The sequence below is a fragment of the Triticum aestivum genome, chromosome 4B, assembly GCF_018294505.1.
Source record: "Triticum aestivum cultivar Chinese Spring chromosome 4B, IWGSC CS RefSeq v2.1, whole genome shotgun sequence".
Taxonomy (NCBI): Eukaryota; Viridiplantae; Streptophyta; class Magnoliopsida; order Poales; family Poaceae; genus Triticum; species Triticum aestivum.
In genome coordinates, this window is record NC_057804.1 from 111,400,393 (window position 1) to 111,472,481 (window position 72,089).

General features: G+C 45.7%; 2 protein-coding genes across 2 annotated transcripts; one reads left to right on the plus strand and one right to left on the minus strand.

Annotated features, from left to right (window-relative positions):
- The first annotated feature begins 32,629 nt into the window (after window positions 1-32,629).
- On the plus strand, window positions 32,630-40,510 carry LOC123091341 (uridine kinase-like protein 3). The gene is made up of 16 exons (XM_044512829.1): window positions 32,630-32,935; window positions 33,656-33,840; window positions 33,965-34,056; window positions 34,293-34,362; window positions 34,462-34,577; window positions 34,947-35,043; window positions 35,609-35,688; window positions 35,890-36,084; window positions 36,187-36,270; window positions 36,343-36,403; window positions 37,521-37,581; window positions 37,952-38,045; window positions 38,118-38,190; window positions 39,346-39,428; window positions 39,979-40,169; window positions 40,307-40,510. Exons 2-16 carry the CDS (start codon window positions 33,678-33,680, stop codon window positions 40,314-40,316), a joined length of 1,470 nt encoding a protein of 489 aa, XP_044368764.1. The 5' UTR covers window positions 32,630-32,935; window positions 33,656-33,677; the 3' UTR covers window positions 40,317-40,510.
- A 1,004-nt stretch (window positions 40,511-41,514) lies between these two features.
- Window positions 41,515-44,427, minus strand: LOC123091342 (atherin). The gene is made up of 2 exons (XM_044512831.1): window positions 43,429-44,427; window positions 41,515-41,978 (listed from the first exon to the last, which is right to left on the minus strand). The coding sequence occupies exons 1-2, from the start codon at window positions 44,352-44,354 to the stop codon at window positions 41,912-41,914; spliced, it is 993 nt and encodes a 330-aa protein (XP_044368766.1). The 5' UTR covers window positions 44,355-44,427; the 3' UTR covers window positions 41,515-41,911.
- Between the last annotated feature and the right edge of the window lie 27,662 nt (window positions 44,428-72,089).

Genomic DNA, 72,089 nt, shown 5'->3' on the forward strand with positions numbered 1-72,089 from the left:
TTTGAAACAATGCGGAATAGTTTTGCAACTCACGCCACCCGGAACACCACAACGTAATGGTGTGTCCGAACATCGTAATCGTACTTTACTAGATATGGTGTGATCTATGATGTCTCTTACTGATTTACCGCTATCGTTTTGGGGTTATGCTTTAGAGACGGCCGCATTCACGTTAAATAGGGCACCATAAAAATCCATTGAGACGACGCCTTATGAACTATGGTTTGGCAAGAAACCAAAGTTGTCGTTTCTTAAAATTTGGGGCTGCGATGCTTATGTGAAAAAGCTTCAACCTGATAAGCTCGAACCCAAATCGGAGAAATGTGTCTTCATAGGATACCCAAAGGAGGCTGTTGGGTACACCTTCTATCACAGATCCGAAGGCAAGACATTCGTTTCCAAGAATGGATCCTTTCTAGAGAAGGAGTTTCTCTCGAAAGAAGTGAGTGGGAGGAAAGTAGAACTTGATGAGGTAACTGTACCTGCTCCCTTATTGGAAAATAGTTCATCACAGAAACTAGTTCCTGTGACGACTACACCTATTAGTGAGGAAGCTAATGATATTGATCATGAAACTTCAGATCAAGTTACTACCGAACCTCGTAGGTCAACCAGAGTAAGACCCACACCAGAGTGGTACGCCAATCCTATTCTGGAGGTCATGTTACTTGACCATGGCGAGCCTACGAACTATGAGGAAGCAATGATGAGACGAGATTCCGCAAAATGGCTTGAGGCCATGAAATCTGAGATGGGATCCATGTATGAGAACACAGTGTGGACTTTGGTTGACTTGCCCGATGATTGGCAAGCCATTGAGAATAAATGGATCTTCAAGAAGAAGACTGACGTTGATGGTAATGTTACTGTCTACAAAGCTCGACTTGTTGCGAAAGGTTTTCGACAAGTTCAAGGGGTTGACTACGATGGGACTTTCTCACCCGTAGCGATGCTTAAGTCTGTCCAAATCATGTTAGCAATTGCCGCATTTTATGATTATGAAATTTCGCAAATGGATGTCAAAACTGCATTCCTGAATGGATTTGTGGAAGAAGAGTTGTATATGATGCAACCAGAAGGTTTTGTCGATCCAAAGGATGCTAACAAAGTGTGCAAGCTCCAGAGATCCATTTATGGACTGGTGCAAGCCTCTCGGAGTTGGAATAAACGCTTTGATAGTGTACTCAAAGCATATGGTTTTATACAGACTTTTGGAGAATTCTGTATTTACAAGAAAGTGAGTGGGAGCTCTGTAGCATTTCTAATATTATATGTGGACGACATATTATTAATTGGAAATGATATAGAATTTCTGGATAGCATAAAAGGATACTTGAATAAAAGTTTTTCAATGAAAGACCTCGATGAAGCTGCTTACATATTGGGCATCAATATCTATAGAGATAGATCAAGACGCTTAATTGGACTTTCACAAAGTACATACCTAGATAAAGTTTTGAAAAAGTTCAAAATGGATCAATCAAAGAAAGGGTTCTTGCCTGTAATACAAGGTGTGAAGTTGAGTCAAACTCAATGCCCGACCACAGCAGAAGATAGAGAGAAAATGAAAAATGTTCCATATGCTTCATCCATAGGCTCTATCATGTATGAAATGTTGTGTACCAGGCCTGATGTATGCTTAGCAATAAGTTTAGCAGGGAGGTACCAAAGTAATCCAGGAGTGGATCACTGGACAGCGGTCAAGAATATCCTGAAATACCTGAAAAGGACTAAGGATATGTTTCTCGTTTATGGAGGTGACAAAGAGCTAGTCATAAATGGTTACGTCTATGCGAGCTTTGACACTGATCCGGATGATTCTAAATCGCAAACCGGATACGTGTTTATATTGAACGGTGGAGCTGTCAGTTGGTGCAGTTCTAAACAAAGCGTTGTGGCGGGATCTACATGTGAAGCATAGTACATAGCTGCTTCAGAACAAGCAAATGAAGGAGTCTGGATGAAGGAGTTCATATCCGATCTAGGTGTCATACCTAGTGCATCGAGTCCAATGAAAATCTTCTGTGACAATACTGGTGCAATTGCCTTGGCAAAGGAATCCAGATATCACAAGAAGACCAAGCACATCAAGAGACGCTTCAATTCCATCTGGGACCAAGTCCAGGTGGGAGACATAGAGATTTGCAAGATACATACGGATCTGAATGTTGCAGACCCATTGACTAAGCCTCTTCCACAAGCAAAACATGATCAGCACCAAGGCTCCATGGGTGTTAGAATCATTACTGTGTAATCTAGATTATTGACTCTAGTGCAAGTGGGAGACTGAAGGAAATATGCCCTAGAGGCAATAATAAAGTTATTATTTATTTCCTTATATCATGATAAATGTTTATTATTCATGCTAGAATTGTATTAATCGGAAACATGATACATGTGTGAATACATAGACAAACTGAGTGTCACTAGTATGCCTCTACTTGACTAGCCCGTTTGTCAAAGATGGTTATGTTTCCTAGCCATGGACAAAAGAGTTGTCATTTGATTAACAGGATCACATCATTGAGAGAATGATGTGGTTGACTTGACCCATTCCATTAGCTTAGCACTTGATCGTTTAGTATGTTGCTACTGCTTTCTTCATGAATTATACATGTTCCTGTGACTATGAGATTATGCAACTCCCGTTTACCGGAGGAACACTTTGTGTGCTACCAAACATCACAACGTAACTGGGTGATTATAAAGGTGCTCTACAGGTGTCTCCGAAGGTACTTGTTGGGTTGGCATATTTCGAGATTAGGATTTGTCACTCCGATTGTCGGAGAGGTATCTCTGGGCCCTCTCGGTAATGCACATCACTATAAGCCTTGCAAGCAATGTGACTAATGAGTTAGTTACGGGATGATGCATTGCATAACGAGTAAATAGACTTGCCGGTAACGAGATTGAACTAGGTAGTGAGATACCGACAATCGAATCTCAGGTAAGTAACATACCGATGACAAAGGGAACAACGTATGTTGTTATGTCGTTTGACCAATAAAGATCTTCGTAGAATATGTGGCAGCCAATATGAGCATCCAGGTTCCGCTATTACTTATTGACCGCAAACGTGTTTCGGTCATGTCTACATTGTTCTCGAACCCGTAGGGTCCGCACGCTTAAAGTTAGATGACGGTTATATTATGAGTTTATGTATTTTGATGTACCGAAGATAGTTCGGAGTCCCGGATGAGATCACGGACATGACGAGGAGTCTCGAAATGGTCGATACATGAAGATTGATATATTGGACGACTATATTCGGACACCGGAATGGTTTCGGGGGTTATCGGATATATACCGGAGTACCGGGGGTTACCGGACCCCCCCCCCGGAGGTTAATGGGCCTCATGGGCCCAAGTGGTGGAAGAGTAGAAGCGGCCAAGGGGCAGCCGCACGCCCCTACCCCCCCAAGTCCGAATTGGACAAGGAGGGGGGCCCTTTCATTTTCCCCTGTCTCTCCTTCCCTCTCCTCTCCTACTCCAACAAGGAAGGGGGGAGTCCTACTCCTGGTGGGAGGAGGACTCCTCCTGGCGCGCCCCCTCCCCCTTGCTCCCTTATATACAGGGGCAGGGGGGCACCTCTAGACACAACAATTGATCCCATGGATCCCTTAGTCGTGTGCGGTGCCCCCCTCCGCCATAGTCCACCTCGATAATATCGTAGCGGTGCTTAGGCGAAGCCCTGCGTCGGTAGAACATCATCATCGTCACCACGCAGTCGTGCTGACGGAACTCTCCCTCGACACTCGGCTGGATCGGAGTTCAAGGGACATCATCGAGTTGAACGTGTGCAAGAACTCGGAGGTGACGTGCTTTTGGTGCTTGATCGGTCGGGCCATGAAGACGTACGACTACATCAACCGCGTTGTGCTAACGCTTCCGCTTTTGGTCTGCGAGGGTACGTGGACACACTCTCCCCTCTCGTTGCTGTGCATCACCATGATCTTGCGTGTGCATAGGATTTTTTTTGAAATTACTATGATTCCCAACAGATATATGTTTGTTTGATGCTTTTATTATGTACTAGTGATTGGCAATAGAAGACTTGGTAGTTTAATCTTGTCCACCTTACTAATGAACTGGTTCACCGAAATGAGTTTCATATACTAGTACATGCTAAACCTGTTATGTGTCTGCTTGTTTCTTCTTTTAGAATGCTGACAGAATATTGGGGAAGAGTGCCTTATTAAGCAATGGTAAAGGAAGTAATGCAGATAAGGTTCAGGATAGTGAGACATCCTTGTTGGTCCCCAACAAAGCTGATAAAACAGCTAAGGAAGACTATCTTGAAGACAGTGAGACAACCCCAAAGTCCTATCTTGGTTTAGTGTTCGAGTTACTGGCCACTACCGCTTGCACAAGTTATTCAAACTCACTATCTGAATTAGTTCGGTTTCTTAAGTCTCAGCTATAAGCTAAAAGACATCGATCAGCTGTGTTGCAACAAGAAGCGGAAGGACTGCGGAAGTCCCTGGAGCATTCAAATGCATACATTCTGGTGCAACAACAAGCGTTGGAGGATTTTAGCGCCAAACAGGACAAAGCTAATAAGCTTGCTACGCTTATTGCCAGCATGGTGGATACCCAGGATAACGTTTCTTGAGCTCTTCTAAAGTTGTTTCAGTTATGCTCTTGTTTTGCTGCCATGTTTATTTGCACTGGTGGCCAATTTTGACAGCCAGTGTATGTAATATGCTACTTTGTTCCCTATATTTGCACTGGTGGCGAACTTTGATGCCCAGTGGATGTAATATGTGTAATAGCGGTAATAGGCTAGTGTTAATTGCTTGCTTATTTATTTCCTTATTGTCTTGTTTAGTTGTTTGCTTGTAGTCACTGCAGTTCTTTTTCTGTGTTTTTCTAGTGGCCACAATAACCTATTTTTGGAAACTAGGCCAAAATAATCATGGCAACACACGGACTGTTGTAACCATGGGCCTCCTGCGGGCCGTATGATCCATGGGCCTTCTACGGCCCGTAGGATCCATTGGCCTTCTATACGGGCCATAGGATCCATGGGCCTTCTACAGGCTGTATGATCCATGGGCCGTCTATGGGTCGTACGATCTATGGGCCTTCTACGGGCCGTATGATCCATGGGCGTTCTACAGGCCGTAGGATCCATGGGCCTTCTACAGGCCGTAGGATCCATGGGCCTTCTATGGGTCGTACGATCCATGGACCTTCTATGGGTCGTATGATCCATGGGCCTTTTACAGGGCGTACGATCCATGGGCCTTCTACGAGGCGTAACATCATTTCGCCAATCATGGGCCATACTATTCGTGGACCATAACGGGCCGTTAGTAGGCCGTATTTGATAACTCTATGAAAATAGCTGATGCGGAGCATCCTATGGTCATCACCATGTCAAGAGTCCATTTGGCAAGTGACACGTGCGACCTCTACTTCTCATACATAAAGGTGAATCTTCTCCTTTACACGTGTTCACTTGACCCCTTCGAGGATGGTATACTACTTGACACTTCTCCCGTGTGCATGCATAGGTATTGTCAGAGCTTCATGGATGTCGAGGAGGAGTGCAAGCGCCAAGGAACAACTACACCGTCCGCGAGGGAAGCCTGGAAGCGACAACGGAAGAAAATGGAGCTGCTGAAGCTACAGTGGCCGGACATCCGGGCCAGAGGCCGGACATCCGGCGTCTGTGCAGTCGCCCACGAACTGCACCAACAGAAGGCCAAAGCATCAGCGGCCGGACATCCGGCCCGTGTGCCCGGACATCCGGCATCTCGGCAACCACCGGACATCCGGCGCTTTCCCCCGGAAATCCGGCGCCCTTATCCAGAGAGCACCGAGGCCGACCTCACCAGCCCGGACATCTAGCCTCCCGCGAATGCCCGGACATCCGGCGCCTGCCTGCGCGCAGAGTCGGGCCAAAGGCCCATGTATCCCTTCCCCACTTACCCCTTCGTTGCTAAGACTATATATACTCCTCCCCCTCCTCCTAGTTAGGGTTAGCAAATATGATAGCTCATTCTTAGGTGAGCTTTGATCCTACCTCTACTCTTGAGAGAGAGAGAGAGAGAGAGACTACCACTCCCATGGAGTTCAAGACCTCCATGTGAGAAGATCCCGCGGGATTCAATACCCCCTTCGTGGGAAGATCCTTCTAGGATTCAAGCCCTCATCTCCTTCATAGGATTTGGGATGAACTCTACCTTGTATCTTTCTCTTTGTTCATGTACCTTGTGATCTTGTGTGTTTGATTGTCTAGTGGATGTGTGATTTGGACTTGTTCTTGAGTGTTTCCCCTTGTGATTTCTCCCCGTTCTTCCTCGTGTTCATCATGTTCTTCGAGGGATCCCACTCCAAACGTGAAAGATCGGCCTACACCGGGTTAGCCCCGTATCATATGGTATCATGAGCCACGTTTATCACGTATTTGGAGTCCCTCCCACCATTTTCTAGCCTTCTTTTGCTTGATTTCGTCCTAAATCCGAAAATCCCCACCAAAAATAGCCCCAATTTTTTTTTGTGATTTGTTGGTTTGATGATGTTTTGTTGATTTTGATCCATGGATTTGCTTGGTTTCGAGTGGATCTAGATTTTCCCCAAGTTTCCCCACCTTCCATCCACGAAATCCATCAAATTTTGCCCCCGAAATCATCAATTTCCGCCCCCAATTCGAAAATTTCCGCCCCAAACGAGATCTGGAATCGTCGGGCCGGACATCCGGGCCTCAGGCCGGACATCTGGGCCATCCGGCTGGACATCCGGGCCCCAAGCCGGACATCCGGGCCCTGGAGCACCAAATCTGCACGGTTCTGGACATACACCCCCGGAAATCCGGCCCCTACCCCCGGATATCCGGTCCCTGGCATTTCAGCCTTCCGTGTTTCACCGTTTCGGCCATAACTAATTCATCCGAACTTTGATTTTCGCGTTCTTTAGCTTGTTTTGAAGCTCTTGACATCCCCCTTCCCACAAAAATACCACCAACACCATTTGACTCCATCAAATTTTCCAAAATTTGGCAAGTTTGCCTAGGCCCTCCACCATATCATCCGCATTACCACCACCGACTTCCGCAACCTAACCCATTTAGCTTGCCATAGCATTAGTGGTTGCTTGAGTAGTGATTCAAGTCTCCTAAGGTGTTTCGGCTACTTAGGGACGATTACTTCTTCATCAACCACCACCACCATTTCCGCATAACCTTGCCCACCATACATTTCCACCCCAAATTAACCCAATTTTGTTTGAGTTGTGGCTTGTGTCTCCTAAGGTGTTTCAACTACTTAGGGATGGCAACTTCAACTCCGACACGTGTATAGCTCATCATTCCACTTCCGCATTGCCAAGTGCAAACCACCACCGCTCTCCGCAACCACCATTTGACATTTGCCTTTGGAGATTTTGAGTTCGTGGTTTTTCCGTTTCCTAAGGTGTTTTGGCTACTTAGGGACGAGTCTCCATCATCTTGGTATCTACATCAAGAACACCGTCACTCATCATCGCAAAGGACGGTAACCTCGACGACACCATTGTATATTCCCTTGCAATTGCATTGTTAACCCCTAACCCATTTTGTGTTACTTACTTATCGAGACTAGTCATTTGAGTATTGCCGGCAACGTTACTTGTGCACATTAGTGATCATACTTCCCATTGCATACATACCATATCATTTGGTATCATCATATCATATCTTGTGTCACAAGTTTGTTCCCGCATATACACAATTACTATCTTGGTTTGTGCATTGTGCAAAGTGTCCATACAAAAAGAAAAAGAAAAAAAGCTTTTAAGCAAAAGAAAGAGAGCAAAGAGCTTGTAAGCAATAGCCATAGCATCAAAATATATCATATGGTATCATACTTGATCATCTTGGATCATTGTGTGAGAAACACCGGGAACCATACATACATAGCATACTTGGGATAGAGAGTTTATCCATTTTGCATCTTATAGGTTGTGCACAAGTGTCGTATCCGCCTATTGAGCAATCGTGCTAGTGTCTCTCTTGAGTTGTGCAACACGAGTGTTTTCCGTGGATTCCACATTTTGTGCTCATTCCTTGGTTGCACGACCCCATTTATCTATCCGTGTGTGTATTTCCGTGTGCCACATATTGCTATTGGTCTACTTGTTCCGCTTGCGAATTTGTGAATCTCTTTCAACATTATTGACTCTTGCTAACATTTTGCATCAAATTTTTGTGCCACTATCCTCACCGAGCTCTACCATAAGCTTTACTTGATAGGTGTGAGTGAACAAGTCCGGTACCAATTCCACTATTCTTTCATTTCACATTGAGTGAAACGGGATACATCCTCAACTTTGGGATAAGGTAACTTGGTATTGTTTATCTCATTTCCTACTCACCTCTACTCGAGTCTTGTGATGGATAGGCAAGGCATTTCACCTTCAGTCCACAACAACAACAACGAGTTCGATGCCACAAAAAACAACTACGACGCCAAGATGCAAGCTAAAATGGAGGAGATCAAAGCCCTCATCAAGTCCTACAAGCGATCTTCCTCATCTTCGGGAAGACGCTCAAGAGGACATCCTTCCGAGCGACCATCTCCGGCAAGATCACATCGGCATCGACACCATCACCAACAAGAACGTGAAGGTCAAGAGCTCAACACCAACAACCGCTCAACGACTTCACCATCTCCCTTGGCATCTTCGCCAAGCGAATTCAAGGCATCTTCGCCTACGGACATACGGCATCTTCGCCAACAAGCACCTCAAGACTACGCTCAAGAGAAGCTCCCCAAGCTCAAGTCCGCGACTTCCATGAGCTACTACGACATCGACATCGACCACGCGATTCCTTTCTATGGAACTCAAGAACCCGAGGAGTACCTCGAGTGGGAGCATTTGATGGACGACTACCTCAAGCTACATCAAGTTCGTCCCGAAGATCAAGTGAAGTGCGCCACAAGAAACTTCCACGACTACGCATCGGCATGGTGGCTTCACACACCTTTGGAGAGCTACAAGATGAGTTGGCCCAAGACGAAGAGAGCTTTGCGGCGAGAGTTCGTGCCTCCAACCTACACGGAACAACTTCAACGCCAATTGGAGAACACCATTCAAGGACCCAAGTCCATTGACGTGTACTTCAAGGAGATGAAGAATGCCTTGCAACAAGCCGGCGTGGACGACCCCATTTGTATGAAGTTCCACTTCATGATGGGATTGAACAATGACATCTCCAAGAAAATCTTCCTCGAGAACTATGAGTCCCTCGATGACAACTACATTGGTGCTCTCAAGGCGGAACAAGAACTCATGAAGGCCAAGGCTTCTCCACCCCAAGCAAACTTCGCGGCGACCAAGCTCCATGAGAACGAGCATGAGTATAGTACCACCAAGATGTCCAAGCCCGACGAGCTCCAAGACGATGCTCCCAAGTTCGACTTCACTGCTATCCCTCTTTGTGGCATTGATGGTGCCGAGTCTACCATGACTCTTTTTCAAGACGGTGCGGCGATGAGTATGACTACGGAGACCCTCAAGGACCAAGCTTTGGAGGCGAGCGACAAGGTGGCAAGCAAGGATGATGCTTGCATCTTTGGAGGCGAGAGTGATGATGTGCCATCTTCGGCCTTCATCCACGGCGACGATGACGAGATGATCGAGCATGGGATTTTCCCTTCGGTCATGGAGGAGAGTGATGATGTGCCATCTTCGGACTTCATCCATGGCGACAATGACGAGATGGTTGAGCATGGGATTTTCCCTTCGACCACGGCGATGTATGATGACTTGAGTGACTTTTACCACCATATTGAGAGTGAGAGTGACTTCACCACTAGCCCCATATATGACGAGTTGCCCCACTTCCCATGTGAGGAGAGCCACAACCCCCAACACTTGAGTGAGATGAGTGACTCCACCATATGCGACTTTGAGTGCACCTATTTTGAGGGAGTGAGCGAACCACCACATAGAGAGAGTGTGATAGTTTATAGGTCTTGTGAGGCCATTTGCATTTCTAACAACTTGACCTCTACCTCTATTGTGTCTTCTCATTTGGTGCTAGGTCCCATTTATGATGATGCGCCGATACTCGACGACTTCGTCCTTCCTTTGGACAAGACGATGGCCATGGTGGAATATGATGCACCCCCCACATGGTTCCATCAAGCTGATGATGATGACCACCATTTGGTCTTTCCCACCTCACCTACACCACTTGAGTGGAATGGAAAAGGTAACATAGGTGAAGGTGATGCTCTAGTCCCACTAGTGGACATTCTTGACATTGATTGTTTGCATGATGTTGATCCACCTAGTACCTTGCTTCATTCTAGTATGATTTCCCCATGTGATGATTTGCCCATTTATGATGAATATGGTGATTCTCATCTAGAGTATATTAGTAGTGATGCCATGTTACATAGGATTTCTTGTGACAACTCTTTAGGTCACATCATGTTTGCTAATCCGCTTGACTTGTCATATGCTATGCATGAGATCAATCATATGTCATATTTGCAATCTCTTCATAGTGACTATGCATATGCCATTAAAATAAACCCAATTTGCACTTATGGCATAGATGACAAGCCCATGGTTATTGGCATTTATTTTTGTTGTGATGATATTGATATGCTCCCTTTGCATAATTTATCTCATATGCCATGCCATGCCCACCTAGCTTCGGATATGCATTGTTTTGGATGTTGTCCATTTTCTCCATATGATGTTTCCGATATTGCTCATGAGGAAACCCCCATAGTTTCCTCATACATGTTAGGAGATTTTGATCCATCCCATCCATTGCATGATCCCAATAATTATGTGCACCCTATGCTTCCCTTGAATGAACATGCTATTGATGCGCCATATACTTGCATTCTCAATTTGTGTCCCCATCGTGTCATACACAATAACTATTCTTTCATGATGGATGACATGTTCATATACCATGCATCAAATTTCTTTGAGCGATGCTTATCTTGTGCTAACTCTAATGTGCACATACACATCATGATGGATGATGTGTACATTTACCACGCGCACAATTTCTTTGGTTTGTGTATCTTTTGTGTAGGTACCCATGAATACTTGTCAACCTCGCAATCCCACGAGTTGACAAAACGAGCTCTAGAGAGCAACGATGATTTGGGATTTCATGGATCGTTTTTCCCACCACTCTCTTCGCGCAAAGACTTCACGCATTTCTTCTAAATGGCCCTCACTTGGCTATGGGTTGTTGTCCATTACATATTATATGACCATCTTGCCATGTTCACCTTGCATGATATGCTCATTCCTATGCCTTTGACATGCATTTGTGACCCATGCTTTGCATTACACATGATGATTGATTCTATTACTTGTATGTGTATTTGCAAGCTTGGTGGAGATATTGCTTGTTCTTGCCATGTTCCTTTTGTGCACCATTCCTATGATGATACTTTCATCTTGCTTTGTGTTCGTGCTTGCGATAGGTCATGTGCATTCCCTATGCCCATTATTTGTTCACATGACATGATTGCCATGATTTCCTCTAGTGTGTTGCATCTTCTCTCCACTAGTTTGCACGACATGATTAATATGCTTGCTTGTCTTGCATCACCCATGATTCATACTTGCTCATTTCATGCGGTTGATGACAACCATCTATATGCTTTGCACATGATTCATATTGCTTCTTGTCATATACCTCTATGTGTTGCCTCTCTCATCCTAGATGATTTGCCATGTATTGAGTGCAACAATGATTCTCTTCTTGATCATGAGAATGCCCCCATAGCATTCTCGCATATATTTGGAGATTTTGACATAATTCTTGTGAAGCATGCTTGTCTTACTTCTTTGCACCATATACTTAGTGCCATGAATTTAGCCATTGTTGCATCATATTATTCATGCACTTGTGCTTCTAATGGTTATGTGCAAAAGATGAGAACCATCATGATGGATGATGTGTTTATCTACCATGCGCATACGTTCTTTGTTTTGTTGTGTGCATGTGTAGGATACTTGGACTTCGTGTCGACTTCCACTTCACGTGAGTTGACCATTCGAGCTCTTGAGAGCGAGCCTCATATATTCTACCATGACTCGCTTCTACACCACATTTCCTACCACTTCGGCATTGTGAAGAATGCACAAGGACACGCTTTCAAGGTGACATCCTTCTTGAGCTTGGATATTGTGGATCATACTTCATGTGTTGCTTGCACCATTTGCACGCATGTTCAAGATATTGCTTTCACCCATGATTGCCACATTTCCATGCTTCATGACATATATACCTTGTGTGTTGCATCCAATTCTTGGACTACTTGCTACTATCATATGGTTGGTTGCACCAAGATCATTTCTTCACATATGCCATGTCCCTTTGCTTGTCACATGATTCACTTGATTGCCTCACACATGATGAACAATTGCTCTTTCTATTGTGTTGAGTGCCACACTATATTCACTACACCCTATGCACATTATGCTTGGATTGTCTTGCACTTGACCCATGTGTTTAGACACTTCATTTTATTTGGTGTTGTGAATGATTCTTATGCCTACCATAGACCTTTCATTGAGCAATTTGTGAGTGTTTGCTATGACCTCGAGGTAGATGCTTATTATCTTGTCACACATACTTGCATCTCTACCTCACATTTGCATCCTTGTCCCCATGATATCTTTGCTTGTGCTCAATTGATATGCTTACATGCCATCTCACAATCCTTTGTCACACCCGATGCTATGCTTGATGACGACACTTGTTTGGTGAATCACCTCTTGAATGCTTGGTTTTGCACTAACGCTAACCACATTTGTTTTTCCAAGTGTTTGTTGTTCTTGCTTATTTTGAAGGAATCACTAGATGGTGCGACATTGGAGAGTGCCCATTTCGAGTTTCAAGATGATGAGTGCTTGGTGACCGACCACTTCGACACGGCACCGCCATCTCTTTCCCATGGTGATTTGGTTTTCAATCCGAGGTTGGATCTTTTCCAAGGGGGAGGGGATGATGCGGAGCATCCTACGGTCATCACCATGTCAAGAGTCCGTTTGGCAAGTGACACGTGCGACCTCTACTTCTCATACATAAAGGTGAATCTTCTCCTTTACACGTGTTCACTTGACCCCTTCGAGGATGGTATACTACTTGACACTTCTCCCATGTGCATGCATAGGTATTGTCAGAGCTTCACGGATGTCCAGGAGGAGTGCAAGCGCCAAGGAACAACTACACCATCCGCGAGGGAAGCCTGGAAGCGATGACGGAAGAAGATGGAGCTGCTGAAGCTACAGTGGCCGGACATCCGGCGCCTGTGCAGTCGCCCACGAACTGCACCAACAAAAGGCCAAAGCATCAGCGGCCGGACATCCGGCCCGTGTGCCCGGACATCCGGCGTCTCGGCAACCACCGGACATCTGGCGCTTTCCCCCGGAAATCCGGCGCCCCTATCCAGAGAGCACCGAGGCCGACCTCACCAGCCCGGACATCCGGCCCATGCCCCGGACATCCAGCCTCCCGCGAACGCCCGGACATCCGGCCCCCAGCCCAGACATCTGGCGCCTGCCTGCGCGTAGAGTCGGGCCAAAGGCCCATGTATCCCTTCCCCACTTACCCCTTCGTGGCTAAGACTATATATACTCCTCCCCCTCCTCCTAGTTAGGGTTAGAAAATATGATAGCTCATTCTTAGGTGAGCTTTGCTCCTACCTCTACTCTTGAGAGAGAGAGAGACTACCACTCCCATGGAGTTCAAGACCTCCATGTGAGAAGATCCCGCGGGATTCAATACCCCCTTCTTGGGAAGATCCTTCTAGGATTCAAGCCCTCATCTCCTTCATAGGATTTGGGATGAACTCTACCTTGTATCTTTCTCTTTGTTGTTCATGTACCTTGTGATCTTGTGTGTTTGATTGTCTAGTGGATGTGTGATTTGGACTTGTTCTTGAGTGTTTCCCCTTGTGATTTCTCCCCGTTCTTCCCTGTGTTCATCGTGTTCTTCGAGGGATCCCACTCCAAACGTGAAAGATCGGCCTACACCGGGTTAGCCCCGTATCAACAGCCAAATGGGTTTTTTGACATGAAAATGGCCCAACGTATTAACGGGCCACAAACGGGCCGACTGTAACCACGGGCTGAATTTGGCCCACAAGTAGAAAATGACAGTAACGGGCCGTAAGTAACCGAATGCTAGAAATGAGCCCAAGAATAAATGGGCCCTGAGAAGGCCGAAAGATAACATGGGTTGGAAATGGTCCAATGGAATAATGGGCCGTTAATGCGTATAAAGTGATACACTATTCATTATGGGCCAGTTTCACCACGGGCCGTTAATGGGCCAAGAGTTACAAAGGGCCTCATATGGGCCAAAAGACGTCATGGGTCAAACATGGGCCGGAAGTTAAAACGGGCTGGAATCATATTGGACGGCCCAAATGACGCTATTTGTCCCAACGGTGAGCTGACACGTGTTTCCTCAAGCCAATGATGATTCTACACATGGGAAATCGCCATTGGTCGGGGCTGTTAACGGGTTATCGGATCCAAAACCAGACCCGATAGCTTAACGGCGTTATGTTACGATGGATTCCACATGTCGGTCACCCTTGATGAAAGCACTTCTGTGACGCGCGATTTATCGTCATGGAAGTGGACACTTCCATGATGATAATTTTGGTAATGTCATGGAACACTTCTATGACAGCACAGATATGACTATCTTGATTATGTCATAAAATCGTCATGGATGTACATGCATGACAAAAAATGTGACCTAGTGTGACAAACACGTATCATCACGGAAGTGTATTTTTTTGTAGTGTAGCGTTGTTGTAGTTAATTATAGCTTATGATGTTTTAGAACTTGGTTGTTGTTTGAGTAGCAATTAATTATTTGGTGATTTTTCTATGTTGCTATAAACCTGTTTCTTTAGTTTTTCAAAATAAGTATTAGTGATTTTCTATGTTGCTATAAACCCATTTTTCCTACAGTTGTTATTGGTCTAGTTTTAAATATTATAGGATGAATGTAACTGTTCTTACTTGGAGTGGGTTGATCAAGAGTGGCCACAGTCTTTGAAGATGTGCCTAGCAAAGCTTTGGAGCATGTATGAGGAAGAGAATAGAGGTAGGCTTAGAGAAAGTGTTGTCAACACTGAAGAATATTTAAAGATGCGGGATAAAAAGAGGAAGGTGGAGAATGAGCTCAGATTTTTTAAATCAGACTTTGCTAAGATGGTGTTGGCGAAGGAGGAGGCACTTTCCCAGTTGGCCAGTGCAAAACAGGTTTTTACTGAACTGAAAGCAGAGGTGGATAAGACGAGCCTGGATGATCTCAATTAGGGAAATTAATATATTGTTCTAGTATTGTTCTTATGAAGTTGAACTAGCTATATGCTGTACTGTGATGTTTTTAGGTAGCTATCGTACTGTTATGTTAAAATATATATATGTGCCTGATATGAAATTGGCAAACAAATGTTCGATATGAAATGTGAATTTGCGTAATACTAGAATTATTAATTGTAAACTAATTAACCTTCTAAATGGGTCATGGAACTTTGCGAACGGTTCTAGCAGTAAAAGCGCTTGTGATGGATAGCCCAATGCCACACAGTTTTCTTCATCAAATCGTGTGTGATGTAGTTGATAAAAGCAAACGGTTAACCAAGGCAGAGCGTGTGTGATAGTTACACCTATCACACACGAGCCTATACACAAACCTGCGTGGGATGTACATACGAATGGAAACGTTTTCCCTGGATTGACTATGTGGGGTGTACATATGAACGGAAACGTTTTCCCTGGATTGACTATGTGTGATGTACATACAAATGGAAACGTTTTCACTAGATTGACTGTGTGGGATGTACATAAGAACGGGAACGTATTCCTTGGATTTACTATGTGTCATATACATACGAACGAAAATGTTTTCTGGGATTCACCGTGTGGGATGTACATGCGAACGAAAACGATTGGGTTTGGATGCCTCGCCCGATTGCACACGAGTTTATTTTGCCCCAGCCTATGTGCCAGGAGGGCCTATCCCCGACGGTTTCTGGGTCGTGTGGGAAGGACCCCCTATCGCCCACACTCACTTGGCGAAGATTCTAAATATCATCGCGGAAAGGGGTTAAAAACCGTGTGTATAGCACCGATGCGTACCAGTGAAGATAGGATCATGTTTATTGCAATATGGTTATTCATTTAAGACAGAGAATAATTGTTATTCTGTTTACATGAATAAAACCTTTTATGGTCATACACCAAATGTTAATGGTTTATTGAATCTCGTGATACACATATTTATAATATTGATGCCAAAAGATGCAAAGTTGATAATGATAGTGCAACATACTTGTGGCACTACCATTTAGGTCATATTGGTGTAAAGCGCATGAAGAAACTTCATGCTGATGGGTTTTGGAATCACTTGATTATGAATCATTTGATACTTGGGAACCATGCCTCATGGGCAAGATGACTAAAACTCCGTTCTCCGGAACAATGGAGCGAGCAAATGACTTATTGGAAATAATACATATCGATGTATGCAGTCCGATGAGTGTTGAGGCACGCGGCGGGTATCATTATTTTCTAACCTTCACAGATGATTTGAGCAGATATGGGTATATCTACTTAATGAAACACAAGTCTGAAACATTTGAAAAGTTCAAAGAATTTCAGAAAGAAGTGGAGAATCATCGTAACAAGAAAAAAAGTTTCTACAATCTGATTGCGGAGGCGAATATTTGAGTTACAAGTTTGGACTTCATTTAAAACAATGTGGAATAGTTTCACAACTCGCACCACCTAGAACACCACAATGTAATGGTGTGTCCTAATGTCGTAGCCGTACTTTATTTGATATGGTGTGATCTATGATGTCTCTTACCAATTTACCACTATCGTTTTGGGGTTATGCATTAGAGACCACTGCATTCATGTTAAATAGGGCACCGTCTAAATCCATTGAGACGACACCGTATGAACTGTGGTTTGGCAAGAAACCTAAGCTGTCGTTTCTTAAAAAATTGGGGTTGCGACACTTATGTCAAAAGGCTTCAGCCTAATAAGTTTGAACCCAAATCGGAGAAGTGCATCTTCATAGGATACCTTAAGGAAACAATTGGGTACACCTTCCATCACAGATCCAAAGGCAAGATCTTTGTTGCTGAGAATGGGTCATTTTTAGAGAAGGAGTTTCTCTTGAAAGAAGTGAGTGGGAGGAAAGTAGAACTTGATGAGGTAAATGTACCTTCTCTCGAATTGGAAAGTAGTACGTCAAAGAAAATTGTTCCCGTGATGCCTACACCAACTAGAGGAAGCTAAGGATGATGATCATGAAACTTCAGATCAAGCTACTACTAAATCTCGTAGGTCAACCAGAACACGATCCACACCAAAGTAGTACGGTAATCCTATTCTGGAAGTCATGTTACTAGGCCATGGCGAACCTACAACTATGAAGAAGCTATGATGAGCCCAGATTCCAATAAATGGCTTGAGGCCATGAAATCTGAGATAAGATCCATGTATGAGAACAAAGTGTGGACTTTGGTGGACTTTTCCGATGATCGGCAATCCATAGAGAATAAATGGATCTTCAAGAAGAAGACTGACACTAATGGTAATGTTACTATCTACAAAGCTCGACTTGTCGCAAAAGGTTTTCGACAAGTTCAAGGGGTTGACTATAGTGAGACTTTCTCAACCGTAGCGATGCTTAAAGTTTGTCTGAATCATGTTAGCAATCGCCATATTTTATGAAATCTGGCAAATGGATCTCAAAACTGCATTCCTTAAATGGATATCTCTAAGAAGAGTTGTATATGATGCAACCAGAAGGTTTTGTCGGTCCTAAAGGTGCTGACAAGGTGTGCAAGCTCCCCGGTCCATCTATGAACTGGTGCAAGCATCTCAGAGTTGGAATATACGCTTTGATGAGGTGATCAAAGCATATGGTTTTATACAGACTTACGGTGAAGCCTGTATTTACAAGAAAGTGAGTGGGAGCTCTGTAGCATTTTTGATATTATTATATGTGGATGACATATTGTTGATTGGAAATGATATAGAATTTCTGGATAGCATAAAAGGATACTTGAATAATAATTTTTCAATTAAAGGCCTTGGTGAAGTTGCTTACATATTGGGCATTAAGATCTATAGAGATAGATCAAGACGCTTGATAAGACTTTGAATGAGTACATACCTTAACAAGATTTTGAAAGAGTTAAAAATGGACCAGTCAAAGAAGGAGTTCTTGCCTGTATTACAAGGTGTAAAGTTGTGTAAGACTCAAAGCTCGACCATGGCAGAAGATAGAGAGAGAGAATGAAAGTCATTCCCTATGCCTCAGCCATAGGTTCTATAAAGTATGCCATGTTGTGTACCAGACCAGTTGTGTGCCTTGCTATGAGTTTAACAAGGCGGTACAATAGTGATCCAGGAGTGGATCACTGGACAGCGGGCAAAATTATCCTTAGGTACGTAAAGAGGACTAAGGAAATGTTTCTCGGTTATGGAGGTGATAAAGGGTTCGTCATAAAGGGTTATGTCAATGCAAGTGTCGGTGTCAAAACCGGCGGATCTCGGGTAGGGGGTACCGAACTTTGCGTCTAGGCGGATGGTAACAGGAGACAAGGGACACGATGTTTTTCCCAGGTTCAGGCCCTCTTGATGGAGGTAAAACCCTACGTCCTGCTTGATTGATATTGATGATGCGGGTATTACAAGAGTAGATCTACCACGAGATCAAGGAGGCTAACCCTAGAAGCTAGCCTATGGTATGATTGTTGTTCGTCCTATGGACTAAAGCCATCCGGTTTATATAGACACTGGAGAGGGCTAGGGTTACACAGAGTCGGTTACAATGGTAGGAGATCTACATATCCGTATCGCCAAGCTTGCCTTCCACGCCAAGGAAAGTCCCATCCGGACACGGGACGAAGTCTTCAATCTTGTATCTTCATAGTCTTGGAGTCCGGCCGATGATTATAGTTCGGCTATCCGGACACCCCCTAGTCCAGGACTCCCTCAGTAGCCCCCGAACCAAGCTTCAATGACGACGAGTCCGGCGCGTATATTGTCTTCGGCGTTTGCAAGGCGGGTTCTCCTCCATATTCCATGTGTTTGCCGAATAGTGTCCGATTTCCTTACAAATGTTGCGCTCCTTGGCTTCCACGTCCAGTAATGGCCCTCTTCCACGTGTCGTATGAATGCGAAAAGCTAGGGTATTATTACATTTTACCCCCTAGCTGCACGAATAAGCTGCCTATAAGAGAGGCGAGGATCCAGATCTGAATCACACCATCCTCCTTCTGCAAGTACTCATTGAAGCGCATCTGACAAAAATCCACTCCAACATGGACAGTCGACGCTGCTCCTCCTCTCACGCTCCCAGTCCTCAGCCAGGAGATTGGAGGAGATGTTCAGTCCCGCATAGCAAGTTAGCGACGCTCCAAGCAGAGGGATACCTTCCCCCAGCCTTTATGGTTCCGGTTCGAGCCGGACTGGCCACCTACAAGGGTGGGAAGCAGGCGGAGAGCGTTCCCAATCCCTCCAAAGGAGAGCGGGTATGCTTCGTCCCCTACCTAATAAGGGGACTCGGATTTCCCATACATCCGTTTCTCCGGGGGCTCCTAGAGTTCTATGGACTCCAACTTCACCACCTCACACCTGCCTCCATCTTGCACATCGCGGGCTTTGTAGCTCTTTGCGAGCTGTTCTTGGGCATCGAGCCCCATTTTGTGTTGTGGAAGAGATTGTTTTGCCTCGTACCCCATTCTCACGAGGGGTCGATATATCAAGCGGGCGGAGCCGAAATATGGCGCATCGCCGGGACCAGATATCTATCCGGAACCCCGAAGAAGGCGTTCGAAGACTGGCCTTCGGAGTGGTTCTATATGGAAGACGCCCCGCTGCCGGATCCAGTTCTGATCGGCCTCCCGGAGTTTAGCAACGCTCGTCTGAAGAAACGCCTGAGTTGGCGCCCGCGGAGCCCTCAACGGGAAGATGATTGGAGCATCCAATATCTGATGGGCCGGATAAGGTTACTGGCCCATTCCGGACTGACCATGATTGGAGTCATGGCCACATGCATTATGCGAGGGGTGCAGCCTCTCCAATATAGGGGCCACCCCATGTGGGATTTCAACGGGGAGAATGACGCCACCCGTCATGGCCGCAAGGGGCCGGGATCGGCCGCCGATCTGGTGAAGATCCTGTCCGGCTTGTACAAGGGGGAGAAGGAGGACTTCCTCGGCACGAGTCCAATGAATGGATTCTCCATGAATAACCCTCGGAGCTGGGTAAGCGGACGTTTATATATCCGATCCGTGCTTTTAAAGTTAAGTGTCTTACTTTATGATTTTGACGTAGGAACTGCGCCGGGATGTGGAGGCCATACAAAGCCCGACTCCACAACCCGAGGATCCGGGAAGATCCCTTGATCCGACCTCCGGAGAGGATCCGGACATAATGGTGGAACTGATTGACGGGGTGTTCCACCAACTCAGCATAGACAATGCTCTAGTCGCCATTACGGCTGACTACCCCGGTTTATCTCCGGCTTCCCAGGTGAGTACGACTGAAGTCCTAACACCATTACTCTTTTAATGCTTATTTCTGACCACCGTGTACCAACGGTGCTTCGCAGGAGGTGCCTTTACGGCGGGAAGCCAAGCCCGCGGCGACTGACCAACCAGGGTCACTGCGGCCCACCAGGCAGAAGAGGAGTGCGGCGCGAATCGAAACGTCGCCGCAAAGGTATGGCGCACCATTGTATTTAAGGGAAAGACTCCTGGGAGGTATATTAATGCTCATGATCCTTCCAGGAGAAAGAGCGCTCGCCGGACTATTCCCGGAGAGGTTGCCAACCAAGCCTCCGCCAGCCAGGCTCCAACACCTGGTCCGGAGGAGGAGGCGAGCGCAAGGCGCGAGCTGGATGCTCCTCCAACGGAGGATGCCGACAGTTGTCCGCCACCAGGTCTGAGGTGGAAAGCGCCATGAATCACATGCGCCGTCGGACAGTTCTTCGTGACGCGTGTTTCTCCCCAGAGGCATTGAATGCCTTTAATGCGGGAGACGCGCACCTCCGTGCTGCTCAAGATGGTTTAACCAGAGCTACGGAGCAGTATGTGAAAGACATACAGGTGAGGAATTTTAATAGTTATATATGCCAGTAGCCCCCGAGACTTAAAATAGTTAAACTAACTGATTTAAGGATCATTTGTTATGCAGGATCTTACGGAGAAGAGTACCCACTTGTCCCAGGAGCTTCAAGAATGCAAGGCCCAACTTGAGGCCGCACTAGCCGCCGCCGGGGGAGCCACAGAGACCCCCTCTAGTAATACATATTTCGAAAAGATAAGTAGTTTATGAAGTGCGGCGTGTGCGTTTAGTCTGACAATAATATTGCAGAGGGTGCCGGATTAGATCCGGACAAGCAACATCTGCTGCGCCAGCTGAAGGCCGGCGAGAAGGTGCTTATGAGGGTGCAGCAGGAGAAGAACAAACTCCAAGATGCCAACACCCAGCTGGGCGAAGAACTAAAAGATGTTCGGGTCCAGCTGTCTAACTCCGTAAAGGAGATCGGCGGCTTCATCGCGGCATTTACAGTAAGTGCTTGAGCAAACTCTTTTGAAAAGAAGAGTTCGGCGAGGAAGTCGATTGACAGAAATGTGTCTGTAGGTGTGCTCATGGGTCGTCCGGTGGAGGAAATGCGTGGTTCCACGGGTGACCTTCTTCCCGAGCTGCTGCAACTGCACGAACATGTCCGGCAGGCGATGAGCAGCGTCGTTCAGGCCTTATGGCCTTCCGTCTCCCTACCCGAGGGTCTTGGAGGGCTTGCTGAGAAGCTTCAGGGAGTACGGCAGCGCTTCCATCTGTGGAACATATCGGCCTGCCGTCAAGGCGCCAGGGAGGCCTGGGCCATGGTGAAGACGCGGTACACGAAGGCTGATCCAAACCACATGGCCGAGGTCGGACCTGTGGGGCCCGATGGGAAGGAGATCCCTGTGAGCCTGATGTACGGCCAAGTAGAGTTGGCCACGAAATATTCCCAATGGGACTGTAAACTAAACAGCCTGTTAGATGGGATTGAAGAGGAGTACAATCAGTCAGTTTGATGATGTAATTTAAAATGACATGTAAAATGCCTTCTAGTCGGATTGTAGATTGTTTGTCTTTGCGGACCTTTTCGCTTCAACCTCGGGACCCAACAGTCCGGAGTGTGTCCGAATACCCTCACGGTTATACAAAAACCGGGGCATGCATGGAGACCAGGCATAGGGGTCATAAGTGCTTTATCAGACAAGTGCCCAACTAGCCATGTTATATTACATGGTTAGTAAGAAACATCTTCCAGGGAGAATAGTTCCGTTAGGGGTTCCTTTCCCTAGGAGGCATGCCCTAAAGTGCATGTCCGGACTACGAAAAGAGCAAAAAAAGCATCTGGGGGCAGATAAATAAATAAGTAATAAATCATCTTTCAAGTCACCGACCAAATATTCCCTTAAGAACGCTAGCCTTCGGCTTCACCCAGTCTGAGGTACACATCCGGCTGACCCGGCAGTAACAATCACAGAGGTGCTCCCTTTACCTCCTAGCCGAACAATCGGGAATGTAGGGGTAAGCACAGGAGCCAGGCAACCCAGCTTGGCCAAAACTTAAGTCATATCGATGCATATAATGGTGAGTAAAAGGTACATGCGGAAGTATGACACATGTGTTGGGCATGAAGCCCATATAAATAAGCTTCTGTTAAAGAAGCCCCCAGGTATAACGAGTGCGTGTAGCACATCAAGTGTGTGCGAACAATGCGCAGATCAGCCTTCAAAGGCTTTTACTGAAAGAGGGAGGAAAAAGGAGGGAAACAAAAGACAGCGAAAAATATGAAAGGTGGACGGAGGAAGGAGACGAACTCTGAGTCCGGCACTAGGCGTAGAATCTTCGGAGACGGGCTACGTTCCATGGGTTCGACTCGAGTCGGTTGTTAGATGCGTTGCGTAGACGGTATGCACCGCCGGTAAGGACTTGGTCGATGATGAAGGGACCTTCCCATTTGGGCTTAAGTTTGTCCTTTTTCTTGTCCGGCAGGCGTAGAACTAGCTCGCCAACATTGTAAGTTTTGGCCCGTACTTCTCTGCTTTGATATCTTCGAGCCTGCTGCTGATAGAATGCGGAACGGGATTTTGCCACGTCGCGCTCCTCCTCTAAGGCGTCCAAACTGTTCTGCCGATCCAACTCGGCTTCCCTTTCTTCGTACATGCGCACGCGAGGTGAGTCATGAATTATATTGCAGGGCAAAACTGCCTCTGCGCCGTATACCATAAAAATGGTGTGAATCCGGTAGTGCGGTTTGGCGTGGTCCGCATCCCCCAGAGTACGGAGGGACCGCACTAATCTGGGTTTAATGCCGCTCATGATTAGACCATTTGCTCGTTCGACTTGACCGTTAGTTTGAGGGTGATAGACTGAAGCGTAGTCGAGCTTGATGCCCATGTTTTTGCACCAGAGTTTAACCTCGTCGGCCATGAAATTCGTGCCGTTATCAGTGATGATGCTGTGGGGGACGCCAAAATGGTGTAGTACCCCAGATATGAAGTCTATCACAGGTCCGGATTCTGCCGTTTTAACCGGCTTGGCCTCTATCCATTTGGTGAATTTGTCCACCATGACCAATAAGTATTTTTGCTTGTGGGTTCCCCCTTTAAGGGGTCCAACCATGTCAAGCCCCCAGACCGCGAACGGCCAAGTGATGGGTATAGTTTTGAGGGCGGTGGGTGGCATGTGGCTTTGATTAGCAAAGAGCTGGCAACCGACGCATCATTGGACTAAGTCCTGAGCATCTGCCCGGGCTGTCGGCCAATAAAATCATGTACGGAAGGCCTTGCCTACAAGGGCCCGGGCTGCGGCGTGGTGCCTGCCGAGTCCGGCGTGAATTTCAGCCAGGAGATCTCGCCCTTCCTCTTCGGAGATACACCTTTGAAGGACTCCGGTTATGCTTTTCTTATAAAGTTCTCCCTCATGGACCTTGTAGGCTTTAGTTCGGCGAACTATGCAGCGGGCCTCATTTTGGTCTTCAGGAAGTTCCTGCCTAATTAAGTAGGCTAGGAATGGTTCCGTCCACGGGGCAATTACTGCCATTATTTCGTGGGTTGAAGGTGTTATTTCATTGGCTGAGCCACCGATTGTGTCAGAATGTTCCGTGTTGGGTGGTGCAGTTGGTTCCAGGTTGTTATTTCTGGACTCCTCTTCCCATAATACGGATGGCTTAAAGAGCCGCTCCAGGAAGATGTTTGGAGGGACGGCGTCGCGTTTTGTGCCGATGCGTGCCAACACGTCTGCTGCCTGGTTATTATCCCGGGCTATATGGTGGAATTCGAGTCCTTCAAACCGAGCTGACATTTTTAGGACGGCGTTACGGTAGGCTGCCATTTTCGGATCCTTGGCGTCAAAGTCTCCATTTACTTGGGATATTGCGAGGTTTGAATCCCCGTGCACCTCTAGGCGTTGAATACCCATGGAGATTGCCATCCGGGGACCATGTAAAAGGGCCTCGTATTCGACTGCGTTGTTGGAGTCTGTGTACATTATTTGAAGTACGTATTGGACTGTGTCTCCGGTTGGGGACGTCAAGACGACGCCAGCCCCCAAGCCGGCCAACATTTTGGAGCCGTCGAAATGCATGATCCAATTGGAGTATGCGCCGTACTCTTTAGGGAGTTCGGCTTCGGTCCATTCAGCGATGAAGTCAGCCAAAACTTGCGACTTTATAGCTCGCCGTGGTTTGTAGGTTATGTCAAATGGTAGGAGCTCAATGGCCCATTTAGCAATCCTGCCCGTCGCATCGCGGTTGTTTATAATGTCGTTGAGAGGTACTTCGGAGGCCACTGTTATGGAACACTCTTGAAAGTAGTGTCGTAGCTTCCGGGATGCCATAAACACCGCGTACGCTATCTTTTGATAATGTGGGTACCGGGACTTGCATGGAGTTAAGACAGTGGATACGTAGTACACTGGTTTTTGAAGAGGGAATTTGTGCCCTTCTGTTTCTCGTTCGACGACGAGTACCGCGCTGACAACTTGATGTGTTGCTGCGATATATAATAACATCGGTTTGCCCAGGTTGGGCGCGGGCAGGACCAGATTTGTTGCCAATATGGCCTTAATTTCTTCGAGTCCGGCCGTGGCAGCATCCGTCCATTCGAAGTGTTCAGTGCGCCGGAGGAGGCGATAGAGGGGCAGTGCCTTTTCTCCCAAAGGGGAGATGAAGTGGCTTAGAGCCGCCATGCATCCAGTTAGTTTTTGTATTTGTTTGAGGTCCTTTGGGGTATCCAATTGTGACAGAGCTCGGATCTTGGCTGGGTTTGCTTCAATTCCTCTACCGGATACAATGAAGCCCAAGAGCTTTCCGGCTGGTACGCCGAAAACACATTTTTCCGGGTTGAGCCTAATGTCATATGCTCGGAGGTTGTCGAATGTAAGCCTCAAATCGTCTACTAGAGTTTCAACGTGTTTGGTCTTAACGACCACATCGTCTACGTATGCCTCCACTCTTTTGCCTATCTGGGTAGCCAGACATGTCTGAATCATGCGCTGATATGTTGCGCCGGCGTTTTTGAGTTCGAAGGGCATTGTGTTGAAGTAGAATGGTCCGTATGGAGTAATGAATGCCGTTGCGGCCTGGTCTTTTTCCGCCATCTTGATTTGATGGTATCCGGAGTATGCGTCGAGGAAGCACAATGAATCGTGCCCTGCGGTAGCATCGATGATTTGGTCGATGCGGGGGAGGGGGAAAGGGTCCTTTGGACAGGCCTTGTTAAGGTCTTTGAAATCGACACAAAGGCGCCAGGATTTGTCCTTTTTTGGTACCATTACCAGGTTTGCTAGCCAGTCCGGATGTTTTATATCTCTGATGAATCCGGCTTCTAAGAGTTTGGCTAGCTCCTCTCCCATTGCCTGCCTTTTGGGTTCGGAAAATCGCTGAAGAGCCTGTTTGACTGGCTTGAATCCCTTTAGGATATTTAGGCTATGTTCTGCCAGCCTGCGTGGGATTCCTGGCATATCTGAAGGGTGCCAGGCAAAAATGTCCCACTTTTCCCGAAGGAATTCTCGTAGTGCGGCTTCTACATCAGGGTTTAATTGTGCCCCAATGGAGGCCGTCTTTGTGGGGTCCGTTGGATGGACCTGGAATTTGACTATTTCGTCTGCTGGTTTAAAAGAGGTGGACTTAGATCTCTTATCGAGTATCACATCATCCCTATCCACCGTGGAGCGCAGCGCAGTGAGTTCTTCTGCCGCTAGGGCTTCGGATAGTGCCTCTAGGGCTAGTGCAGCTGTCTTATTTTCAGCGCGGAGTGCTATATCTGGATCACTGACAAGAGTGATGATTCCATTGGGCCCGGGCATTTTAAGCTTCATGTACCCGTAATGGGGTATAGCTTGGAAAATTGTGAATGCATCTCGCCCTAACAAGGCGTGATATCCGCTGCCGAACGGGGCCACTTGGAACATGACCTCCTCGGACCTGTAATTGTCCGGTGAGCCGAACACTACATCTAGTGTGATTTTTCCTGTGCAGCGTACTTCCCGACTAGGGATTATTCCTCTAAAGGTTGTGTTGCTTTGCTCAATGCGGCTCCAGTCAATTTCCATTTTTGGAGGGTTTCCTCGTAGATGAGGTTTAATCCGCTGCCGCCATCCATGAGTACCTTGGTAAGACGAAAGCCGTCCACTATCGGACTAAGGACCAATGCGGCTGGTGCTCGGGCTGTTCGGAATTTAGGTTTGTCGCTGGCATTGAAGGTGATAGCCGTGTCGCTCCATGGATTTGTTGTTGCTACTTGGTAGACTTCGGTGAGGCTGCGAATTGTTCGTTTCCGCATATTATTTGATGTGAAAGTCTCGCAGACTGTTAATACCGTACTGGTACTGTTGGGCTGGTTACCTGGGGCTAGAAAACCTTCGCCACTTTTGGCCACCTGCCGTAGTATCCAACATGCTCGAAGACTATGTGTTGGAGTGGCGCCCTCTGTACTATGGATTTTACAGGGTCCGTTGAGCCATCCCTCCAGTACGGTTCCATGCCCTTTAGGGAGTTTTTGCTTTTTGGTTTTTAACCCAGGTGCTTGAGTATGACGCACCCTTTTATTTCGAACTAGGGTTATGTTCAGGGCCGGATTGTCCCAAAACCTGGTTTCGGTTTTCCAGGCACTTTCCATTGCACAGTATTTTTGTACTATGGTCGCCAGGTCGGCGAAGCGTGTAACTTCGCGACGACTTATGGCGTTCATGATTCCCTTGTCCGTGCAATTGTTGCAGAAAATTGAGATTGCGCTTTCCTCACGGCAATCCTTTATCCTGTCCATAACCAGGAGGAATCTGGCCCAGTAATGATGTACTGTTTCATCGGGCTCTTGCGGTATTTGAGATAGATCGCTTATGTTTGGGTGGGCGGGTGGAATTAAATTCGGAGCCCCGCCCAATCTAAGGCTCAAAGGCCGAGACGTTTCCAGATTTGGAAGCTTGGATTGCTGGGTGTTATCCAACAAATCTGGTCCGATGTCTGACTTTAGGTTCAGTACTTGATTGACGTCCGTCCCTCCGCGGGAATCCGGCATGGAGGGATCGGGAATCCGGACATAACTGGTCTTTAACATAGAAGAAGAGTCGCCGCGTTGTTCCTCTACCACAACAACATGGTGGGTAGCCTGGGGAGAGTTAATTTCTCTCAGATCGGTTTTAAGCCCAATCTGATCGTAGTCTGTAGCAACTCCCAGGGGGGCGATGTGATCCAAGAGCTCATTTACGGAGGAGAGCTCCATCGGATCTAGCTGCTCGGCGAATTCCGAGTTGACGTGAAGATCGCTTTTGATGACCTGAGAGGTCATTGTCGGAGCGGTGGCCGAATAGGCGGTCATAAGAAAACCGCCTAGCCGGATAGTTTGGCCGGTGGCCAAAGCTCCCTTGATGATGGCGCCGTCTTTAAAGATGGGAAAAGGCATCCCTCCTGATTGCGACGGCACAGAGGAACTCTCAATGAAAGCACCAATGTCGGTGTCAAAACCGGCGGATCTCGGGTAGGGGGTCCCGAACTGTGCATCTAGGCGGATGGTAACAGGAGACAAGGGACACAATGTTTTACCCAGGTTCGGGCCCTCTTGATGGAGGTAAAACCCTACGTCCTGCTTGATTGATATTGATGATGTGGGTATTACAAGAGTAGATCTACCACGAGATCAAGGAGGCTAACCCTAGAAGCTAGCCTATGGTATGATTGTTGTTCATCCTATGGACTAAAGCCATCCGGTTTATATAGGCACCATAGAGGGCTAGGGTTACACAGAGTCGGTTACAATGGTAAGAGATCTACATATCCGTATCGCCAAGCTTGCCTTCCACGCCAAGGAAAGTCCCATTCGGACACGGGACGAAGTCTTCAATCTTGTATCTTCATAGTCTTGGAGTCCGGCCGATGATGATATTTCGGCTATTCGGACACCCCCTAGTCCAAGACTCCCTCAGCAAGCTTTAACACTGATCCAGATGACTCGGAGTCTCAATCTGGATACATATTGAAAGTGGGAGCAATTAGCTAGAGTAGCTCCATACAGAGCATTGTAGACATACAAATTTGCAAAATACATACATATCTGAATGTGGCAGACTCGTTGACTAAACTTCTCTCACAAGCAAAACATGATCGCACCTTAGTACCCTTTGGGTGTTAATCACATAGCGATGTGAACTAGATTATTGACTCTAGTAAACCCTTTGGGTGTTGGTCACATGGCGATGTGAACTATGGGTGTTAATCACAAAAAGATGTGAACTATTGGTGTTTAATCACATGGCGATGTGAACTAGATTATTGACTCTAGTGCAAGTGGGAGACTGAAGGAAATATGCCCTAGAGGCAATAATGAAGTTGTTATTTTATATTTCCCTATTTCATGATAAATGTTTATTATTCATGCTAGAATTGTATTAACCGGAAACTTGATACATGTGTGGATACATAGACAAAATACCGTATCCCTAGTAAGCCTCTACTAGACTAGCTCATTAATCAAAGATGGTTAAGTTTCCTAACCATAGACATGTGTTGTCATTTGATGAACGGTATCACATCATTAGGAGAATGATGTGATGGACAAGATCCATCAGTTAGCTTAGCATATTGATCGTTCAGTTTTATTGCTATTGCTTTCTTCAAGTCAAATACATATTCCTTCGATTATGCGATTATGCAACTCCCGGATACCGGAGGAATGCCTTTTGTGCTATCAAATGTCACAACGTAACTGGGTGATTATAAAGATGCTCTACAGGTATCTCCGAAGGTGTTTGTTGGGCTGGCATAGATCAAGATCAGAATTTGTCACTCTGAGTATCAGAGAGGTATCTTTGGGCCCTCTCGGTATTACATATCATAAGAAGCCTTGCAAACAAAGTGATTAATGAGTTAGTTGCAGGATGATGTATTATGGAACGAGTAAAGAGACTTGCCGGTAACGAGATTGAACTAGGTATGAAGATACCGACGATCGAATCTCGGGCAAGTAACATACCGATGGACAAAGGGAATAACGTACGTTGTCATAACGGTTCGACCGATAAAGATCTTTGTAGAACATGTGGGAGCCAATATGAGCATCCAGGTTCCACTATTGGTTATTGGCCGGAGAGGTGTCTCGGTCATGTCTACATAGTTCTCAAACCCGTAGGGTCCGCACGCTTAACATTCGATGACGATATTGTATTATATGAGCTATGTGATTTGGTGACCGAATGTTGTTCGGAGTCCCGGATGAGATCACGGACATGACGAGGAGTCTCTAAATGGCCGAGAGGTAAAGATTGATATATAGGACTATGGTATTCGGACATCGGAAGTGTTTCGGGAAGCACCGGGTACTTATCGGGTCACCGAAAGGGGTTCCGGGCACCCCCGGCAAAAGATATGGGCCTTATGGGCAAAGAAGGGAAATGCACCAGCCACAAAAAGGGCTGGTGCGCCCCCCATATGGGTTGGCCAAATTGGAGAAGGAAAGGGGAAGGAGGAAAGGAAAAAGGAAAAGGATTCCCCCTTCCCCCTCTTCCTTCTTACTCTGAATAGGAATAGGAGAGGGGGGTTTGCTGAATTAAGAGAGGACCCCCCCAGTAGGATTCCTCCTACTTGGGGCGCCCCCTAGGATGCATATCCTCCCCTCCAACCTATATGTATATATATGTGGGGAGGGGGCCACCTACAACACACAACATCAATTGTTAGTCGTGTGCGGCGCCCCCCTCCATAGTTTACACCCACGGTCATATTCTCGTGGTGCTTAGGCGAAGCCCTGCGCGGATCACATCACCATCACCATCACCACGCCGTTGTGCTGATGGAACTCGTCTACTTCCTCGACACCTTGCTGGATCAAGAGGGCGAGGGACGTCATCGAGCTGAACGTGTGCAGAACTCGGAGGTGTCGTGCGTTCGGTACTTGATCAGTCGGAGCTAGAAGAAGTTCGACTACATCAACCACGTTGTCAAATGCTTCCGCTTTTCGTCTACGAGGGTATGTAGACACACCTCTCCATCTCATTGTTATGCATCTCCTATATAGATCTTGTGTGAGCGTAAGAATTTTTTTGAAATTGCATGATACGTTCCCCAACACCTTCACCGCGCCCGCACCAAATCCCCTTCCTCGACGATGATGCCACTCGCGACCCTTTCTCTCCCTTTACCAAGCGATGTGATCAAGGCATCTTCGAATGCAAAAAATGATGGACAGAAGGGCTTAACTACAAAATAGCCAACGGCCCACGGCTTTTTACTCCACCTCAGCGCGTGTATCCGTCAAAAGCGTCGAGGGCAAAATACGTATGAAATACGAATGGAAAACGTAGCCAGTGACCAAATGAACCCGTTAAATCAAGTACAAGTTCGATGGCATGTCCGGGGTGTTGCCCTGGTCTGTTTCGTTCAACAGTAATGATTTCGTCTTTGGCAAGCCATCTTGGAGGTCTGTAAAGCTGTATATCAGCGATGCAGCCGCGTCGAGCTCGGGTGAGAAGGTGATCCGTCATTTTTTCTTTCGGTGGCTGCTATGGTGATGTCGGAGGCATGTGACGGGCTCAGAGACGTTATGTTCTTTTTTTAGTTTTGTCATGTCGGTCTTTATGTAACTTGTACTTTAATCTTTATAATATGAATCAGACACATATTACCATGAAAAAGAAATCAAGTACAATTATTATAATGAGTCAATCTTTGAATACAAGAGTAAATTGCAAAAAACCACCACAATTAGGGACCCCAGTTCAGCAAACCACCACCATTCGTTTTTTTTCAAAAACCCGCCACCATTGTGCTGACAGTTTTCAAAAATCACTGATCGGTTACTAAACACATGTTAACAACGTTTTTGACAGACGGGGCCCACTATGAGTGATGACGTGGCACCGAAATCTCATGGTGTTTGGTTTGTACAATAAGCTGCACAAGGGACCCACACGCCAGCCTCTACACTTCTTTCTTCTCCACCAACGCTGGCAGCCAAAAAAAAGAATAGCACGTCCGCATCTGACCGGCGCACCACCGGATTCAGCCACCGGCCGGTTCGGGAGTCTCCGCCTCTGCGATCTTCCTCCACCTCCTCCCTCTATGCTTGAGCACGCGAGCAGCAGTAGCCATGGCCAGGCACGGGGGCGCGAGCAGCCACGCAAGAGCGCGAGCAGTTGCAGCGGCCATGGCCACACACGGGGGCGCGAGCAGCAGCACCGGCCGCGGCCGGGCGCGTGAGTAGCAGCACCGGCCACACAAGGGGACACGAGCAACAGCACCGGCCGTGCCCGGGCACGCGAGCTACCGCCTGCTCCAGAGCACGGGCGTGTCGCAGTTGTGGCCGGGTCGCGAGCTCCGCCCCTCGCTCCGACCACCCCGTGGGCGCGCTGGTCCGGCGCCGCCTCTCTACCCACGGTCACACCGCGTCGCACTTGGTCGCCCACGGACCATTCCTGCACCACGGCCGCCGGTGTTGTGCTCCTACCATTGGCGAGCTGGGCGGCCGACGGCATGCCTGCTAGGTGTTCGATTAAATTACTTCAGAGTTTCTAACGTCCGTCTCCTCACTCTGTTTGCCCATGCCACGTCGACTTGACAATGGGACCTACTCGTCAGATTCGGCGTCAAACAACTTTAATCGACCGATCAGTGTTTTTTGAAAACTGTCAATACAATGGTGGCGGGTTTTTGAATTTTTTTCGAATGGTGGTGGTTTTCTGAATTAGGGTCCCCAATTGTGATGGTTTTTACAAATTACTCTTGAATACAATGATCAAAGTGACCATGAGGAACAAGTTTAGTGACCCAGAGTGCATTTTACTCTTCCCAGAAACAATATATTGGACTTCATCATCCCTTGTCACAGCCCCATTGCTCCACGCAGTTCCAGTTCGAACTTGCAGAAGAAGTTTTGTCGTGTGAGCTTGATTTTTGTGTTGCTGAAGAGCGGACGCGCTCAGCCGTTAGCTGCCCTGATCAGACGGACGAGAGGTGTTAGGGCCAACACACATCCCATTTTCCCGTATTTGTTTTTCCACCAAACACATACCCCGTATTTCCCCGTGAAATATCTCACGTATATCATGGAATCTCTTCTCGATAGGTTATTAAAAACACGCAGCAGAATCTAAGTTCCCCTCGTCATCACTGTTCTTCTCCCTGCGCCAGCCAAATACCCCTCCTCCTCCTCCTCTCTGATCTCCCCCCAAATCCCGCCGCGAAGACGCCTGTTCTTTTCGGTCTTCCCGATTCCCGCCGGCGGCGGCGCGAGCCCAGGCCTCCTTCCACCGTCGGAGTCTTCCCTCGTCGAGCGGCGCCGCGCCCCCGCCCCCGCCCCACACTCGACTGGCGCCGCACTGACGTGGCGCGGAGATCCATCTGGGCGGGCTTGCATTGATTTGTTCTCCTGTGGGTATGTAGCTCTGGATTGCTTCCAGGTTTGTTCCACGAGTTCGTCTCGATCTCCGGGATCTTTTCGTCCCTGGCGCCGCGTGCAGTAGAGTCCAAACGTTACCTCCCCTCGTTCATTTCGTTGCGGATTTGTGCGCTGGCGTGGTCCCCTAGCAATCTAATCCGTCCGTTCATGGCACCTTATAGTGATCTAATTAATCGTTGGCAGATCTGTCATTGCGGTATGTGCCCTCGGCGGTAGGTGTGGGCGTAGCGGCGTTTGAATTATTTTTTAATCTGGAAAATTGCGTTTGATCTCTGTGCCTATCTTGCTATGAATCAGTTAGTTCCTCTGCACATGATTGTGTGAATAAGCTGGCTGAATTGTTCTGGTGGTACTAGATTGGTTGAAACTCTTGTCTTGCGACTTTTGCTTTTGATTAAATCAGTACGCCTTCCATCTCTACAAATCCTCCTATTTATGTTTTTCACGGCGATTCCATTTTTGTTGCGGTAGCCGGCCTGGTAAAATATTGGGGATTTAGATCTTCCAGCAACATTTTGGCTTGTTCGAAGCAAAACATCCGTCCCTGGTTAAACAAGTCCATTGTAGTGTGAAGCCCCCATCACATATGACCGCCTTGTTGTCTTATGATTTGTGAACACATGTCTGTTGCTGTTTCTAGTTGTCATCTTCTGCAGATTTGGATGACCTCCATGTTTGACATCCCGGTGACTGTAGGTTTGTTGAACAGTAATACTATATGGGATCATACTCGACAAGCGAAGTGCTTAATGCTGCCGCGGTTGGGGTCCATCATCCAGCACTCCGTTTGCACGAGCTGGACCTGAAAGGTTCCATGTCGGTGGAGGAACTACCAACGACGTCAGGCCTGGAGAATGGACACCAAGCACCATTTGTTATTGGTTAGTAGTCTATGGGTTCTGTTCTCTCTATTTGCTGTCGGAAATTCAGTAAACTGTAGTTGCTTACATAGTACAGCCTTTCTACCCCCAAATGTGCCTCACCATAATTTTGTTTGCGTTGAAGGTGTTGCTGGAGGTGCGTCTTCAGGTAAAAGTACTGTTTGCAAAATGATCATCGATCAGCTATGCGATCAGCGTGTAGTTGTTGTTACTCAGGTTTGTGTACTACAACTCTGACTGCGCTTCTTGTGATATTAGGACTATCCTTTTTTTTCTTATAACAAAGTCACTAATAGTTCATTGTTTTTGGTTTATAAATGTGTAGTGTCATCAATTATGCATTCAAGTTTTTATTTATCCACTTTCCCTTGCTAGATATTTCATTCTCATCAAACATGAACCATTTTCTCATCATACGCAAGCAATAAGAATGTTGATCTCAAATGTTGCAGGAGTCATTTTATTACGGACTGTCTGATGAGGAAATGATTCATGTTCATGATTATAACTTTGATCATCCAGGTATAGCACATATTTCATGAGAACGTAATGTCTTTTTGCGCCATTCGCAGGAAATGTGCTCTGACTTTATTACTGCTGCTGCTCCTTTCCTAATTTCAGATGCATTTGATACGGACTTACTACTCTCTTGTATGGAAAAATTGAAACATGGTAAAGCTGTTGACATTCCAAGCTACGACTTCAAAACACATAAGAGTGTCTCATGTGCAAGAAAGGTAATTCTATACATATGGTGCTATTCATGCTCACCTGGTAGGCTGAGGATCTCCTAGTCCTGTGCTTTATGAGACTTTGAACTATGAAATTAGGTTTCTAATCAATATTTGCAGATTGTACTGAAATTTTGTAGTCTCTCCAGAATAATTTCCTCCCAAACTATTATGTAAAATATATAGTGTAGTAAGTGTTAGCTCACACACTCTGCAAGCACCTTATTGCATAACATAGAGTTCATCTTGAAATGTTCTCTCCAAGAAGTTAATTTATTGCCGAGTACTTATAAATATCGTACGCCACTTATTCATATCTGTACGACTGTACCACTTTATTTATGAGAGCATCCCTAATTTTGTGACTGCTGTCAGGTTAATCCTTCAGATGTTATAATTTTGGAAGGAATTCTACTTTTCCATGATTCACGTGTCCGGGATCTAATGAACATGAAGATCTTCGTTGATACAGGTACTGATATTTGCATACTAAGCTGATGATATCTTGCTCTTTCAGCCTCTTTTATGCCTTGCAACCCCCAACTGTGGCTTATGGCCAGGACATTTAGTTTCACATTCATGTTTTTAGATGTGGAGTGTCAATATCTCATAATATTTAATGGCACACATGTGTTCCTTCTGTTCCATTCAATTTGGAAATATACTATAGATGACCATTAATTTCTTGTCAGTTTACAGTAAATTTGAGTAGCTTCTTGTTTATTTTCATATACAACGTACTTAAGGTTTTGCAATATTTGGTGTATTTAATACAAAGCAGTCGTTATTAACACCATAAATATCTCCAAGGGCATGCTGCACAAACTGCAGCAATGTGCATAACCAAGGCTAGCGCTCTGTTGCAGTAAATGATAAATTTGAGAGACGTCCTACTGATATGTTGTCATGTGTTTAGTTCAGTCCCTACTTTGAATTCTCCATCAGTAGAGTTTTTCTTTACGCAAACAGTTTCTTTGTAACCCTATCCATTCTACCCTGTTAGTGTATCATGTATTGTTTTTGCATTTTTCTTTCAGATGCTGATGTGCGATTAACAAGGAGGATCCGTCGTGATACCATTGAGAAGGGTAGAGATATTATAGCTGTGTTAGATCAGGTTGCTTAGCCTCAGATATCACCATTTTCCTTGTCTATAATATGTTACTAGTATTGTGTTTAGCAACATTCAGCACACTGATTACAACAATTTTTCTTTTAAGTTTACTTGAATTAGGTGTCACAAAAGTGTCTATGCTAACTATACATGTTCTGTACACTTATCTCATTTTTGGAATTTCATGCAACTTTTTTTTGGCAGTACTCAAAGTTTGTAAAGACAGCTTTTGAAGACTTCATTCTCCCCACAAAGAAGTATGCTGATATTATCATCCCACGAGGCGCAGATAACAGTGTGGCAATTGACCTAATCGTTCAGCATATTCGCACTAAGCTTGGTCAAAATGATCTATGTAAAATACACCCAAATTTATATGTTATTCAGACTACTTACCAGGTATCTGATGTGCTTGCCTTTTGATGTCTCCATAATAAACTGCATGTGTATTGCAGGACTCTACTTTTTATGGTGCATAACCTTAATGCTTCTTTCCTTCAGATACGAGGCATGCACACAATAATACGAGATGCTGCCACGACGACACATGATTTCATATTTTATGCTGATCGGTTAATTCGATTGGTTAGTATGTACAAGCATGTGAGCATTTTTCTTTTTTATGAGTGGTGTCTTGAATTTCACTGTGGAAAATAGGTTGTCGAGCATGGCCTTGGTCATCTTCCTTTCAGGGAAAAGCAGGTCATTACTCCAACTGGTAAGTAGTATTGCATGGTGGTCTTTCCCATGTACTTTTGTAGTGTATACAAGTTGCCTCTTCAAATGCATTTTGGATTTACTCACTGCAAGTTTGCATACATACTGAATTTCTAGAAATGCATCATTGGATAAGTTTCCTGTCGTAATAGTTTTCCATCTAATTCAAGTATGCATTTTGGAATATCCTGTACTTGTTTGCAGTCTTGAATTTCATTTATTAACTTTTATTGTGATCATTTTCTTAAGTGTGTTTCTCGTTTGTTTTGATTATGCAGTGTATATGTTTTCACCATGTAGCTAAAATTCATGTCAAGCATTTAGTTAGTTGAGAGTTTGGAACTACTCATGATTTGTTTATCCATTTATCTTCGAGCAATGGAAAAACACCTAATACCGGCAGAAAACAACTTCAGCTCTACAGAAATGCTAGGATATCAATCTGATATGACCATGGCTGAAGAAGCTCTGGGCCATCTCCTGGTCATACTGGAGGAGCTCCTTCTTCTGGGCCATCTCATGAATTAATCTTGCGCCTTGTTGCAATTACTTCTTCGAAGCTGCCTTTTAAAATGCACCTCATTAGGAATTTAGTACCACATAAGATTCGCCATTTTCCATTCTCTGCGCAGAAGGTGCACCATTGCTTATTGGCTACAAGGAAATCTTAGTTGTAACAGGGATCCAGGCTGACCAAATCCCCTGATGGACGATGCCTCTCAGTTTCTTGTAGAAATATTTGACTTCAAAGTAACCACATTGCTCACGTCTCTCAGCTCATGTAATCCTTATCCTAGATATCAACCAACTAGGCAAGTCTTGATATCTTATCTTAATCTGAAATGACTTCAATACTTAGCCGGCGATTTATCATGCCTGTTTAGCAAATGCTTGCTTACTCACAGTTCCATGGTTTAGGCGTTTATGGGAGAACAACCCGGTATGGTTGCTAGTTGTTACAAACATGCATACTACTAGCTCGTATAGGGACAATAGTTTATCCATCTCCGTAATTCCTTTTTCTTCTAACAATACTGTCTGCTGGAGTTACTTGCATGTGTATCCTCTCCTGTTAGTAGTACATATGTTTGCCCTTATGCACTTTCTTTTGCATGCAGGATCTGTTTACACTGGTGTGGATTTCTCAAAAAGTTTATGTGGGATATCAGTGATTAGGAGGTACCAACTATTCCAAAATATTTTAACCATTGCTTTGTTGAGGTTTGAAATGACTGAACAACTTTGGCACTCACACAGAGACAAAAGTTCCTTAAAATGTATACCTGGAACAGCCTGTGCAAAACAATGCAATTGTAGTTTATGAATGCTCCAGATTAGATATGCTGGGAACTCAGTTTTCAGTCTCCTTTAGCTTTGCTATATGGGTTTGAGCCTTCACTCATAGGTGAATTATCAAGTAAACATGCTTTGTTAAACAACTTGTGGTCTATAATTCAGTCCATTATTATAAGGCCTATGAACAAAACATGTCATACAACTTTGAATGACACATCATTGTGTTAGTGATTTGTCACATACTGTGTTCCAGTGGCGAAAGTATGGAGAATGCTCTGCGGGCATGCTGTAAAGGTATAAAGATTGGGAAGATTCTTATTCACAGGGAAGGAGATGATGGGAAACAGGTTTGGTTTAATCCACTTTTGCATTATATGTTATGTGTGTCAAATTACTAAGTTTGTTAAATGTCCTCACAGCTCATCTATCACAATTTACCCAAAGATATCGCAAAAAGGCATGTTCTGTTGCTGGACCCCATATTGGGAACAGGTTTGTTGATATTTCATACATCTTTGTGTACTGTAGCACGCATTTTTTCCCGTGAATGAATTATGAAACCATAAATTTCTCTCTCTCTCTCTCTCCCCCCTTCCTGTCGAAGTGTTAGCACTCATCTTGCTTTTGTAAAGCACTTTTAATAGGAAACTTGTGTTTGTTACTCCACAGGAGTAATAAATATGTAGTACTTTCATGTGATGGGGTAACAAACAAGATGTTATTTCACGTGATGGAGTAACAAATAAGATGTTATTTCACGTGATGGAGTAACAAATAAGATGTTATTTCACGTGATGGAGGTATAACATGAAAAATAATACATTTTTCATGTTATTTCACATGAATGAAGTATCATTTTTTCATTTTTCATGTTATTTCGTTTATCTTCTCTGGTGCTGTTCCTAGTGTGTACCTTGTCTTGAGAGTCAATATATACCTTGTCTACCCTGTCTTGAGAGTTTAGAGTGTACACTTTACATATTTATTTGGATAAACAGAGTAAGTTTTAAAAACCCTTTTATAGAACATCTACAAAGCCCCACTATTCCGATACCATTTATGCATTAACACAAAATCATATATTTAAAATACACTTAACCACAGTCCACAGGAAACTTCTGCACAACTTCAGTCTCCCTTAATTTAGCTAACAATTAACTTGCTCATTCAAGTGTGATATAACTGTCGAACTATTCTGTAAATAAAGCAAAACCCTTCCTTCAATCCCCTAGTCACAGCCACCCATCAGTGCCAGCAACTAGGGAACTTAGCACGTACTTGAAGTGAAAGCATAATTTTTAAGTCAAGAATTAATGGCCTGATTGGCTAAAGATAGCACTCCAAGATTTGTGCAGTTTGATCGCTCACCCTCTCTCCTCCAACTTGAATTACCTCTTGCTCTTGCTCCTATAAGAATAAATATATGTACTATTTTAATTGGCTGAAAGTATTTTTGAAAAATATAAGTTCCTTGTGTTTCTAGTAAGTAGCATAGCATGCATCAATTGATTCTCTGTAACTCCTAGTTCTCCTATCTTTTGTTTCAGTTGTGTCACTGAGGGAAGGATATTTGTCTATTAAGCACACATGCTCAACTATTGGATGTTAATCCCATCTAATCATCTTTTCCCTTTTGATCATTGCCAGGAAATTCAGCTGTTCAAGCTATCTCTCTTCTCTTGGAGAAGCGTGTACAAGAAGCAAATATTATATTCCTCAATCTTATATCAGTATGTCTTCTGAAGTCCGGAGTATCTTTCTTTTCCTTTATTTGAGTATATCAGACATCTTGAATTCTTTTATACATTGCACAAGCAATTAGGTCACTACAGGTGCTACTTAATGACCATCTCTAGTGCAATTGCCAACCTTTTATATTGGCTCTGCGGAATGTTGAGCAGAACAAGCGATGATGGCTAGAAACTGGTTTAGTGGGTGGTTCTCACTTCTGTTGCTGGCTTTTGGCTCTTTTCACTTTGTATTGACTGCTGGTTATGGTTTCAATGTACTAAAGCCGAGGTTCTCCTCTTTCTAAAAACAAACTACAAATGTGGTTCTGGGGATGAATGAACAGACGGAGGATGCAGAGAACGACAGCTTATTATTAGTTGTAGAGAAATATGTTATTTTCAGCAGCATGCCATGTATCAAGTGCAGTCAGGGTAAATTGCTCATTGTTGACATGATAGGGATGTTGACTTACGCATTACATTTACAGTTAGTACGATAGTAGTTGAAGGGCAGATAACTCACCACTGAAACTGTTTGCTGTTATCCCAGGCTCCCCAAGGGGTGCATGTAGTCAGCAAGAGATTCCCAAGGGTCAAGATTGTGACATCAGAGATCGAGCTTGGTCTGAATGATGATTTCCGTGTCATCCCTGGGATGGGTGAGTTTGGGGACAGATATTTTGGAACAGATGATTATCAGCCATCAACGCCATTCTTCGCCGATGACAAAAATCGTGTTGGGTGAGTTGATGTTTCTTGCTGTCGACTGATTTAGGTCATTTATCGGATCCGAGCTTTATCACTTTACTGGTGTGTATATGCATATCTCATCACCTGTCATGCTAAGAGTTAACCAGTCCCCTCTTAAAACTGTGCAGGCTTTTGTGAGAATCTCCCAGACATGCCACCTCCTGCGTGCGGCATTATTCAAATTCTTTTTGAGAAATTTTATTTCTTTATTCCCAAACTATCAGATGCCAATACTTGTTATGTTCACTAGCGGAAACTGTATATCATGAGAACGTTCCAAACGGACATCCACTTGACATAAATGGCATACTATCATATTTTTCATGCACCTATACCAATCTCTTCTCCAGGCTCTGTTCAGACTATTCTGTTTGATACACCTTGTAATGTTTTTCACCTCTACCCCATGATTCTTTTTTTTTTAGATACGGTGACTTAACTTTTGCTTTCGCTTTTATCATGGCTGAACTCAGACGTGCTTATGATCTTGAAAGCTATTTAAGCAAAATATTAGCCATGAGGCACATGAAGTTGAGTCATTGGCAAAATGGTCTCTTTAAGAGAGTAGCAAATTTGGTGATAATTTGTTAAAGATTGATGATGTGATATGTTTGCCCATATCACGTTTCTTGAAGATATTTGCCAATGAAATGCTACAGATTTAGCCTACATTACACGTCTGGTAAAACTTTTGGTTTATGACGCTCGTGTATTTGCCACTCCGTTCCCAGCCGCAACCATAAACCCATAACGTTTCTTAACTCAGATGGCAGGTTAACGGAAGTACGCATATAATAACTTAAAGTTCCTTATCATATGAGGTATGATTACAATCCTAAACGGCTAGATTCTGCTTGGGTCCACGCACTAGATAATCTATTAGTATCCAAAAAAGCAGCACAATCTGTTGAACTAATCTCTCATTTCTCTGTCTAAAATAAAAACTAATCTCCTCTTTCCGCTCGGCTTCATTTGAACAAATCATCAAGTCTAACAAAGGCGTCCGTATTTTAACCAGTGGATATCTGATGGGATCTTCGCATTGATCTTTTGGCCATTTGGTAAGTCGTGTGTCAAGAAAGGCAAGCCCATGAAAGGAGAAGAAAACTAAACAACTGCCCTGGCGCATCCTCCTCCACAGTATCTGCGATTCTTTTGTTTTTGTTTAACAACTACCGACAAGTGGGTAAAGTTGGGGTGAACCAAAAAAGTTTGGGTAGAGCCGGATCTAAGTGTTGGCTAGGTAAACGCCCCGTAGTAAGAGAGGTAGTTATGAACCCTGTGGACCACCCCCGTCCCACAACCCCTTAGGGTTATCCTGCGCTTGGAAGAAGAACTAGAAAAAAAAATTGTATAAAAACATGTACAAACACTGGATAGTACAAGCTAGAGATGTGGCCGTCTAAGAAAATACAACATATATTTCTCCAAAATAAAGAGAAAGAAGCACAATATATGTGACAAAGTCAAGACTTCAGTGCTACCATTGTTGGATCTCATCTGTCCTCTCCATGGGCAAGATGTACCCACCTGTGCACGGGCAGTGGTCACATCATGATCTTGCACCAGTTTGTAGGCATGCACGTCGAGTCTTTTCTTCCATGAGCTCCATTTTTCTGCATGCATGAGCAGCTTTGCAGTGATTGTCGTTAGATGCCGGTGTTCATATGAGCTGATCGCCAGGAGTAGTTTCCTTGGATGGATGGAGGCGTGGTCTTGGCAATCGCATAGTTTTATTCCTGGATAACTCCATTTTTGCCCTTGTTTGCCCGGAAGAAACCATAGCACCCGATTCTCTTTCTGCACCAGCACAAACGAGAGTTTGTTAGAGCATGAATGAATAATAGTTTGGTGTGATCAAGGTCATGTCAAGAGCTGAGTAAGTTAGATATATGTTCTAATCTCTTAGTGGGGGGATGATGATTACATTAGCCGTTGCTTAGTAGGGCATAAAGCATTTGTGCAATGATTGGGATTCAGGTGAGAAGACGCTGGACTTGAGGTTTTTCAAAAAGGAATGGGAGCCAAAGTTGGCAATAGGAAGAAAAGCCCAGGAGATCCGTTTTTTTTTTCTTCCGGGATCGTGAATTAGGTGTGATTGGAACCCATGTGACTTTGGCCTAATGCCGAACCTATACAATGAACCTACAAAGGTGTATCACAATTCAGACACAGTTAAGCAAAAATCAGCAATAACTCCCAAATGATCGTATTATATAGGCGTAAAAATGGGAAGCCACACTTTCTTTTTAATTAGTGATGTGATGCCTGGAATTCAAAAGAGAGCTAGCAAATCTGAACATTCCATTAGGCAATACAAATATTTCAACAGTCCACGACAAAACAAATAGCCTTTTCTTGTAAAATCCAAAATCAAAATTAGAAAGGCTAGAAATCTGATGTCATATTTTTAAACATGGCAAATCGAACGTTTTTCATGATAATTTATATTGGCGCGAGAATGACAAATATAGTTTGCAAGCACAACAATTTTCAGGCAAAAAATGAACTGAGGCGGATTCGCCATGCTCACCAACTAAATTTGCCATCCTCGGCGAACACAACTTGCCATGAAAAATGTTCGTTTTGCCATGCCTAAAAATCTGACGTTCGCTGGATATCAGGGTCCAAATAAAAATATATTGGATTCTTAACAAATGAGAAAGCAGAGAGAAGACTTGGAAAATTGATCATGTGAAGTCATGGCACCTTCTGCCCAACAAGGCTGCCGGATAGAATGACTTGACTTCTAAGTTGGGTTTGTGATGAAACAGGATGGACTTCAAACCATGACTTGTCTTTGCCGTGTTGACCGATCCGCCCCCAAAGAACTGTCATGACTTCACACTAAACTTCCAGTCTTCCAGAAGGAAGGCACACTTAATTTTGGCCTTTCTTTAGCAGCCTATACTGTACAATTTTCACACTGACGTATTTGCTGACACGTGCTTACATTTTGACAATCTTTTACCATTTCTGGATCTGAACTAAGATTTGTGTGTGCGCGCGCGCGCGCGCGCGTGTTTCCTCCAAAATTATGTTAACAGATAGAAACTGGTAAGTTCATATCTGGACAAGAACAACTAAGTAAAAACTACTACACCATAAGCACAAGTATTTTATTTAAAAAATCATGTTGTTGTTTTTTTGCACAAGAAAAACTCAACCGGAAAAAAGTTGGTAGATTTGTTTTCTTCAATAATCCAGAACTAAAAATCAATTCTAAGGAAGCAAGTAGAAACAAAATTACCTGCTCCTGCTCCTGGACGGAGCTTTTGGATCGCTGCCGCCATTTCCATTGTTCCTGCTGGCGCTGCTGTTGCTGCTGCCGCTGCTGCTGGTCCTGCTGCTGCTCCCCGCCTCGCTGAACTCGCTCTTCTTCCACCACTCCTCCTCGTCCTCCTTCTTCCCCTCCTTCTTCTTCTTCTTCTTGGTCTTCTTCCTGCCGTCCTTGGCGGGGGCGACCGCGGCGGGCTTGGGCGACACCTTCTTCTTCCGGCCGACGGAGAGCGGCAGGAAGAGCTTGATGAGCAGGCCGGTGTCCAGGCTCACGCTGCGCTCCATGCTCCGGCTTCGCGTCCTCCCCATCGTCCTCTGCTTTCTTGCCTTCCCCTGTTTCTTGCCCCCGCCGTCGCTCTGTTTCTTGGCCTCGTCGCCGTTCATGGCCGCCGCCGTGACGTCCTTCTTGGGCTCGCCGTTTCCTTGTTCTTGCGTAGCGACGGCGTAGGGTTGAGCCGGAGGTGGCGGTGGAGGAGGAGGCAGCGGGGAGGGCCGGGACTCGACGATGTCGCGGAGAGAGAGCTCGTAGGCGGCCTCGGGGAGGCCGCGGACGAGGTCGAGCATCTCGCGGCGGTAGCCGGCGATGGCCTGCGCGCGCGACGGGGAGCTCCCAGCGGAGGCCGGGTACAGCCGGTCGTGGTGGTGTTCGCGGTGCGCCCAGAGCTGCGGCGACGGCGTGCCGGAGCCGGAGCCGGACTCCGGCGAGCCTTGCCTGGACGCCTGCAGCCAGCGGAAGTCCTCCTCCCCCGCGCGCGGCGCCATCGGGTTCGCCGTCGCCACAACCGGCGGCCGCGGCGGCAGCGCGCGCCCCTCGCCGGCCTCCGCGCGCCACGACGGCGTCGGCGAATCCCCGGCGAAGCTGAACTCCTGCCTCCGATGCACCGACCGCCTCGCCATCGACAGAGAGGGAGGAGCGGAGGGAGCGGTGTGGAAAGGGATGGAGGGGTGCGTTACGTGTGTGTGGGGTTTGTTTGCGGCGGGTCTTTTGCGGCTTTAAAGGCTCCGTTGAAGTGGTGGTAAATTACGGCGTAGGTGTGCTCGGCGCCAACAGCACGCACCGCTGCTCGCAGTGAATGCGGACTGGACACTGGCTTTAAAGGTCGTTGCCGCGGTTGCACGGCCCAGCTTTGCCGGTTGCCGCGGTTGAACCCGTTAAGCAACTCTAACCCACCCCCTAAGAGCATCTACAACCATAGTTAACAATCCGAAGCCCTATACATCTGTATCCCGCGGACGCCGTCCGGACGCACCCGTGGCATCGCCGGTCACGTCTTCAGAGTATCTACAACCGGAAATACCTAGTTTGGTGTCTTATTCGCCCGCGGGTGTGTCTGGACGTATCCGCTGACACTGTCCGAACAATACATAAACTTTTTCTTCCACAACCACAAACAGCAAATACGGATATCCTGTTTAATGCAAATCCACTCATACTGCATAGATTATAAAGATAGCATAAAAACTTAGCAGTTGCAGATATCAGACATGCAATTTGTTCATCCAAAAGGGTCGTGCTAGTTCAAACTAAATCTAAAAACAACTAAAATATAAACAAGCATGACTGGCGGCCGGAGTTCACCATTTCTTGGCCGGGCCCTTGCCCTTGCGGTCGGCGGCGCGACGGTACATCTCCTCCATGTACGTGTCAACGGTGGGAGGGTGGTCGTCGTCCATGGTGGTGCGGCTCTCCAACACAGACGAAATGTACCCGGAGAGGTAGCGAAGGAGGCTCTATTGCTCCTTCGCATGGCGGGCGGCCTTGGTGGCGGCGGTCTTCTTCTCCCACGCGAGGCACTCGGACACCTCGAGACCGAGGCGGAGCGCCTTGGCGTTCTTGCGACAGAGGCGCCGCACATCGGTCTCCACCATGGTCAGCCATCGCCGCATGACCTCGCGAAGGAGCGCCTCCTCCGGGTTGATGGGGACAGAGTGCACCCGTTGGCGGGAAGAATCGGGCGCTGGCAAAGACACCGCCCGCTGCCGCTCGTGCTGGCCCCCCTTCGCCTCCGACTCCGGCATGTGCATCCGCACTGGAGCCGCAGGCACGAGCACCCACTGCTGTCGGGGTGGTGCCCGCGTCAGAGGGGAAAGGAAACACCCACACTCCGGATCTGGAGCGGCGCAGAGCGAGACGGGCAACCGTGACCCGCATTCCGCCTGCAGGAGGTGGAGGAGATCATGGCAGACGCGAGGGAGCTCGAGCCCCGACGGTGTCCACGCACGAGTGCTCGATGGCGATGCATAGTGTGAGCTCCTCGTCGTCTGGCGTGCCGGAGCTAGATCCGTCCTCCTCCTCTTTGACGAGACCGTCCCAGTCAATGGGATCGAACTTGCTGCCGGAGCGCTCATCGTAGCTGGCCATGGCAGAGGGGAGGGTATGGTTTGGGAGGAAGCAGAGGAGATGAGGGGAGTGATGGCTCGAGAATTTGTGACGTTTTTCTAACGATTCTTTTTTGTTTTTCACTAGTCTTTATCACTTCCCGGGTATTTCTATCGCTAATCCTTCGAAAGAGAAGAAAATCTATTTTTGCAATGTTTGGCAGGAAATCTCATATATGGAAGGAAACCAAGGAGGACTACTCTAAATCAAGCTAAATGGAGCAACTTCCATGAACAGACTCAGGTCATCAGGCACACCAGATTAAAAGACGATGTTCCATACAACCGTGAGCGCTCGTATGAGAGGTCGTATGGAGTGCCAATAGCTCCACCTCATTGTGGGAGTCCTGGACTAGGGGGTCCTCATGCGTCCGGTCTATTAATGTGGGCCGGACTGATGGGTCGTCAAGATACAAGACAGAAGATTATCTCTCGTGTCCGGTGGGGACTCTCACATGTGTGGATGGAAAGTATAGGTGTTCGGATATTTTATTCCTTTCTGTAAAACCGACTTTGTACAACCCTAAGCCCCTCTGGTGTCTATATAAAACTGGAGGGTTAGATCGGAGGCAGGATCACAACATTGCTAGGCTAGCTATCTAGGGTTAACCGAATCGATCTCGAGGTAGATCAACTCTTGTAACCCCTATACCCTCAAATATAATCAAGCAGGAGTAGGGTTTTACCTCCATCAAGAGGGCCCGAACCTGGGTAAATACTGTGTCCCTTCTTCATCGTTACCATTGATCTTCAGACGCACAGCTTGGCCCCCCCTACCCGAGATCTGCCGGTTTTGACACCAACATTGGTGCTTTCATTGAGAGCTCCGCTGTATCGTCGATAGAAGGATCGATGGCTCACCTTTTCGCCAATGATGACGTTGTGTCCAGGGAGATCTTTCTTCCTGGACAGGTTTTCATGATCGGTGGCTTTGTGCTTCGAGCCAACTCGATCGTCCGCCTTGAGCAGGTCGACAGTTATGCCCCCGACCACCAGATCAGGTTTGGAAACTTGAATTATGTTGCTGACATCCGAGGAGACCTAGTCTTCGACGGGTTCGCGGCCTCGGCCGCTACTCTGTGTCCCCGCCAAGAAGACTCTCCGGATCCCTTGTCAGAGTAGCGGCATCTAAGGCCTCGGCCGCTACTCTATGTCCCCGCCAAGAAGACTCTCCGGATCCCGCGGCATGGACGACGATGCCGATGTCGAACCAAGCCAAGTCCCACCCGTCACGGGGCGTTGGACGGCCACTTCAACCTACGATGTATACATGGTGGACACCCCGAAGAGCGACGAAGAGAACCCGAGCCCAGATGAGGACGAAGCGCCAAAGCACCGACGTTAGTGGCACCGCTCACGATCGCGTCGGGCGAAGGATAGTAATACCGACACCGGAGACAACGAGACTCCGGATGGTGCCGAAGATCCCGAATACCCTATCGAGCCCACATCCGAACGGGACGAGCGGGAAGAGGGTGAACATAGTCCCGAACGCGCTGACAAAGAAGATGAGGAGGACAACATCTACATGCCAGAATCCAAAGAGGAGGTCAGCCTCGGTGACAAGGAATTCATTGTCCCAGAGGAACCCCTCGACCAAGAACGCTTTTAGCGACAACTCATTGCTACACCCTGGAGCCTGAAGAGGAAGCAGCAGCAGCTCAAAGAAGAATAAGAGACGCTGAATGAAACGTGGACCAAGGTCCTGGCCGCTGAAGAATACGACCAAGAGCGACCTGTCAAAAGTTACCCTAGGCACAAGTTGCTGCCTCAATTCGACGATGAAGTCCTTGAACCAATACCATCGAAATACAATAAGGAAGATCAACCAGACCGACCACCATGTGGACGGGATAAAGCGACATATCAAGCCGAACACCAACCCGCACCCCCTCGCCGAAGAGGCAGGGAAACCGCAGCCGCGGGATATACATATGACTTGCAATGTGACCTAGGCAATCAAGCTGGTCAAACAAGGTCAATCTACGGATCGAGGGGCCGTGCCCCGGCGCGAGATAATGGCTACGAAGCCTGACGCGACGACCGTTACTATGTTCGAGATCAGAATCAAACTCAGATGTCAGCCGATCTCCACCGCGACATTGCGCGATATAGAGGGGGAGCACAACCCCTATGCTTCACTGATGAGGTCATGGAACATCAGTTTTCGGAAGGGTTTAAACCCGTAAACATCGAACCATACGATGGAACGATGGATCCGGCCGTCTAGATTGAGGATTTTCTTCTCCACATTCACATGGCTCGAGGAGATGATCTCCATGCCATTAAATATCTCCCTCTAAAGCTGAAAGGACCAACACCGCACTGGCTAAATAGCCTCCCAGAAAACTCCATTGGAACCTAGGAAGACTTGGAGGGTGCTTTTAGGGCTAACTTTCAGGGCACTTATGTCCGGCCACCGGATGCTGACGACTTGAGTCACATAATTTAGCAGCCTGGTGAATCAGCCTGCAAGCTTTGGAATTGGTTCTTAACTAAAAAGAACCAGATTGTAGTCTGTCTGGATGCCGAAGCCTTAGCGGTCATTAAGCACAGCGTCCGAGATGAATGGCTCGCCCGACACCTTGGGCAGGAAAAGCCGAAGACCATGGCAACATTAACGACACTCATGACCTGCTTCTGTGCGGGCGAAGACAACTGGTTGGCTCGTAGAAGCAACAACTCGGGTGACCCCGACACCTCTGAGGTGCAGGACGGCAACGGTAAACCTCGCTGCAATAAAAACAAACGTCGGAATAACAACAACACGACGTAGATGATACGACAGTCAATTCCAGATTCAGCGGCCTTAAGTCCAGTCAGCGGAAGAAACCTTTCAAAGGCAATAAAGACGGGCCATCCAGCTTAGATAAAATCCTTGAGAGGCCCTGCCAGATTCATGGAACACCCGATAAGCCTGCAAATCATACCAACATAAACTGTTGGGTTTTCAAATAGGCCGGCAAGTTAAATACCGAACACAAGGGGAAAGGGCCCCCAAGCAAAGACGACGATGAACCCCGTCAGCTGAACACTGAGGGTTAGACGCAATTTGCCCCCGAGGTGAAGACAGTGAACATGATATATGTCACTCATATCCCCAAAAGGGAGCGCAAACGTGCATTATGGGACATCTATGCCGTAGAGCCCGTCGCTCCCAAGTTTAACCCATGGTTAGCCTGTCCGACCACCTTTGATCACAGGGACCACCCAACCAGTATCCGTCACGGGGGTTCGGCCGCCCTGGTTCTTGATCCAATCATTGACGGATACCACCTCACTAGAGTCCTTATGGACGGAGGAAGCAGTCTCAACTTGATCTATCAAGATACTGTCTGTAAGATGGGGATCGACCCATCACGAATCAAGCCTAGTAACACTACCTTTAAAGGTGTGATACCAGGAGTGGAGGCCCGTTGTACGGGCTCAATCACACTGGAGGTAGTATTTGGCTCCACGGATAACTTTCGCAATGAAGAGTTAATCTTCGACATCGTCCCTTTCCGTAGTGGTTACTATGCATACTTGAAGCTCAAAATGCCTGGACCTCGTGGCATTATCACAGTCAATGGTAAGATGGAGCGATCACTGTCGGTGTCAAAACCGGTGGATCTCGAGTAGGGGGTCCCAAACTGTGCGTCTAAGGCTAATGGTAACAGGAGGCGGGGGACACAATGTTTACCCAGGTTCGGGCCCTCCCTATGGAGGTAATACCCTACTTCCTGCTTGATTGATCTTGATGAATATGCGTATTACAAGAGTTGATCTACCACGAGATCGTAATGGCTAAACCCTAGAAGCTAGCCTATGATTATGATTGTTGTTGTCATACGGACTAAACCCTCCAGTTTATATAGACACTGGAGGGGGATAGGGTTACACAAAGTCGGTTACAGAGAAAGGAATCTACATATCCGAATCGCCAAGCTTGCCATCCACGCAAAGGAGAGTCTCATCCGGACACGGGAAGAAGTCTTATATGTTGTATCTTCATAGCCCAACAGTCTGGCATATGTATATAGTCCAGCTGTCCGAGGACCCCTTAATCCAGGACTCCCTCAGTAGCCCGTGAACCAGGCTTCAATGACGATGAGTCCGGCATGCAGATTGTCTTCGGCATTGCAAGGAGGGTTCCTTCTCCGAATACTTCAAAGTAGATCTTGAACACAAGAATCATGTCTGGCTCTGCAAAACAAATTCCACATACCACCGTAGAGAGTATAATATTCCACGAGTCCAATCCGCTGACAACTTTTCGTAGCATGACATCACACCACGGCCCGGTCATTATTCAAACCGTTTTTAGCCCGCCCCTCCGTATTTCAAGGTGTGGTTTCATTGACACGTCTTGTCAAAGCAGAGATCGTGTCCCCTTATCACGGGATTCTCATCAACACGGGCGTGGGTAACCCAACAGTTCCATTGGTATGATTCCTTGGGAATAGGCATGTTTTAAGGCCACGTAGGGGACGTTTGATATTCTTCGCCTTTATAAAGAGGCCAGGACCTGTCCTTTTCCTCCCACGCCAGTCTTCTCCTCCTCCCACCTCAAGTTCCAACACCCAAGGTTTAATCCAGTCGCTTCAAGCGTCCAGCCATGTCCGGATCCAGCCTTCAAGGCCGGTGGACGGCTTCTTCGGTCATAGAGGAGGACATCACAAAGCTTAGGGAGGCAAGATACTTGACTGCGGAAATCCTCCACAGGCTGCCTGCTCAAGGGAAAGTTATTCCTACTCCCAGATCCAATGAGAGGGTTGTGTTCATCTCTCACTTCCTCTGAGGGCTAGGTTTTGCTCTTCATCCCTTTGTTCGAGGGCTCATGTTTTATTACGGGCTAGATTTCCATGATCTAGCTCCAGACTCTTTCCTTCATATCTCGGTGTTTATCATCACATGCGAGGCTTTCCTCCGTATTTCCCCACACTTCGGCTTATGGCTTAAGACCTTCAATGTGAAACCGAAGATAATCGACGGGAAGCAAACTGAGTGCGGAGGTGCTTCAATAAACAAGCTTATTAACTCTCCTTGGCCAAAGGGATCCTTCGCAGAATCTCCTGACCTATGGCAACGGGAGTGGTTTTACATCACTGAACCCCATGGTAAGAAGTTGGCAGCTACGCCTGCGTTTTGATCTGGTCCTCTGCCATAGCTCGCATCATGGATCAACAAGGGGCTGGACTGGGGATCTATTAATGAAGTGCGGACGCTGCAAAGTCGCATTCGGAGCCTCACTGAGAAGGACACCAGTCTTATCAATGTAATCCAAGTAATGCTAGTCTGCCGGATCCTACCCTGTCAGCGATGCCCTCTCCGCATGTGGGAGTTCAATCCGGAAGGTCCACGGACTCTTCAGCACTTCTCTAGTACAATGCTCAGAGAGATGTGGAAATTGTTCTTTGGCGCATGAAAACAGTGGCCGGATACTACAGAAGACATTGGTCCTTGAGCTCCTACTCTACTTCTCCCACCCGCGCCTCGTGTCTTCGGCGTGTGTTTTGCTCTTCCTCTAGAGCCTTGGCCGCCTTGTCCACGGCCACCTTGCTCGCCTTTGCCTCCTTCTTGGCTTTGGCAAGGGCGCTCTTGAGGGTCGACCTCGGATGCGCCAACTACGAGTATAGTCACAAACATTCATAGTCAGTTTCAAACCGACTACACACGAATATAATTTTCAGATATACTGCAATACTGCATACCTTGGGTTTCGTCGAACTGCTTGTTGGTACGATCGAGCTCCTCATCGGATAGTCGAAGCTTTCGATTGAGCTCGGCAATTTCTGCGGCCTGGGCAGTAGCCGCAAGCTTCACAACCTGTCAAAAACAAAAATAGTGCATTATATACTTGTTGATGATCCCCTGTTCGAATTGTTCTAATCCAGATAGAGTCTCAGGAGCTACTGTCTACACATGGCTTCGGCTCACACATATATACACACATAATACTTATGAAGAATATTACGCTGCTTACCTCAAAGCCTGTCAGTAGGCTGTGGAAGGCTTCAGTCAGTCCGCTCTTCGCGGACTGAACCTTTTCCATAGCCGCACCCATAAGGGTGCGGTGTTCCTCTATAATGGAGGCGCATTCCAATGCCTCCTGCGTAGTGTCAGCGGCCTCCGGATTGACAAAGGCCGCCGACAGAGCTCCTGCTCCTCCGGCCTCCTTCGAAGGGGGATGTTGATCCGAACTGGGTGCCATACTGGCCTCCGGGACGGTGTTCGACGAGGGCCCGGATTGCTGAAAGTCCTCCACCCTTGATGGATGTGGGGGTTGCCGTGCCTCGCTCCACAACGTCCGAGGTGTTATCCTTGAGCGCCTTCCGGACTGTCTCGTCCGACCCCCCGGCCAGGAGATGGCCTTTGGGATGACACCTCGGTGTCCTCCATGGTAGGGGGAGAGAGGGCGCGAGATGGGCATCACTCTCCGCCTCCCCGGGGGCTAAATAGTTCCCGTTGAAGAAGAGGGGATCGGGATCTCGCACGAAGGGCCATAAAAGCATAAGGGAAGTTGATCATGACAAAGGCAGATTAAAGAGATAATCGACCGAGTGAGTTTCTAATACTTACGTCTCGACCAGGGGCTTCTCTCTTTGGACCCGTCTCGGGCTGTGTTCGGACTCCGTATAAGAACTATCCGAGAGGACCACTCGCCCTTTCTTCGGCGTCGCCCCCTCCAGGGTCTCAGGGGCTGTCCTTTTTCCCCTCCTCGTCCTGAGGGGGGAGTCGCTCCCCGCCTCCTCCTCCTCCTCCTCCTCCTTGCTACGTCTTGAGTTTACGTTGGTTTTCCTTGAAGAGGAAAGGGTGATGCAGCAATAGCAGCGTAAGTATTTCCCTCAGTTTTTGAGAACCAAGGTATCAATCCAGTAGGAGGCTCCTCAAAAGTCCCACTCACCTACACAAACAAACAAGAACTCGCAACCAACGCAATAAAGGGGTTGTCAATCCCTTCACGGCCACTTGCGAAAGTGAGATCGGATAGAGATAATATGATAATATAAATATATTTTTGGTATTTTATAATATAGTTGGAAAAGTAAAGATGCAAATAAAAGTAAATAGCAAGCTTATATGATAAGAGATAGACCCGGTTGCCATAGGTTTCACTAGTGGCTTCTCTCAAGATAGCATAATTATTACGGTGGGTGAAAAAATTACTGTCGAGCAATTGATAGAAAAGTGAATAGTTATGAGATTATCTAGGCATGATCATGTATATAGGCATCACGTCCGTGACAAGTAGACCGACTCCTGCCTGCATCTACTACTATTACTCCACACATCGACCGCTATCCAGCATGCATCTAGAGTATTAAGTTCATAAAGAACGGATTAACACATCAAGAAAGATGACATGATGTAGAGGGATAAACTCATGCAATATGATATAAACCCCATCTTTTTATCCTCGATGGCAATAACACAATACGTGCCTTGCTGCCCCTGCTGTCACTGGAAAAGGACACCGCAATATTGAACCCAAAGCTAAGCACTTCTCCCATTGCAAGAAAGATCAATCTAGTAGGCCAAACCAAACTGTTAATTCAAAGAGACTTGCAAAGATAACTTAATCACACATAAAAGAATTCAGAGGAGATTCAAATATTTCTCATAGATAATCTTGATCATAAACCCACAATTCATCGGATCTCGACAAACACACCGCAAAAGAGTTACATCGAATAGATCTCCAAGAAGATCAAGGAGAACATGGTATTGAGATCCAAAGAGAGAGAAGAAGCCATCTAGCTAATAACTATGGACCCGAAGGTCTGTGGTAATCTACTCACAACTCATCAGAGGGGCTATGGTGTTGATGTAGAAGCCCTCTGTGGTCGATTCTCCCTCTGGCGGAGCACCGGTGAAGGCTCCAAGATGGGATCTCACGGATACAGAAGGTTACGGTGGTGGAAATAGTTTTTCGTGGTCGCCCCAGATGTTTTCGGGGTACGTGGGTATATATAGGAGGAAGAAGTACGTCGGTGGACGCCCGAGGGGCCCACGAGATAGGGGGGCATGCCAAGTAGGGGGGGGCCCTCCACCCTCGTGGCCTCCTCGATTGCTTCTTGACTTGCACTCCAAGTCCTCTAGATTACGTTTTGTTCCAAAAAGATCGCTCTGGAAGGTTTCATTCCATTTGGACTCCGTTTGATATTCCTTTTCTTCGAAACACTGAAATAGGCAAAAAACAGCAATACGGGTTGGGCCTCTTGTTAGTAGGTTAGTCCCAAAAATGATATAAAGTGTAAAGTAAAGCCCATAAACATCCAAAACAGGTAATATAATAGCATGGAACAATAAAAAATTATAGATATGTTGAAGACGTATCAAGCATCCCCAAACTTAATTCCTACTCGTCCTCGAGTAGGTAAATAATAAAAAACAGAATTTTTGATGTGGAATGCTACCTAGCATAATTCTAAATGTAATTTTCTTTATTGTGGCATGATTGTTCAGATCCGAATGATTCAAGATAAAAGCTTATAAAACATAAAAATAGTAATACTCGAAGCATACTAACAAATAATCATGTCCTATCAAAATAGCATAGCCAAAGAAAGCTTATCCCTACAAAATCATATAGTTAGGCCATGCTTCATTTTCATTACACAAAATACTCCCATCATTCACAACCCCGATGATGAGCCGAGCAATTGGTTCATACTTTTTAACGCACTTCAGCTTTTTCAACTCTTACGCAAGACATGAGCGCAAGCCATGGACATAGCACTATGGTGGTATATGGTGGTGGTTGTGAGGAAAAAAAGGGAGAAGATAGTCTCACACTAACTAGGCGTATCAACGGGCTATGGAGATGCCCATCAATAGATATCAATGTGAGTGAGTAGGGATTGCCATGCAACGGATGCACTAGAGCTATAAATGTATGAAAGCTCAACAAAAGAAACTAAGTGGGTGTGCATCCAACTTGCTTTCTCACGAAGACCTAGGGCATTTTGAGGAAGCCCATCATTGGAATATACAAGCCAAGTTCTATAATGAAAAATTCCCACTAGTATATGAAAGTGACAACACAAGAGACTCTCTATCATTAAGATCATGGTGCTATTTTGAAACACAAGTGTGGAAAAGAGATAGTAGCATTGTCCCTTCTCTCTTTTTCTCTCATCATTTTTTTCTTCCTTTTTTATTTGGCCTTTCTCTTTTTTTATTTGGCCTTTCTTTTTTTGGCATTTCTCTTTTTTTATTAAAGTCCAAAGTCTCATCCTGACTTGTGGGGGAATCATAGTCTTTATCACCCTTTCCTCACTTGGGACAATGCTCCAATAATGAAGATCATCACACTTTTATTAATTTAAAACTCGAGAATTACAACTCAACACTTAGAACAAAATATGACTCTATATGAATGCCTCCTGTGGTGTACCGGGATATGCAATGAATCAAGAGTGACATGTATGAAAATTATGAGGGTGGCCTTGCCACAAATACAATGTCAACTACATGATCATGCAAAGAGCAATATGACAATGATGGAGCGTGTCATAATAACGGAACAGTGGAAAGTTGCATGGCAATATATCTCGGAATGGCTATGGAAATGCCATAATAGGTAGGTATGGTGGCTGTTTTGAGGAAGGTAAATAATGGGTGCATGACACCGACGAAAGTTGCGCGACACAATAGAGGCTAGCAAAGTGGAAGGGTGAGTGTGCGTATATCCATGGACTCACATTAGTCATAAAGAACTCATATACTTATTGCAAAAGTCTACTTAGCCCTCGAAGCAAAGTACTACTACCCATGCCCCTATAGAGATATATTGGTAGGAAAAGACCATCTCTCGTCCCTGACTGCCACTCATAAGGAAGACAATCAAAAGAGTACCTCATGCAACAAATTTGTCAAACAACTTTTACCATACGTGCATGCTACGAGACTTGCCAACTTCAACACAAGTATTTCTCAATTTCATAATTACCCACTAGCATGACTCTAACATTACCACCTTTATATCTCAAAACAATTATCAAGCATCAAATTGATCCTAGTGTTTAATGCACTTTCTATGATAGTTTTTATTATACCCAACTTGGATGCTCGTCATTCTAGGACCAAATTTATAACAATACCAAATACCATGCTGTTCTAAAAGACTCTCAAAATAATATAAGTGAAGTATGAGAGATCAACAATTTCTTCAAAATTAAGCCACCACCGTGCTCTAAAAGATATAAGTGAAGCACTAGAGCAAAAACTATCTAGCTCAAAAGATATAAGTGAAGCACATAGAGTATTCTAATAAATTCTAATCAAGTGGGCTTCTCCCAAAAGGTGTGTACAGCAAGGATGATTGTGGTAAACTAAAAAGCAAAGACTAATATCATACAAGATGCTCCAAGTAAAACAGATATCATGTGGCGAATAAAAATATAGCTCCAAGTAAAGTTACCGATAAACGAAGACGAAAGAGGGGATGCCTTCCGGGGCATCCCCAAGCTTAGGCTTTTTGCTATTCTTGAATATCTTGGGGTGACATGGGCATCCCCAAGCTTAGGTTCTTGCCATTCCTTATTCCATAGTCCATCAAATCTTTACCCAAAACTTGAAAACTTCACAACACAAAACTCAACAGGAAATCTCATAAGCTCCGTTAGTGAAAGAAAGAAAAACCACCACATAAGGTACTGTAATGAACTCATTATTTATTTATATTGGTGTTAAACCTACTATATTCCAACTTATCTATGGTTCATACCCTTACATACTAGCCATAGATGCATCAAAATAAGCAATCAACACACGAAAGGCAGAATCTGTCAAAAACAGAACAGTCTGTAGCAATCTGTAACTCTTAAATACTTATGGAACTCTAAAAATCCTAAAAAAATAGGAAGTCATGTGTAATTTGTCTATTGATCTACAGCAAAAAGAATCAATGCAAAATCACGTTTCTGTGATTTATTGAATTTTTTCTCGTGAGCGCAAAGTTTCTGTTTTTGAGCAGAATCAAATTAACTATCACCATAGGTTATCCTATAGGTTCTACTTGGCACAAACACTAAAAATAAAACATGAAAACACATATAAACAGAAGGTAGATGCAAAATTTATTACTAAACAGAAACAAAAACAAAAAACACAAATAAAATTGGGTTGCCTCCCAACTAGCGCTATCGTTTAACGCCCCTAGCTAGGCATAAAAGCGAGGATAGAACTAAGTAGTGCCATCTTTAGCACTCAATTCTTCAATAGAGCACTTATGATCCCTAGAAGTTTCTTTCTTTTTAGTAATGATTATACTTCTAGGCTCGAAATCAAGAAATTTACTTGTGGCAAAAGGTTCCTCAATGATAGTGGAAAAACTGGGGTGAACACTTATGGATTTGAGATCCGCATTTTTCTTACTAGAAGATTCACCCTTATTTTTAGGAACATACATTAATTTGCCAAATTTAATAGGAGGAGTTGGAGTATTTTTCATAGATGAAAAGGCAGACCCTAAGTTAGTAATTATATCCTCAAGTTTACCAATTCTTGTAGAATCTTGTTCTATTCTTTCATTAACTATAGGTTCCTTTTCTTTAAGATTTTTCAGAGTAGTCCCAACCTTAGATCCATATTGGGTAATTTGGTTGTGGATATTTTTATCCAAATTTTCAATTAACTCAACAGTGGCAACTTTATTTTCAATAATTTCAAGCCTTTGCATCACATGTTCTAAAGTTAAAATAGTTCCATTAACCAAAAGAGGGGGTGGACCAAACAAATCTAACATAGCATTATAAGCATCAAAAGTATGACTATCCAAGAAATTCCCTCCGGTAATGGTATCAAAGATGCATCTATTCCAAGGGGTAATGCCCACATAAAAATTGCGAATAAGAACCGAAGTAGAAGGCTTCCTAGTAGATCTATTTTGGGCATTGCAAATTCTATGCCAAGCATCTTTTAGATTTTCTCCCTCCCTTTGCTTAAAATTAAAAATTTCATGTTAGGGAGTAATAACGAAGATAGGAGGACTAGCCATAGCGACAACCAATCCAGCACACAAGCAAACAAAAAGGCAAGCGAAAGAGAGAGGAGATTGGGAAAGAGAGGGCGAATAAAACAGCAAGGGTGAAGTGGGGGAGAGGAAAACGAGAGGCAAATGGCAAATAATGTAAATGAGAGGGAGATGAGTTTGTGATGGGTACTTGGTATGTCTTGACTTGAGCGAAGACCTCCCCGGCAATGGCGCCAGAAATCCTTCTTGCTACGTCTTGAGCTTGCGTTGGTTTTCCTTGAAGAGGAAAGGGTGATGCAACAATAGTAGCGTAAGTATTTGCCTCAGTTTTTGAGAACCAATGTATCAATCCAGTAGGAGGCTCCTCAAAAGTCCCACGCACCTACATAAACAAACAAGAACTCACAACCAACGCAATAAAGGGGTTGTCAATCCCTTCACGGCCACTTGCGAAAGTGATATCTGATAGAGATAATATGATAAGATAAATATATTTTTGGTATTTTATAATATAGATTGGAAAAGTAAAGATGCAAATAAAAGTAAATAGCAAGCTTATATGATAAGAGACAGACTCGGGGGCCATAGGTTTCACTAGTGGCTTCTCTCAAGATAGCATAATTATTATGGTGGGTGAAAAAATTACTGTCGAGCAATTGATAGAAAAGCGAATAATTATGAGATTATCTAGGCATGATCATGTATATAGGCATCACGTCTATGACAAGTAGACCGACTCCTGCCTGCATCTACTACTATTACTCCACACATCGACCGCTATCCAGTATGCATCTAGAGTATTAAGTTCATAAAGAACGGAGTAACACATTAAGAAAGATGACATGATGTAGAGGGATAAACTCATGCAATATGATATAAAACCCATCTTTTTATCCTCGATGGCAACAATACAATACATGCCTTGCTGCCCCTGCTATCACTGGGAAAGGACACCACAAGATTGAACCCAAAGCTAAGCACTTCTCCCATTGCAAGAAAGATCAATCTAGTAGGCCAAACCAGACGGATAATTCGAAGATACTTGCAAAGATAACTTAATCACACATAAAAGAATTCAGAGGAGATTCAAATATTTCTCATAGATAAACTTGATCATAAACCCACAATTCATCGGATATCAATAAACACAACGCAAAAGAGTTACATCGAATAGATCTCCAAGAAGATCAAGGAGAACATGGTATTGAGATCCAAAGAGAGAGAAGAATCCATCTAGCTAATAATTATGGACCCGAAGGTCTATGGTAAACTACTCACAACTCATTGGAGGGGCTATGGTGTTGATGTAGAAGCCCTCCATGGTCGGTTCCCCCTCCGGCGGAGCACCGACGAAGGCTCCAAGATGGGATCTCGCGGATACAGAAGGTTACAGTGGTGGAAATAGTTTTTCGTGGTCGCCCCTGATGTTTTCGGGGTACGTGGGTATATATAGGAGGAAGAAGTACGTCGGTGGAAGCCCGAGGGGCCCACGAGATAGGGGGGCGCGCCCAGTAGGGGGGGGGGCGCCCTCCACCCTCATGGCCTCCTGGATTGCTTCTTGACTTGCACTCCAAGTCCTCTGGATTACGTTTGTTCCAAAAAGATCGCTCCCAAAGGTTTCATTCCATTTGGACTCCGTTTGATATTCCTTTTCTTCAAAACACTGAAATAAGCAAAAAAACAGCAATACGGGTCGGGCCTCCGGTTAGTAGGTTAGTCCCAAAAATGATATAAAAGTGTAAAGTAAAGCCCATAAATATCCAAAACAGGTAATATAATAGCATGGAACAATAAAAAATTATAGATACGTTGGAGACGTATCACTCCTCTTCTTCGTCTTCGTCTTCCTCGCGGGAGGAGACGGGCTTGGCCTCTCCTAACACTGCTTCCGGAGGGCCTTTGCAACGGGGCTCGTTCTTGAGCCCCTTGCTCTTTTTCTTGGCCTTCTTCTCCGGCGGCCGATAAGGTGCCGAGACCAACATCTCCTCGAGCTGAGGAGTGACTGGGTTTTCGGGCAGTGGAGCCGGACACTTAATCCGCTCCGACTTCTTGGTCCAGCCCTGTAACGTAAGATGGGTTGATGAGTTCGGCATATATCAAATATATATATATATATATATATATATATATAGACACACACACACAAGGTATGTCTTCGGGGGTATCGTATACTTACTGGAGAGGCCGGATGCGCGATGTTGAGGCTGATGTCTTCGGTCTCCATAGGCCAGCAGCTCTTCTATGCCTTGAAAAGCAGTTTCCACATTCCCTCGTGCATGGTGCCGAGGAAGTGTTGTAGCGTCCGCATGGGGGAGGTCCGATGCTCGCAGGGGAGAATGCGACGGAAGAGCATGATCTAAACCACATTGGTTAGACCAACATTCTTCCCCGACACGTTGATGATGCGCGTCTGCAGCGCCAACACCTCCGTGTGGGACCCCCAGTCAAGGCCCTTCGCATTCCAGGAGGTGAGCCTCATGGGGGGGGGGGTTTGGATATGAACTCCGGAATGGCCTCCCAATTAGGGCGGCGCGACTCGGTGATGTAAAATCACTCCTGTTGCCAGATTTTCACAGTCTCCACAAAGGCCCCCTTTGGCCAGGTGGTGTTCGGCAGCTTGTTAACCATAGCTCTGCCACAGTCTGCGTGTTTCTCGTCAACCACCTTCGGCTTCACGTTGAAGACCTTGAGCCAGAGGCTGAAGTGTGGGTGGACGTGGAGGAGAGCCTCACACACGACTATGAACGCCGATATGTGGAGGAATGAGCTCGGGGCTAGATTGTGGAAATCTAGCCCGTAGTAGTACATGAGTCTGCGGACAAACGGGTGGAGTAGAAAACCTAACCCTCTAAGGAAGTGGGGAAGGAAGACGACCTGTTCGCCGGGCTCTAGAGTGGGAATGACTTGACCTTCAGGGGGAAGCCGGTGCTTGATATTAGCAGCGAGGTATCCCGCACTCCGGAGATCTATTATATCCTTCTCCGTCATGGAGGAGGCCTCCCACTTGCCTTTGGAGCCAGCTCCATCCATGGTCGGAGTAGGTGGTGGTGGTGGTGGTGAGGAAAATAGAGACTTTGCGGGCACAGAGAGCTTGTGAGATTGGAAGGCTGAGGAGATGTAAAGGCGTGGGGGGGGGGGGAAAGTGGGGGTCCCTTGCCCCCTTATAGGTAGTAAAAATACCAACCGCCCCCCACTCGTGCCTTGAATCTCGCCTATTCCCAATGAAGGCGTGCACCGCAAACAGTTGGATTACCCAAATATCATTGATATGCAATCCCGTATTAAGTGGGCAAGATTTTTGTTTTGATAGGACGTGCCAATGAGGCGTGGCCTCGAAACACGGAATGCGGGGTGTGAAAACGGTTCAAAATGCCAAAGGGCCAAGTCTGACGCTTCGTCAAAAAAAGTTGTCAGTAAAAGGCACTATTCTTATTTGTTTTATATCCTGCCTTCGCGGGTGAGGGTTGTGTCCATTATGAAAAGCTGGATACAATTCTTTTACGGAGGAAAGCCGACGTGTATTCTTTAAGGAATCCGCCTTGCAATGCCGAAGACAATCTGAGTGCCGAATATATCATCATTGAAGACATGTTCAGGGGCTACTATGGGAGTCCTGGACTAGGGGGTCCTCGGGCGTCCGGTCTATTGATGTGGGCCGGACTGATGGGCCATCAAGATACAAGACAGAAGATTATCTCTCGTGTCCGGTGGGGACTCTCACATGCGTGGATGGTAAGTATAGGTGTCCGAATATTTTATTCCTTTCTGTAAAATCGACTTTGTACAACCCTAAGCCCCTCTGGCCTCTATATAAACCGGAGGGTTAGATCGGAGGCAGGATAAAAACATTTCTAGTCTAGCTATCTAGGGTTAGCCGAATCGATCTCAAGGTAGATCAACTCTTGTAACCCCTATACCCTCAAATATAATCAACCAGGAGTAGGGTTTTACCTCCATCAAGAGGTCCCGAACCTGGGTAAATATTATGTCCCTTCTCCATTGTTACCATTGATCTTCTAACGCACAGCTTGGGTCCACCTACCCGAGATCTGCCGGTTTTGACACCGACACTCATCTATACAAGGCACTTTTGTGAAGGAACCTAGAGGAGAAGAGAAACCTAGACGCCGCCACCACACCCAAAATAGGAGAAGAGGGGATCCGAAGAACCATTGGAGATCTTTTTAGGGCATGTTTGGTAGCCCTCCAGCTTCACCGGATCCTTGAATCTCACTTCAATTTCTGGATGCCAGCTTCTTCTATGAAAACTAGATCGATGGAAACTATTCGACACCCTTCCTCCAGCTTCTTGTATGTGCCAATAGGCCAAACTGCCTGGAAAGGCTGGAGCCCAGTCGGCTCAATAGATAAGGTGGCCTTAGGCCTGGTCGGACGTTGGAGGACAGTGGCTGGGCTTGGCCCAATTTGGAAGGAAAGGTAGTCATGTCTCCACGTAGCCTCGTCGGGAGAATAGAACATGATGTGAGAAGGGAGAGAGAAAGCAACGAACCGGTACGCATCCCTCATATCACTTGTGTCACGCCCAATATGCGATACTATCCTAAAGAGACTCGAAGGTCCCACCAAGGATAGAACCGCATATGGAAATGCTTTTGCAAGGTGGATATCATTACATCAACATTGCATAATGGATGGGGATACATACAAAAGGCATACAATGCCACACGAATACAACATCACAAAACATAAGAGCATCATCCGACTATAGATGCAACACAAACAGAAACTCAAACGACATCCACCCTGCTAGCCCAGGCTGCCGATCTGGAACCTATTCCCTGATCGAAGAAGAAGCAGAAGAAGAACTCCAAGACAAGCAAACATCACTCTCGCATCATGATCATCGCATAACCTGTACCTGCAACTGTTGTTGTAGTAATCTGTGAGCCACGAGGACTCAGCAATCCCATTACCATGGGTATCAAGACTAGCAAAGCTTAAAGGGAAACGAAGGGGTAAAGTGGTGAGGCTGCAGCAGCGACTAAGCATATATGGTGGCTAACATACGCAAATAAGAGCGAGAAGAGAGAAAAAGGAACGGTCGTCAACTAGTAATGATCAATAAGTGATCCTGAACTCCTACTTACGTCAAACATAACCCAAAAACCATGTTCACTTCCCGGACTCCGCTGAAAAGAGACCATCACAGATACACACACGGTTGACGCGTTTTAATTCGGATCTGGTGTCAAGTTATCTACAACCGGATATTAACAAATTCCCATCTGCCCATAACCGCGGGCACGGCTTTCGAAAGTTTATACCCTGCAGGGGTGTCGCAACTTAGCCCATGATAAGCTCTCGCGATCAACGAAGGATATACCTTCTCCCAGGAAGACCCGATCAGACTCGGAATCCCGGTTTACAAGACATTTTGACAATGGTAAAACAAGACCAGCAAAGCCGCCCGAATGTGCCGACAAATCCCGATAGGAGCTGCACATATCTCGTTCTCAGGGCACACCGGATAGGTCAGCCTACGAGTAAAACCAGCCCTTGTGTTGCCCCGTGGTGGCCCTGTAGTCTGCCCGTTTTGGACCAACACTCGAAGGAGCACTGACCTGGGGGGGGGGGTTAAAATAAAGATGACCCTCGGGCTCCAGAAACCCAAGGGAAAAGGGCTAGGTGAGGCAAATGGTAAAACCAAGGTTGGGCCTTGCTGGAGGAGTTTTATTCAAAGCAAACTATCAAGGCGGTCCCATAAATCACCCAACCACGTAAGGAACGCAAAATCCGGGAACATAACACCGGTATGGCGGAAACTAGGGCGGCAAGAGTGGAACAAAACACCAGGCATAAGGCCGAGTCTTCCACCCTTTACCAAGTATATAGATGCATTAATTAAATAAGAGATATTGTGATATCCCAACATAATCCTGTCCGTCATGGGGCAATCTTCAACTTCACCTGCAACTAACAACGCTATAAGAGGGGCTGAGCAAAGCGGTAACATAGCCAAGCAACGGTTCGCTAGGAAGGGTCAAAAAGGTTAGAGGCTGACATGGCAATTGGGAGGCTTGAAGAGCAAATGATAGGTAGCACAGCAAAGCGATAGAACGAAGCAACTAGCATAGCAATGATAGTAGTGAGATCCAGGGTAGCGGTCATCTTCCCTGAAATCCCGCTAGGAAGAAGAACGAGTCCACGAAGAAGATGAAGCCACGAAGACGAGCCAAGCGTAGACGAACGAATCCTCACGATCGCAATGAAATAGGAACTATCGAGAAGAAGCACAACCGGAAAGAAGCAAACGACATGGTAAATGCACAAGCATAAACATGACATGATGCACAAACAAGTATAATGCATGTCCGGTTTAAAGAGCATGGCATGGCAAAGTGCAACAAACAATACTACAACTTAAGTGGAGCTCAATATGCAATGAGTTGCATATTGATGAAACACCACATTCGATTATTTCGTTCACTCCCGTTTAGGTACTCAACAATATTAAATGTTGTTAAACATGGCAAGGGGTGACGCATAAGTAAACTAACTATTTAGGCAAGTTTAAATGAGGCCGGAAACAACAACCAACAATTCTGAAAAATCCCCATATGCAAATTATGAATTTGGTACTGTTCTGTCCTAAACCATATTTTAGAGTTGTTAAACATGCAAGATGAGTGCACCATGTTAAACTAGGCATTTTTCCACCCCATTTACATATAAAGTTTATTAAATTTGGAGCTACAGTTATTTAGTTATGAAATAAATCATTTTAACAAAGCATTTAAGCAAATTTACACAAACAACATTTTAAACATTTTAAACATGGATGAAAGTGGCATATTATTAATCTACACAAAATTCTAAGCATTTTACATATATAATTTGTTTTAATACGATGCATGGTTAATTAAATATTGATGCATGAACATTAAGGGGTTTTCTCAAAAACTGGCAACCTCTGGATAATTAGGAAATTCACAGAACCAAAAAAAACATATACGGGCCGAATTCTGCAAGTCCAACAGTGCACAGGAGAGGCGCGGGTGCTGCTCACCCTGGGCCAAGGCCCGGTTGGTGGTGCTGGGATGGCGCAGGCCAGATCTGGAGTCCAGCAGGTGCGCGTGGTGGTCGTAAGCTCGATGCAGCGCTGCTGCATCTCGCTGCAGAAGAACGCGGCAGGGGCGAAGCAGAGGCCGGCGGCGAGGTTGGAGGAGGCCGGCTCGGGAGAAGGCCCCAGGGCGCTGGAGCGGGCGATCGAGCTCTCGCGCTCGATCTGGTCAACGAGATGGGGCGCTCGGTCATGGCGAAGCAGAGGAGATCGGGGCCGGATGCGAACTTGACGGCGGCTGGGTAAAACAGCGACGAGGCATCGCAGGGGAGGCCCACGGGTGGCGAAGATGGCGAGTGGACGAGGCGCTGCTGTGTTGGCACGGTCGACGGGGCGCAGAGGAGGTCGCTGGCGCGGGCAGAGCTCAGCGAGGCCATGGCACGGGGGTGCTCCGGTCGTTCCTGTGAAGGAGAGAGAGGGGCCACCGTGAGAGAGAGATAGAGGGGAAAACAGGAGGAGATGAGGTCACGGGTTCGGCCTGGTTGCTGCTGCTGCTTGCCAGTGGCATGCTGGAGAGGAGCTCCGGCGAGGTGGTGCAGGGGATCGGGGCGCAGGCGAGGGAGCGGCTTGGTGGTGGAGCTGCTGGTCTCACGCGCGGTCGAGGTGGCTGGGGATCGAACAGGGAGGAGCTGGAGAGCGATGGTCGGCTGGTGGCTGAAATCGAGGAGGATTTGTGGAGTGGCAGCGGCGGCGATGGGTGGATGGGACAGGAGGCCTAAAATTTAGGGTTAGGGGCTATTTATAGGAAGGGGTTAGGGTTAGGGGTGGAAATCATCCGCGAATTTTCGGGGGGAGGGCATATTTATAGATTCTGGGAGCTAGGAGAGTCCAAATGAGGAGCGGTTTTCGCCCACATGATCGTGATCGAGCGACCGAGAGCATGGAGGGGGTTTGGATGGGTTTTGGGCCACTTTGAAGGGGGTGTTGGGCTGCAACAAAAGGGGGCTTTTACGGTTACGCGGTTAACCGTTGGAGTATCAAAGGACCTCCAAATGGCACGAAACTTGACAGGCGGTCTACCGGTGGTGTACCAAGGCCGCTTGGAAAACCTTGGGCCATTCCAAGAATGTTTAACACCCGCACATGAAAAGAGGCAAAAGGGGGTGCCGGGAGACATAGGAGTGCCGGACGGCAAAACGGACAACGGGGAAAATGCTCGGATGCATGAGACGAACACGCATGCAATGCAATGCATATGCACATGATGACATAATGCAAATGATGACATGGAATAATGCAACACGGAAGCAAATGACATGGCAATGACAACGAATAACTGGAAGACACCTCGCGCATCGAATCCGGGGCGTTACAACTTGGCAGTGGCATCTACCCATAAATAAGGCCAACTCCAGGATTCGTGATTCTGGGATGGCCAAAATGTTGGGGAACGCAGTAATTTCAAAAAAATTCCTACGATCACGCAAGATCTATCCCTAGGTGATGCATAGCAACAAGAGGGGAGAGTGTTGTCTACGTACCCTCGTAGACCAAAAGCGGAAGCATTATGACAATGCGGTTGATGTAGTCGTATGTCTTCACGATCCGACTGATCCTAGCATCGAAGGTACGGCACCTCCGCGATCTGCACACATTCAGCTCGGTGACGTCCCACAAACTCTAGATCCAACTGAGGTCGAGGGAGAGTTTCATTAGCATGACAACATGATGGCGATGATGATGAAGTTACCGGCGCATGGCTTTGCCTAAGCACTAGGACGATATGACCGAGGTGGAAATCTGTGGAGGGGGGCACCGCACAAGGCTAAAACAATTCTCAACTTGTATGTCCTAGGGGTGCCCTCTCCCCCGTATATAAAGGAGCAAGGGGAGGGGGCCGGCGGCCACATAGGGTGCGCCCCAAGGGGGGAATCCTACTCCTACTATGAGTAGGTTCCCCCTTTCCTAGTCCAACTAGGAGGGGAAGGAAAGAGGAGGAGGGGAGAAGGAAAGAGGGGCCCGGCCCCCCAAGCCCTAAACCAATTCGGTTTGGGCCTAGGGGGGTGCCCCACAGCTCCCTTGATGCCCTCTATTTCCACTAAGCCCATGAAGGCCCATTGACCCCCGGGGGGTTCCGGTAACCTCCCGGTACTCCGGTAAATGCCCGAACTCATTCGAAACTATTCTGGTGTCCAAACATAACCTTCCAATATATCAATCTTCATGTCTTGACCATTTCGAGAATACTCGTCATGTCCGTGATCACATCCGGTACTCTGAACTACCTTCGGTACATCAAAAATACATAATACCAATCGTCATCGAACGTTAAGCATGCGGACCCTACGGTTTCAAGAACTATGTAGGCATGACGGTGACTCACTTCCGGTAAATAACCAACAGCGGAACCTAGATGCTCATATTGGTTCCTACATATTCTATGAAGATCTTTATCGGTCAAACCGCATAACAACATACGTTGTTCCCATTGTCATCGGTATGTTACTTGCCCGAGATTCAATCGTCGGTATCATCACACCTAGTTCAATCTCGTTACCGGCAAGTCTCTTTACTCGTTCCATAATACTTCATCCCACAAATAACTCATTAGTCACAATGCTTGCAAGGATTATAGTGATGAGCATTACCGGGAGGGCCCAGAGATACATCTCCGATACACAGAGTGAAAATCCTAATCTCGATCTATGCCAACCCAACAAACACCTTAGGAGACACCTGTAGAGCATCTTTATAATCACCCATTTATGTTGTGACGTTTGATAGCACACAAAGTGTTCCTCCGGTATTCGGGAGTTGCATAATCTCATAGTCCGAGGAACTTGTATAAGTCATGAAGAAAGCAGTAGCAATGAAACTGACACGATCATAATGCTAAGCTAACGGATGGGTCATGTCCATCACATCATTCTCCTAATGATGTGATACCGTTCATCAAATGACAACACATGTCTATGGTTAGGAAACATAACCATCTTTGATTAACGAGCTAGTCAAATAAAGGCATACTAGGGACTATATGTTTTGTCTATGTATTCATACATGTACTAAGTTTCTGGTTAATACAATTCTAGCATGAATAATAAACATTTATCATGAAATAAGTAAATAAATAATAACTTTATTATTGCCTCTAGGGTATAATTCCTTCAATTTCCCACTTGCACTAGAGTCAATAATCTAGTTCACATCGCCATGTGATTTAACATCAATAGTTCACATCTGTATGTGATTAACACCCATAGTTCACATCGCCATGTGACCAATAACCAAAGGGTTTACTAGAGTCAATAATCTAATTCACATTGCTATGTGATTAACACCCAAAGAGTACTAAGGTGTGATCATGTTTTGCTTATGAGAGAAGTTTTAGTCAATGGGTTTGTCACATTCAGAGCCATATATATTTTGCAAATATTCTATGTGTACAATGCTTTGCATAGAGCTAATTTAGCTAGTTGCTCCTACTTTCAATAAGTATCCAGATTGGGACTTGGAGTCATCTGGATCGGTGTAAAAGCTTGCATCAACGTAACTCTTTACGACGAACTCTTTATCACCCCCATCACCGAGAAACATTTCCTTAGTCCTCACTAAGGATAATTTTGACCGCTTTCCAGTGATCTACTCTTAGATCACTATTGTACCCCTTTGCCAAACTCATGGCAAGGTACACAATAGGTCTGGCACACATCATAGCATACTTTATAGAACCTATGATAGTCACATAGGGAATGACTTTCATTTTCTTTCTATTTTCTGCTGTGGTCGGGCTTTGAGTCTTACTAAACTTTACACCTTGTAATACAGACAAGAACTCCTTCTTTGATTGATCCATTTCGAACTTATTTCCAAAAACTTGTCAAGGTATATACTCATTGAAAAATCTTATCAAGCATCTTGATCTATCTCTATAGATCTTGATGCCCAATATGTAAGCAGCTTCACCGAGGTATTTCTTTGAAAATTCTACATTATTTCCGATCAACCATATGTCAATCACATATACTTATCAGAAAGGTTGTAGTGCTCCCACTCACTTTCTTGTAAATACAGGCTTTATCGCAAGTCTGTATAAAACTATATGCTTTGATCACACTATCAAAGCATTTATTCCAACTCCGAGAGGCTTGCACTAGGCCATAAATGGATCGCTGGAGCTTGCACACTTTGTTAGTACCCTTTGGATCGACAAAACCTTCTGGTTGCATCATATACAACTCTTCTTCCAGAAATCCATTTAGTAATGCAGTTTTGACATCCATTTGCCAAATTTCATAATCATAAAATGCGGCAATTGCTAACATGATTCGGACAGACTTAAGCATTGCTACAGATGAGAAAGTCTCATCATAGTCAACTCCTTGAACTTGTCGAAAACCTTTCGCAACAAGTCGAGTTTTGTAAACAGTAACATTACCGTCTGCGTCGGTATTCTTCTTAAAGATCCATTTATTTTCTATGGTTTGCCGATCATCGGGCAAGTCCACCAAAGTCCACACTTTGTTCTCATACATGGATCCCATCTCAGATTTCATGGCCTCAAGCCATTTTGTGGAATATGGGCTCATCATCGTTTCCTCATATTTTGTAGGTTCGTCATGGTCTAGTAACATGACTTCCAGAACAGGATTACTGTACCACTCTGGAGCGGATCTTATTCTGGAAGACCTACGAGGTTATGTAGTAACTTAATCTGAAGTTTCATCATCATCATCATTAGCTTCCTCACTAATTGGTGTAGGAATCACTGGAACTGATTTCTGTGATGAACTACTTTCCAATTCGGGAGAAGGTACAAATTACCTTATCAAGCTCTACTTTCCTCCCACTCACTTCTTTCGAGAGAAACTCCTTCTCTAGAAAGGATCCATCTTAGCAACAAAGATTTTGCCTTCAGATCTGTGATAGAAGGTGTACCCAACAATTTCCTTTGGGTATCCTATGAAGACGCACTTCTCCAATTTGGTTTCGAGCTTATCAGGTTGAAGCTTTTTCACATAAGCATCGCAGGCCCAAACTTTAAGAAACGACAACTTTGGTTTCTTGCCAAACCACAGTTCATAAGGCATCGTCTCAATGGATTTTGATGCTGCCCTGTTTAATGTGAATGCAGTTGTCTTTAATGCATAACCCCAAAACAATAGTGGTAGATCGGTAAGAGACATCATAGATCGCACCATATCCAATCAAGTGCTTTTACGACGTTCAGACACACCATTACGCTATGGTGTTCCAGGTGGCGTGAGATGTGAAACTATTCCACATTGTTTTAAATGAAGGCCAAACTCGTAACTCAAATATTCTCCTCCACGATCAGATCGTAGAAACTTTTATTTTCTTGTTACGATGATTCTCCACTTCACTATGAAATTCTTTGAACTTTTCAAAATGTTTCAGACTTGTGTTTCATTTAGTAGATGTACCCATATTTGCTCAAATCATTTGTGAAGGTCAGAAAATAACGATACCCGCCACGAGCATCAACACTCATTGGACCGCATACATCAGTATGTATTATTTCCAATAAGTCAGTAGCTCGTTCCATTGTTCCGGAGAACGGAGTTTTAGTCATCTTACCCATGAGGCACGGTTCGCAAGCACCAAGTGATTCATAATCAAGTGATTCCAAAAGTCCATGTTTATGGAGTTTCTTCATGCCCTTTACACCGATATGACCCAAACAGAAGTGCCACAAATAAGTTGCACTATCATTACTAACTTTGTATCTTTTGGCATCAATATTATGAATATGTGTATTACCACGATCGAGATTCAATAAACCATCAACATTGGGTGTATGACCATGGAAGGTTTTATTCATGTAAACAGAATAACAATTATTCTCTGTCTTTAATGAATAACCGTATTGCAATAAACATGATCTAATCATATTCATGCTCAACGCAAACACCAAATAACTTTTATTTAGGTTCAACACTAATCCCGAAAGTATAGGGAGTGTGCGAGGATGATCATATCAATCTTGGAACTACTTCCAACACACATCGTCACTTCACCCTCAACTAGTCTCTTTTTATTCTGTAACTCCTGTTTCGAGTTACTAATCTTAGCAACCGAACAAGCATCAAATACCCAGGGGATACTATGAACACTACTAAGGTACACATCAATAACCTGTATATCAAATATACCTTTGTTCACTTTGCCATCCTTCTTATCCACCAAATATTTAGGGTAGTCCACTTCAAGTGATCATTTCCTTTGTAGTAGAAGCACCCAGTTTCAGGCTTAGGTCCAACTTTGGGCTTCTTCACGGGAGTGACAACTTGCTTGCCATTCTTCTTGAAGTTCTCTTTCTTTCCCTTTGCCCTTTTCTTGAAACTAGTGTTCTTGTTTAATCATCAACCCTTGATGCTCTTTCTTGATTTCTACCTTCATTGATTTCAGCATCACGAAGAGCTCATGAATCGTTTTCGTCATCCCTTGCATACTATAGTTCATCACGAAGTTCCGGCAACTTGGTGATGGTGACTAGAGAACTCTGTCAACCACTTCCTATCTGGAAGATTAACTCCCACTTGATTCAAGCGATTGTAGTACCCAGACAATCTGAGCATATGCTCACTAGTTGAGCAATTTCTCCTCCAATTTTTAGGCAAAGTACTTGTCAGAGGTCTCATACCTCTTGACACGGGCATGAGTCTGAAATACCAATTTCAGCTCTTTGAACATCTCATATGCTCCATGACATTTCAAAAACGTTTTTGAAGTCCCGGTTCTAAGACATAAAGCATGGTGCACTAAACTATCAAGTAGTCATTATATTGAGCTAGCCAAACGTTCATAACGTCTGCATCTGCTCCTGCAATAGGTCTGTCACCTAGCGGTGCATCAAGGACATAATTCTTCTGTGCAGCAATGAGGATAAACCTCAGATCATGGACCCAGTCTGCATCGTGCTACTATCATCTTTCAACTTAGTTTTCTCTAGGAACATATAAAAAACATATGGAAGCTATAACACGAGCTATTGATCTACAACATAATTCGCAAAATACTATCAAGACTAAGTTCATGATAAATTAAAGTTCAATTAATCATATTACTTAAGAACTCCCACTTAGATAGACATCCCTCTAATCATCTAAGTGATCACGTGATCCAAATCAACTAAACCATGTCTGATCATAACGTGAGATGGAGTAGTTTTCAATGGTGAACATCACTATGTTGATCATATCTACTATATGATTCATGCTCGACCTTTCGGTCTCAGTGTTTTGAGGCCATA

Excerpts from the sequence above, each read along its gene's own strand:
- LOC123091341 (XM_044512829.1), top strand. The coding sequence starts at position 33,678 with ATGGGATCATACTCGACAAGCGAAGTGCTTAATGCTGCCGCGGTTGGG. Across the intron at positions 34,578-34,946 it reads GTGTCTCATGTGCAAGAAAG|GTTAATCCTTCAGATGTTAT; the intron begins GTAATTCTATAC and ends GACTGCTGTCAG. Across the intron at positions 36,404-37,520 it reads GCAGGTCATTACTCCAACTG|GATCTGTTTACACTGGTGTG; the intron begins GTAAGTAGTATT and ends TTTTGCATGCAG.
- LOC123091342 (XM_044512831.1), bottom strand. The coding sequence starts at position 44,354 with ATGGCGAGGCGGTCGGTGCATCGGAGGCAGGAGTTCAGCTTCGCCGGG. Across the intron at positions 41,979-43,428 it reads CCGTCCAGGAGCAGGAGCAG|AAAGAGAATCGGGTGCTATG; the intron begins GTAATTTTGTTT and ends GTGCTGGTGCAG.